The sequence below is a fragment of the Artemia sp. Qi Xiang Cuo genome, chromosome 17 (assembly GCF_049724085.1).
Source record: "Artemia sp. Qi Xiang Cuo chromosome 17, ASM4972408v1, whole genome shotgun sequence".
Lineage (NCBI taxonomy): Eukaryota > Metazoa > Arthropoda > Branchiopoda > Anostraca > Artemiidae > Artemia > Artemia sp. Qi Xiang Cuo.
In genome coordinates, this window is record NC_142810.1 from 55,780,362 (window position 1) to 55,852,450 (window position 72,089).

A 72,089-nucleotide genomic window follows, 5' to 3' on the forward strand; every position below is an offset into this window, starting at 1 on the left:
AAATTCAAACGCTGTAATTCCCCCCGCTTGGATACGGCATTGGTCATTAATGAAATTCGGCTTTTTTGTTGACAAACGTGACTTTGATGCGTCCCAGGCATAACATGTCGCAATATCGTCTATACTTGTCTTCTTATGAAGTAAACAATTTTTTACGATACAAAGGTGATTTTTGCATTTTTGAAAATGATTTGAGATGAATAAAAAAATTCTCCCACTGAAACGACATGCGGTCAATCCCTCTTTGACACATTGTTTGAGGTCTGCACTTCTAAATCTAGATATTTCTAAAAAGCAATGATCTGTTTCTGGCGTTCTGGTACGAATGTTTCAACAAATACTTTTTTGCAATAAGAACCCTATCACCCCCAAAAAAGCTAGGCAACAATATGGTACAAGCTTAACTGACGGGGAAAACAACCTAGTGGTTATTGACTTAAAAATAGCATTTCAAATTTCAATTACTTTCGTTCTGGTACGTGTGTAAATAAAATATTTCATGTTACAAAAGTAAACGATTTTCGAATTGCATAAAAATTTTTTCTCCGTTTAAAAACACGAGAGAAAAAACTGTTTATTAATTTTATTTTTTAGCAGACCCACAAAAGAATTAAAGCTAGGCTTTTCATAAAAAAAAAAACAAAAAAAAACGGGATTAAAAAATAAGGCTTTAAAAAAAAAATTTGTCATATGTTTAAAAACTAGGGGGTGGGGGTTAAATATAGGGGGTATGAATGCAAAATTTATTACCTTCACTTAATATAAATATTATGAAATAATATTTTCTTTCTAATTTAAAATTATCAAAATACTTTAGCCCCCCCCCCTAATATGCAAATATATAGCCAAAATTACATAACTCTCATGTATTCTGTCACCCGCCACTTTTTTTCATTGAGTATAAGCTAATTGTCTTTTAAAACAGATACAAGAATAACCGGTTCGAGGTTTGTTCTTGAATTTTACACAGCGTAATTCTTGAGTGGGATCAAGCTTTATTTAAATTAAACCCATTTTTATCTTTTTCATTTTTGTAAATGAAAAGGCAGTGTGGTCTAAGAAATAATTTTCTTTCTTTAGAAAGAAATTTTTTGATCACCCCGGAGATGGCTAGCCTACTCGAGTCAACTATATCGCGCAAGAATCCGCGACGGGGAAAAACTGGTAATTTGATTTTAAAATAAGCATTTCATATTTACAGCTAAACAAGTAAAATATACCAGGCACTAGAAACTCCTGATCCTTCATTTCTTTCTTTTTTTCAATCTTACTTCAAAATATACCTTGTCCAAAAGTCGCCGGCTCTTATATCATAGTCAAATCTCCTCTAAAATTTCGTACTTTGGCAAAATGTCAAGTCTAGACGTTAAACGAGAATAAATTTCATTGGTTGGCATGGGTTCGCCCTATATCTTACTTTTGACCAATAAACTGTACCGGGTGAAACCTATAGAACATGATCAAAGTTGCAAATAGCGCCACCATAGCGGAAAAATATGAACGGGCCCGAATCCAAACGTAAACGTTAAATAACAATGTTAAAATACAGGTGCATGAATATAAAATAATAACGTAATAACGTTATAACGTAATAACGTTATTGATAAAGCCATTCAAAGTTTCAAAATAATCTTTGCAACAAGGAATTTCAATAGCAAGTTCAACAAGGCAAAACTTAGATTTTTGTATGAACCTTGTCACTTAATAATTTTTTCATAAAATATGGCCCCCTTTTTAAAAGAACTTGCGGAGGTCAGTTGTCCCATGCCACTTGGAAGACAAATTTGGCCTTCATTTGGGGGCCAGCTGTTTTTCTTAACTATCTATTGTGTGTGTGGAGTCCCTAGCTCCAGGGACTTAGGACTACAACTTTAAATTTGTTACAGAAAACATTTTTTGCCCTTTTATTATATATTAACTTCTAAAACATAATAATCAAAATAATACACTTTGCAATCAACAACTATATCGAGTGAGGTTGTATGTCTAAAAATATTATATAAAAAAAAATATTAGAAAAAAGCCTCAAACCAAAGTCAACCTGAACAGCAATTAAATTTCTTAATTGTCTTCACAGCCCAGAAGTTCCTACACATACAATTTTACAAAACTTTAATATATTTACTAAAAAGAGGTATACAAAAAGTATAGATGGAGCTGATTCTTGTTTTTTGTGAAGCGAATTTTAGGGATTTTGAAGCGAATTTCGGTAGTTCATAGTAGTCTATGCTATTATATCCAGTGATTGTGTCCAGTTAATTTTATTAGTTCAAAGTAGTCTATGCTATTATTTCCGGTGATTGAGTTTAACTGACGTCTTCTATAACTCAAATCACGAAAATAACTAACAAATAGACTATGGGCAGAGTTGGGCTGGTGGCATCTGAAATGGAAACAAAGCAAATAAACATTTAAATAAATACGATATAAATTCACCAACAGTCTAACCGTGATGTAGGATGTAGGCCTGAAACATTTAATTAACATTAACATTCGATTTCATATTTGGGTATCAATGATAAAATTCATGTCTTAAAACTATTGGGAATACTTAGAATTTCTTTTTTTAATAGTCGGAGCTCCAGCACATTAATAACTTAATAATTTTCTGCATGATCTTGCAATCAGAAATTTAACAACCGTATCTTTTACTAATGGAAGCCCATAACTTGATGATGCCCTGCTTGTTCTCACAATTAGATATTTACCAGCAGTATAGACAGTCTGTATATATAACAGACAACATTGCCTCATTTCTCATAATAAACCTCAACTATCTCCATTAAGCAAACTTGGCGAGAGCGGTGTCCAACCTTTGTGCAGGCAACTGAAACCAAAAATCAACTAGTATTTATTTACTAGATGTAATATTAAATTAAACAAACTAAATATATTGACTACAATATTTGATCAAATACTTACTATCTATAAAAATTTGCTACAGTATATTTTTTCAACATAATATTGGAAAAGGTTTGATAGAAACTGAAATAAAAAAGGACCCCTAACTCTACCCTACAAAATCAAAATGCGGTAAGCCCCAAATTCAAGTCTATAGGAATAATAACTGGATTTACTTGAGGCATGAAAAACGATGGTCCATGTTGTTTTGAATAAGGCAGACTGAGAAAGATGTATACGATAATTCTTCAGATGTCATCAACAAGTATTGGACAGCTGATAGCCATCTACTATTTATATAACTGTAAATTACGAAAAATGTCAATTGGTGCTGATTTTTCAAATCCTTGACAAGCAAAAATTTTCTTTTACCTGAAAGAAGAGCCTCCAACCGAAGTTATATTAATGAATTAATGTACCTATCAGTTATTTTTAGTAATTAAGTTTTTTTGTCAAATTTTAAATTTTGTTTTTTAATATTCAAAAAGCATTATCTTTCTAAATTAATACACTTAGTATTAGGTGTTGTTTAATGTTATTGTCAATATTTATGATTATAACCAATTGTAAATTTAATTTGTTGGGGCTGCTCGCTTGATCTTATCACGTTTGATAGCTCAGGTGGTTTCAAAGAATCATCAATAATAATTGTAAATTGTTTTTTTGGGCCTGCTTAATGACATTTTATAACTGGTCACATTCTAACCCGTAAGCTTAATAACATAGTGAGATGATTAATCTAACAAAAAAAAAACTAATTTCAAAGATATAAGGTATTTGTAAGTTTTAATTAAAACATTAAAATTATTTCTCAGGACCACAAAATTTTTACAGTTTAAATAATAACTAGCGATTTAAAAACTCGTCAACTTTCCAATCCGTGTACATATAAAAAAGAAATCTTTCAATGTTTTTGGAATATGAAATGGAAATGGAATGTGTAGAGTTTCTACTAATCTACAGAATTCTTATATCTTTTTCGCGTGTTTTGAACTGTTGTATTCCCTTGATAAAATACATATAAATATATTTGCAATTACAGTTTTTTACTTTTTAATTAATTGAATGAATTTTCATTATGAAGACTCCTGCCTGTGGATTTTAACTGTAATTTGTCTTTTAGCCTCATACAATTTGATATAATTGTATGTCTTCGCATACTACAGTCTTTTCAAAAATATTTTGTTATTAAAGAAAGTACCATTTGTGACAACGATATCTAAAAAGCTTTAAACTTTTGATTTTCTTATTTAAGGTTTTTGAATAGTTTTAATCCCTTCTTAAAATATATTAAATGAACGTTTCTTGGTGTAGTGGTTAAAACATAAGACTTTGAATCCGGCGATCTGAGTTCAAATTCCGGTGGGCAGTTCTTAAGAAATGTAGCTTACTTATGCTACCATTTAGGTTTCCGCCGTAATTCTTTCTTTTCAAAATTAAATTAGTTACTATCGCCATGAGTTAGTTCTTTACCATGTCGTAACAATTTGTTTTATAATAATAATTTTGTTAATTACAAAAGGTTTCTATATACAGCAGTTTTCTTTAAAATGAGCCATTACACAGCTCTTAATTATGACCACGAACTGTTTGATTTAATACAAAAGTTACTATGGGTTCAGTTCGTTCCTTATTGTAATTATTCAAGCCAAAGGGCGGTAAGTTTCCTTTATAGAGGATTCGGACAAGGCGGTTCTAATGGTGTACTTTTTGTTTTGATCTGACTCTTTTTTTAGGAGTTGGGGGGTTTTATATTTCTTGACATTGGAGGTGATCGTCTCTTACTAGGTTGCTAGCTACCGCTGCAACCCGGATTAGAACGCATCTTACTACAAAACAAGAAATAATATTCTTATCTAATTGAAACTTTTTAAGACTCGTATCATGTACCCATAACCTAACAAAAAATAAAACTAATTTTTAAATTTACAGGTATTTTGTTAGTTTGAATTAAAAGATTAAAATTATTGCTCATATATCATAAATATTTTTGCAGTTTACATAATAACTTTAGCGATTCTAAACTGAAAAATGAAATATATTAAAAAATTGAATTTTTTGGTCTGAAAATACATAGTAAATTCCACATCGGGTAGTTAGAACCTAACTAAAAATAAAACTAATTTTAACATTTTCAGGTATTTTTCTAGCTTGAATTGAAATATTCAAACTATTGCTCGGATACCATGGATATTTTGCAGTTTACACAAGCTGAGAAGAACGCATAAGGGCAAAATTAAAAATTATATTCAGAAGTCCAAAAACATGGCAACAATGCTGACTGATCTTAGTAAATTTAGAAAAATTTTACGAATTTTTTACCGGGATTACGAAAAATATTCAAAATTAAAGATTAAAATTATCTCTGAAAGAATGGATTTTGTTGAAAAGTCAGCTAGAGATGCTTTCGCAAAACTTCATAGTAATATCCAAAAGAAATGGTTGCATGTTTAGTGAAAAGCTTCCAAGGTATGAACCGGCAACTGTGGAACAGTTTATAGATGTAATGGGAAATTTTATAGATCACTAAGAATATATGGAGGCATAATTGTTCTTTACTTAGTTTCAGCTTTATCGAATTACATCCAAAGACTATGACGTCATTGTTTAATATTGTATATAAAAAATTAAGTTTTTCGTAAAAAAATTAATTTAAAAAAAAAAATTAAGTACAAATAGCGCTAGATCTAGAGATTTCCTTTAAAATGAGCCATTAAACAACTCTCTACGATGTTCCAGTGCCAAGCTATCTGTGGAAAAGAAAGAAAAAAATATCCCGTTTGTGTAGAATAACGTGGTTAAAGTCAATTTTCTTGATTATCAAGACCCTCTAGTTTCTTTGTTATTCAAGCCGCACGGCGGTAAGTTTCCTGGATCAGGGTTTCAGACAAGGCGGTTCTAATGGTGTACTTTTTGTTTTGATCTGACTCTGTTTTTAGGAGTTAGGGGTTTTTATATTTCTTAACATTGGACGTGATCGTCTCTTACTAGGTTGCTAGCTACCGCTGCAACCCGGATTTCATTCACTATGCGCTGTAGTTTTTCCTTTACTAGGTTTCAGCTATATGCGTAAAAACTTATATAGTCCCCATTTATAATGAGCCATATCGATCCATTATGTACGTCTGATATTATCTTATCGATAGATAATCGTGTATAAATATTGCATTCACTTATTACTTCATATATGGTTACTATCTACGACTATGACGTCATTCATCAAGATCAGCCATAAAAATTCAGCTTTTAGTGGAAAAATTGATTGTATTTAAAATGAAAAAAAATGGCATTAGATCTAGTAATTTACTTCAAAATGAGCCATTGAACAACTCTCAATGATGTTCCAGTGCCAAGCTATGTGTGGAAAAGATTAAAGGAACAAGATGCCCTTTAGGCAGAATCTTGTAGTAGCTATCACTTTTCTTGATTTTCCAGCCAATATATTTCCCTTGTTGTTCAAGCCAAGGGAAATCAAGTTTCTTATGACAAGGCGGTTCTAATGGTGTATTTTTTGTTTTGATCTGGGTCTTTTTTAGGAGTTATAGGTTATTATATTTCTTAATATTGGACGTGATTGTCTCTTACTTGGTTTCTAGCTACCGCTGCAACCCGGTAAAGGTATGGTAAATTTTTGCTGATGAGGATTTCTTAAGGAATATAATTAAAATAATCATGTATATAATAATTTCTTTTATTACTTCAGTTACTATGGGCTAAAGTTCGTTCCTTAATGTAATATTCAGACAAGGTAATTCTAATGATGTACTTTTGTATTGATCTGACTCTATTTTTAGGAGTTTGGTTATATTTCTTAGCATTGGACTGATCGTCTCTTACTAGATTGCTAGCTACTGCTGCAACCCGGATTCACATATATATTATTTATGAGAGCCAACCTGGCCGAGTGGTCCAAGGCACTGGTGTTAGCCACCAGTCTCTTCGGAGGCGTGGGTTCAAATCTTACCGCTGGTATACGATTATGTTTGAAAGACTGCAGTGTGAAAAGACATCGAAAATGCAGTTTTTGGTGGAAAAATTTATTCTCTTTTAGAAATAATTTATTTTAGTTACAAAAGGTTTTTAACCCAATTAATTTCCTTTAAAATGAGCTATTGAACAACCCTCTACGATGTTCCAGTGCCAAGCTATCTCTGGAAACAAAGAAAAAAAAGAAAAAAAGAAAAAATATACCGTTTAGGAAGAATGTTGTAGTAGCTGCCACTTTTCTTGATTTTCAAGCCAATATATTTCCCTTTCTGTTCAAGCCAAGGGACAGAAAGTTTCCTATACAGGGGTTTCGGACAAGGCGGTTCTAATGGTGTACTTTTTGTTTTGATCTGACTCCTTTTTTAGGAACTATGGGTTTTTATATTTCTTAACATTGGACGTGATCGTCTCTTACTAGGTTGCTAGCTACCGCTGCAATAGAACTAGGTTAGCCTACGTACGCGCGCGTGCGTAGGCTAACCTAGTCTAACCTAAATTAACCTAACCTAACATAATCTAACCTAACCTAACCATACACCTAACTTTTTGCCTGTCTCTCACCTAATCTAATCAAACCTAAGTGATGCGTACGTAGGTATATATTTAAATATGATGAAAATACGTTCCTAGCAATTTTTGAGTTTGGAGGGGGGGGGGGATTTTGAAATCCTCTGGAAATGGTGTGTTGGGGGGGATTTGAAGAGCGAGGGTTGAGGCGGTGGGCCGCCCCACAACAAAGAAATTTTATTTATAGTCTTGCATATCAAAGTTAAAAACCATAGTTTTCACCCCCCCCTCCTGTAAATTGGGTGCTAGCCACTTTAATTTCCAATCAAATGAGCCCTTTTCAAAGTTTCTGCGATGACTCCTTCTGTGAGTACTTAGATAATATAAAAATGATACAGCCAGGATATTATTAAAATCTGATTCCCACATCCCCTCGCATCATTTAAGTTGTAATAGCTCTGATTTTGGAGCATATTTAAAAATATCTTTTATCAATTTTTCTTCTTTTTTCTTTCTGATTACACAAGAACTGTGAAATCACAAAGTTGATCAATCTTTGATAGTTTCACAGAAAGTCTCACTCCCATCGACGGTGTCCTATGTCCAACACAAAATGGAGTGTAACAATTATTTAATCTGCACTGAAGATGCCTCGTTCGACGCAATTAGACTCTGTGATCTAAGAAGTATTATTTTGAATCCTTTCCCCGTGTGTGATAAGTGGTAATTCCATTGAGTGTTAAGTTATATATGGAAAGGTAATTATTGTTATAAAATAATCAGTTTGCACGATTTCGTAAATAAATAACCGTTAGGTTAGTATATTTCAGGGTTTTGAAAGGTTTAAAAGTCAGTATAGGCTGAAATATAGAACAAGATTGAAAATAATGGAAGGTTCTTCAAATGTATGCCCTCCAAGGTTTGATGTAAGTTCAAATAATGTGTCTTTTCAGTGTGTTTTCCATCCAAAAATATGTAAAATATGATGAACTATGTTCCTTGATTATAATTCATATCTTTCAATTAGGGAGGTTAAGGCTTGGCAAAAAAAAGGAATTGTCAGTGAAAAAAAACTCACAAATTAGCTCTTGATATGGCTTTTCGATGTGTTTTATAAAGAAAATATACAAACTACAATGAAAATATGCCCCCCCCCCGAAATTTTTGAGTTTGGGGGGGGGGAGATTTTAAATTGCTATTATATTTTCTTTTTTTGTGTGCACTTTTTGTCTCTAAAATATGAATTCGGCCCTTCTAGGTTTGTGGTAGCTAGTACGTCCACACAGAATTTGTTTTTTATTACAAATGCAAATATTTAAAATGAATTAGTTTTATAGTTTCACATCAACGGTTAGCTGTACGAGAAAGTTTTTGAAGGAAAAGACCACCGGTCCTACAAATTACATACCGTAATCAAGTTTATTATGCTTGAAAAGTCTAAAGATTAGAAAGAATGTTTGCTGTTCGAATCGAACCGGTACTCGAATCGAGTTAAACTGATGAGTGAGGGTCTATTCAAACGGATATTTATGGCATGATTTGAAAAAATGGTAAAACATCAAATTAAAAAATAAGTTTTCAGTTGTAATTAAGAAGAAACACTAAAACTTCTCGCTCTTTGCGCATAAGTTTGACTTTGATTCCCAATCCAATGTGAACGACTCCTCACTCCTGAAAAGGTAAGATCGTTCACTTAGAATAAAACCTTAAAAATAAGTTCCCCCAGAAATTTTTGAGTTTGGGTGGGGGGGGGGAGGGAGATTTTAAACGACTATTATATTTGCTTTTTTTTCTGTGCGCACTTTTTAACTCTAAAATGTGAATTATTTAATTTGTTTAATTTAGTGTTCAATCTCAAATCTCTCCAAGGCTGAGTTTATTATGTTTGAAGGATTTATGCAAGGAATTGTTAAAATTAGAAATGATCATCAAGTTATCATGTTGCAGCAGTAGTTGCAATGTAGTAAATAGCGAACAGTAGTTCATCTGTGTTTGAGTTCTTGGTTTTCACTAGTTATTAGCGAAGGGTTGTAATGTCATATTCTAGTTTCTTAGGCTAAATATCTTCGCAGTTGACCTTTACCCCCTATTTTCCGAGGGGTGTTGACACACTGACGGCATTGTGACACTTTGGTGATGGTTAATCGGTGTTCTCGTTGACGGTTTTCGGTTGATTATAATCATTTTCATTAATACCACTTAATGATTTTTTGTGTTCTCGCAAGAAAAATACCTCGCCTTTTAAGATACTTAGCCGTAGTTAGTTGAAAATGTGCATAAATATCGTAATTTTTTGTCTAATTGTGTGTTTGTGTGTAATTTTTTGTGTGTGTTTAATTTTTTGTGTGTGTGTAATTTTTTTTGTGTGTGTTAGTTTTTGTTTGTGTAAGTTTTTTGTGTGTGTGTGTGTGTGAGTTTTTGTGTGTGTGGGTAATTTTTTGTTTGTGTGTAATTTTTTGTTTGTGTGTAATTTTTTTTTTGTGTGTAGGTTTTTTTGTGTGTGTAAGTTTTTGTGTGTGTGTGTGTTCTGATTTTTGTGTTCTCGCAATAAAATGGCTTGACTTTAACATAATTAGCCGTAGTTAGTTGAAACTGTGCATAAATATCGTAATTTTTAGTCTAATTGTGTGGCTACTAAAGGAACAATGACCATTTTTTTCTGTAGGCTAAATATCTTCGCAGTTGACCTTTACCCCCCTATTTTCCGAGGGGTGTTGACACACTGACGGCATTGTGACACTTTGGTGATGGTTAATCGGAGTTCACGTTGATGGTTTTCGGTTGATGCATCATCATTGTCATTAAAACCGCTTAATGATTTTTTTGTGTTCTCGGTAGAAAAATACCTCGCCGTTTAAGATTCTTGGTCGTAGTTAGTTTAAACTATGCATAAATATCATCATTTTTAGTCTAATCGCGTGGCTACTAAAGCACCAGTTTGATTTTTGTCTGATTTTTTTGTGTTTTCGCAGGAACAACGCTAGCCTTTAACATACTTAGATGCTGTGTTTGTACGGTTTTGTGTGTGTGTGTAAGATTTTGTGTGTATGTAAATTTGTGTGTGTGTGTGTGTGTGTGTGTGTAAGTTTTTGTGTGTGTGTGTGTGTGTGTGTGTAAGTTTTTTGTGTGTATGGGTAAGTTTTTGTGTGTGTGTAAGTTTTTGTGTGTGTGTGTAAGTTTTTGTGTGTTTAAGTTTTTTGTGTGTGTGTTTAAGTTTTTGTGTGTAAGTTTTTGTGTGTGTAATTTTTTGTGTGTGTGTAAGTTTTTGTGTGTGTGTAAGTTTTTGTGTGTGTGTAAGTTTTTGTGTGTGTGTGTTCTGATTTTTGTGTTCTCGCAAGAAAATGGGTCGCCTTTAACATACTTAGCCGTAGTTAGTTGAAACTGTGCATAAATATCATAATTTTTAGTGTAATTGTGTGGCTACTAAAGGAACAATAAGCATTTTTCTGATTTTTTATGTTTTCGCAAGAAAATAGCTCGCCTTTAACATACTTAGCCGTCGTGTGTGTAAGTTTTTGTGTGTGTGTGTAAGTTTTTGTGTGTGTGTTATTTTTTGTGTGTGTGTGTGTGTGTGTGTAAGTTTTTGTGTTTGTGTGTGTGTGTGTAAGTTTTTGTGTGTGTTAGTTTTTGTGTGTTTTTATTTTTTTGTGTGTGTGTAAGTTTTTGTGTGTGTGTGTGTAAGTTTTTGTGTGTGTGTGTAAGTTTTTGTGTGTGTGTAAATTTTTGTGAGTGTGTTAATTTTTGTGTGTGTGTAAGTTTTTGTGTGTGTGTAAGTTTTTGTGTGTGTGTAAGTTTTTGTGTGTGTGTAATTTTTTGTGTGTGTGTGTTCTTATTTTTGTGTTCTCGCGAGAAAATTGCTCGCCTTTAACATACTTAGCCGTAGTTAGTTGAAACTGCGCATAAATATCGTAATTTTTAGTCTAATTGCGTGGCTACTAAAGGAACAATGAGCATTTTTTCTGATTTTTTGTGTTTTCGCAGGAAAATAGCTAGCCTTTTACATACTTAGCCGTCGTGTGTGTAAGTTTTTGTGTGTGTGTGTAAGTTTTTGTGTGTGTGTAAATTTTTTTTTGTTTGCGTGTGTGTGTAAGTTTTTGTGTGTGTGTAAGTTTTTGTGTGTGTGTGTAACTTTTTGTGTGTGTTTTAATTTTTTTTTTGTGTGTGTGTGTGTGTAATTTTTTGTGTGTGTGTGTGTGTAAGTTTTTTGTGTGTGTGGGTAAGTTTTTGTGTGTGTGTAAGTTTTTGTGTGTGTATTTTTTTTTGTGTGTGTGTAAGTTTTTGTGTGTTTGTTTATGTTTTTTTGTATGTGTTAGTTTTTGTGTGTGTGTGTAAGTTTTTGTGTGTGTAAGTTTTTGTTTGTGTGTGTAAGTTTTTGTTTGTATATGGGAGAGAAATCGTTCTTTACTGTAATTTACTTATGATGATTTCTTAAGGAATATAATTAAAATTTCTTAATGTAATCAATATAATTTGTTTTAACTACAAAAGGCTTTTAACCCAATTAATTTCCTTTAAAATGAGCCATTGAACAACTCTCTACGATGTTCCAGTGCCAAGCTATCTGTTGAATTACTAACCTATACTATAATTAAGTGGCGTATAAAATTTAGTATAGGCAAGAAGTCCTTCTTTATTATTAAACCTATACTATAACTATCTCTGGAAACAAAGAAAAAAAAGGAGAAAAAAAATATGCCATTCGTGGAGAATCCTGTAGTAGCTGCCACTTTTCTTGATTTTTAAGGCAATATATTTCCCTTGCCGTTCAAGCCAAGGAACAGAAATTTTACTATACAGTGGTTTCGGACAAGGCGGTTCTCATGGTGTACTTTTTGTTTTGATCTGATTCTCTTTTTAGGAGTTATGGATTTTTATATCTCTCAACAATGGACGTGATCGTCTCTTACTAGGTTGCTAGCTACCGCTGCAACGCGGATTTTAACCCAATTAATTTCCTTTAAAATGTGACATTGAACAACTTTTTACGATGTTTCAGTGCAAAGCTATCTCTGGAAAACAAGAAAGAAAGAAAAAAATATCCCGTTGAGGCAGAATGTTGTAGTAGCTGCCACTTTTCTTGATTTTCAAGCCAATATATTTCCCTTGCTGTTCAAGCCAAGGGACAGAAAGTTTTCTATACAGGGGTTTCGGACAAGGCAGTTCTGATGGTGTACTTTTTGTTTTGATCTGACTCCTTTTTTTAGGAACTATGGGTTTTTATATTTCTTAAAGTTGGACGTGATCGTCTCTTACTAGGTTGCTAGCTACTGCTGCAACCCGGACTATCTGTTGAATTACTAATCTATACTATAATTAAGTGGCGTATAAAAAAACTGATTACACACAGGAAAAAGCCTACGGCTTTTTCTTCTTTGAAATAATAAGAGACGAGTCTCAAAGAATCAAGTAGCTAGCTAATTCCAATTTATGCAATTGTTTGTTATTCCAATGATACTCTTTTATTGTAACTAGGTGTCAGCCATCTCTACAGCCATGATACTGATGGAAATTACATAATCCCTATTTATGTTTCAGTTAAGATGGGCAAGGTGTCGTTCTTTATTGTAATATCCAAAAGAAATGTTGTGTGTTTAGTGAAAAGCTCCCAAGGTATGAACCGGCAACTGTGGAACAGTTTACAGATGTAATGAAAAATATTAGACATCACTATGAATATATGGAGGCATAATTGTCCTTTGCTTAGTTTCAGCTTTATTCGATGATCGAGCCTTTATGTATCCAATATATGCAATGGTTTGGTGTTCTAATGATCGTCTTTTAATATTATATAAAATAAACCTAATTGACAAACACCATTTATGATGAGCTATATCGGTCCTTTATGTAACTCTGTGGTAACGATCGATCTTAAATGATGCATCGGCTTATAATATAATTGGCGTGGTAGACAAGCTGATTTAGTATCCTGATTATGAACTGACTTCTTTTCTTGAAGATATATATGATTATAAATTTCCTCAACCATTGTTTACCTTTTTTACCTCTGATTAAATTCGACTGTTGATTGGAAGATTGATTGGAAGTATGAAATTACTTCTTTTTTTTGAAAATATTTTTGATTATAAATTTCCTCCACCATTGCTTACCTTTTTTACCTCTGATTTGATTAAAATAATCATCTGCATAGTGATACCTTTTATTACTTCAGTTACTAAGGGCTACAATTTGTTCCTTATTATATTCGTTCTTTAATGTATAATATGAATGAACCACAGTGTTCAGTTTCTTTGGACTTGAGTTCGTTTTTTAACTATAAATACAAACAGGAAAAAGCCTATCAAGCAGCTAAGTAAGTCCAATGTATGGAATGGTTTGTTATTTCAGTGATAGTCTTTTAATGTAAAAAAAACTCAAACCACTTTTCCACTTTTCTTGATTTTCACTTATCCTGATTTTCAAGCCAATATATTTCCACCACTTTTCTTGATTTTCAAGCCAATATATTTCTCTTGCTGTTCAAGCCAAATAACAGAAAGTTCTAATGAACCACGTCCATCCTTTATGTAATATCCAATAATTGTCTTTTAATGTAATTTTGTATAGGCAAGAGTTCGTTCTTTATTATTACCAGTGCCAAGCTATCTGTGGAAAAGAAAGAAAGAAAAAAATATCCCGTTTGTGGAGAATAACGTGGTTAAAGTCAATTTTCTTGATTATCAAGCCAATATATTTTCTTTGTTATTCAAGCCGCAGGGCGGTAAGTTTCCTATATAAGGTTTTGGGACAAGGCGGTTCTAATGGTGTACTTTTTGTTTTGATCTGACTCTATTTTTAGGAGTTACGGGTTATTATATTTCTTATCATTGGATGTGATCGTCTCTAAATAGGTTGCTAGCTACCGCTGCAACCCGGATTTTAATATGTTGAATTAAAAGCACTATCTTTTCAATTTAAAATTTAAAAAAGAAACTTGTTTATTTACATTCTAGCTAAAATAATGAAGATAATATGAATGAATCACAGTGTTCAGTTTCTTTGGACTTGAGTTCGTTTTTTAACTATAAATACAAACAGGAAAAAGCCTACGGCTTTTTCTTCTTTTAAATAGTAAGAGACGAAACTCAAACAATCAAGTAGCTGACTAAGTCCAATGTATGGAATGGTTTGTTATTTCAGTGATCGTCTTTTAATGTAAAAATATAAATACTGTAATCTTAACTATAGTGAAATTGCGTATGCAAGTTAGTATAGGGAAGAGTTTGATCTTTATTATATCCATGATTCCAAAATTCATAGTGAACTACACCGATCTTGTATATAAATTTAATGTAAACAAAGTCTAATGTATGCAATAGTTTGTTATTCAAATGATCGTCCTTTAATGTAATCGATCTTTATTATAAACAAGAATGAGAGAATTTTCAGTTTTGACTTTCCTTATATACTAATTATGACGTCACTCTATTCACGTCATAACTCTAATATAAAACTATGATGACGTTCATTATTTATCTAGTAGGGTTTCAGACAAGGTATTTCTAATGACGTACTTTTGTTTTGATCTGACTCTATTTTTAGGAGTTTTGGGTTTTTATATTTCTTAGCATTGGACTGATCGTCTCTTACTAGGTTGCTAGCTACTGCTGCAACCCAAATTCACATATATATTTATTTATGAGAGGCAGCCTGGCCGAGTGGTCCAAGGCACTGGTGTTAGCCACCAGTCTCTTCAGAGGCGTGGGTTCAATTCTTACCGCTGGTATACGATTATGTTTGAAAGACTGCAGTGTGAAAAGACATCAAAATGCAGTTTTTGGTGGAAAAATTTATTCTCTTTTAGAAATAATTTATTTTAGTTACTATAGATTTTTAACCCAATTAATTTCCTTTAAAATGAGCTATTGAACAACCCTCTACGATGTTCCAGTGCCAAGCTATCTCTGGATACAAAAGAAAAAAAAAAGAAAAAAAAAAGAAAAAAATATCCCGTTTAGGCAGAATGTTGTAGTAGCTGCCACTTTTCTTGATTTTCAAGCCAATATATTTCCCTTGCTGTTCAAGCCAAGGGACAGAAATTTTACTATGCAGGGCTTTCGGACAAGGCGGTTCTAATGGTGTACTTTTTGTTTTGATCTGACTCTTTTTTTAAGAACTATGGGTTTTTATATTTCTTAACATTGGACGTGATCGTCTCTTACTAGGTTGCTAGCTACCGCTGCAACCCGGATTAAGTGGCGTATAAAATTTAGCATAGGCAAGAGGTCGTTCTTTATTATAATCACGTCATAGCTCTAATATAAAGCTATGATGACGTTCATTATTTATCTAGTAGGGTTTCAGACAAGGTATTTCTACTGATGTACTTTTGTTTTGATCTGACTCTATTTTTAGGAGTTTTGGGTTTTTATATTTCTTAGCATTGGACTGATCGTCTATTACTAGGTTGCTAGCTACTGCTGCAACCCAAATTCACATATATATTTATTTATGAGAGGCAGCCTGGCCGAGTGGTCCAAGGCACTGGTGTTAGCCACCAGTCTCTTCAGAGGCGTGGGTTCAATTCTTACCGCTGGTATACGATTATGTTTGAAAGACTGCAGTGTGAAAAGACATCAAAAATGCAGTTTTTGGTGGAAAAATTTATTCTCTTTTAGAAATAATTTATTTTAGTTACTATATATTTTTAACCCAATTAATTTCCTTTAAAATGCGCTATTTAAAAACCCTTTACTATTTACCATTGCCACGCAATATTTTTAAAAGAAAAAAAAAAAAAAAAAGAAAAAAAAAAGAAAAAAATATCCCGTTTAGGCAGAATGTTGTAGTAGCTGCCACTTTTCTTGATTTTAAAGCCAATATATTTCCCTTGCTGTTAAAGCCAAGGGACAGAAATTTTACTATGCAGGGGTTTCGGACAAGGCGGTTCTAATGGTGTACTTTTTGTTTTGATCTGACTCTTTTTTTAAGAACTATGGGTTTTTATATTTCTTAACATTGGACGTGATCGTCTCTTACTAGGTTGCTAGCTACCGCTGCAACCCGGAAAAACACATTGTGCCCACATCGTTCTTTACTCAGGCAGTGCTAGCGCGCTGCCTATGATAATAAACTGATTACACACAGGAAAAAGCCTACGGCTTTTTCTTCTTTTAAATAGTAAGAGACGAGTCTCAAATAATCAAGTAGCTAGCTAATTCCAAAGGTATGCAATTTTTGTTATTCCAATGATCGTTTTTTATTGTAATGCTCACAACTGTCACAATGCATTATGGGGTATACATCCCTGATGTTAGCTACCTTATCAAGACTCTCACCAAATAGTTTTATTATTGTATGTTCATCCACAGAAACTCTAATATTGCTATCACCGTAAATGAAGTCTTGACTATTATTACGACAGAGTCTACAAGACACTTCTTCTATGTAATGACTTAGTTCCTTGTACGAACCCTCGACTTTTAGTAGATTAATATGTTGTATAATCTTATATTTTGATACTGCCTTATATACGCTATTAATGAAACAGTTCAAGACAGGAAAATTTGGAGCTAGTGCCCTTAGAGAATGCAAATAGCTCTGACATCCCTCATTTGGGCTACAGTATAACGAATGACCATGCTTTCTTGCGTCCCTGTAATTGATTTCACAATAATCCAAGCCGCCAAGGTAGAAATTAACCGCTTTGTCAGTTGAAAATTTTAATGCTATATTATTTTCAAGGATATCAAAAAGAATTTGAAATAATTCAATATCCGTCGGATACAGCTTGCAGATATCAGGGTGACATTGCCAAGTAACCTGCTGCCCAATTTTTGGTTTTGAATGTTTACTCAGATTGTTATAGGTGACTTCAGCCATCATAATTTCCTTGTCAGATCTAGTTCTAGAGCATTTTTCAATAGTTGTCTCGTACTTTTCAGGACAGTTTGTTCTACTACACAGAGAATTTTTTGCCAAATATTCAGTAGAACTAAAAGAACTGTTTAAAACACAGTTAGATATTCTTTTTTCTTGAGTCGGTGTTCCATGAATTTGTTCTAAATCATTAGTCTTACAAACACATTTACTAATAACCCTAACAGGCTCGTTTTCGCCATAATTGAAAAACATTGCTTTTCCTTCGCTGTTGATAGGTATGCTTGTATATATATTTTTATTGCTGCTACATAAACTGCAATTGCTCCTTCCAAAATTAATATACGAATTTTCTAAGAAGTACGCCTCCGTATATTCACTGTGTTGTCGAACATTTTCCATTGCATCTATAAACTGTTCCGCAGTTGCCAATCCATACCTTGGAAGCTTTTCGTTAAACTGACAACATTTCTTTTGGATATTACTATGAAGCTTTGCCAAAGAATTTCTAGCCGACTTTTCAACAGCATCCGCTCTTTCAAAGAGAATTTTAATCTGTAACTAGGTTGCTAGCTCCCGCTCCAACCCGGATTAAATTCAAAATTTTTAGGAATTATTCTACTTCCAGTTAACAAATAAATTTTTTGTGAAAACCCTCAAAACACAATAATGGATACATAATAATGAATAATTATATAAGAAAAAACCTAATTGACAAATACCATTTATGATGAAATATGTTGGTCCTTTATGTAATTTTGGTGGAAAAGTTTATTCTCTTTTAGAAATAATTTATTTTAGTTACTATAGATTTTTAACCCAATTAATTTCCTTTAAAATGAGCTATTGAACAACTCTCTACAATGTTCCAGTGCCAAGCAATCTTTGGAAAAGAAAAAAGAAAAAAAGAAAAAAATATCTCGTTTAGGCAGAATGTTGTAGTAGCTGCCACTTTTCTTGATTTTCAAGCCAATATATTTTCCTTGCTGTTCAAGCCAAGGGACAGAAAGTTTCCTATGCAGGGATTTTGGACAAGGCGGTTCTAATGGTGTACTTTTTGTTTTGATCTGACTCCTCTGTTAGGAACTATTGGTTTTTATATTTCTTAACATTGGACGTGACCGTCTCTTACTAGGTTGCTAGCTGCCGCTGCAACCCGGATGACTCCTTTCTTAGGAACTATGGGTTTTTACACTTCTTAAAATTGGACGTGATCGTCTCTTATTAGGTTGCTAGCTACCACTGCAACCCGGATTCTATATATATCTCATATGGTTTAGTTTAGGGTAGATGGCTTTCAATTAATTGTCTTGGGTTCGAATCCCGGTGTGGGAATTATTTTTAAACAAAATTAGATGAAATTAATTAGCTAATTTGACATGACATAGTAGATAACTAAGGGCAAGATTTCGTTCATTACTATAACAACCAGGATGACGTCAGTTACAACTTGGAATTCGTTTTATGATATATCATTACAAACAGGAAAAAGCCTACGGCTTTTTCTTCTTTGAAATAGTAAGAGACGAACCACAAATAACTACCCCTGGAACCTCCATATATCAATTACTATGCATGAGCGATCGTTCTTTACTGTAAAAACATTGGACGTAATCGTCTCTTACTAGGTTGCTAGCTACCGCTGCAACCCGGATTAACTCTATAATCTTCGAACATTTGAACCTTTTATAATTTATAACGATGTATAATGTAAATACTGTAATCTTAACTATAGTGAAGTTGCCTATGCTAGTTAGTATAGGGAAGAGTTCGATCTTTATTATACTAGCTAATTCCAATGTATGCAATTGTTTGTTATTCCAATGATCGTATTTTATTGTAAAAACAGGAAAAAGCCTACGGCTTTTTCTTCTTTTAAGAAGTAAGAGACGAAACTCAAACAATCAAGTAGCTAACTAAGTCCAATGTATGGAATGGTTTGTTATTTCAGTGATTTACTAACCTATACTATAGTTAAGTGGCCTATATAATTTAGTATAGGCAAGAGGTCGTTCTTTATTATAAAAAACAGGAAAAAGCCTTTGGCTTTTTCTCCTTCGAAGTAGTAAGAGACGAACCTCAAACAATCAAGTAGGTAACTAAGTCCAATGTATGCGATGGTCTTTTATTATTCTAATGATCGTCTTTTAATGTAATATGATTTATGTACAAAAATCAAATATCTTTGAAAATACTGCAGTGTGAAAAGACATCGAAAATGCAGTTTTTGGTGGAAAAATTTATTCTCTTTTAGAAATAATTTATTTTAGTTACAAAAGGTTTTAAACCCAATTACTTTCCTTTAAAATGAGCTATTGAACAACCCTCTACGATGTTCCAGTGCCAAGCTATCTCTGGAAACAAAGAAAAAAAGAAAAAAGAAAAAAATATCCCGTTTAGGAAGAATGTTGTAGTAGCTGCCACTTTTTTTTATTTTCAAGCCAATATATTCCCCTTGCTGTTCAAGCCAAGGGACAGAAATTTTCCTATACAGGGGTTTCGGACAAGGCGGTTCTAATGGTGTACTTTTTGTTTTGATCTGACTCCTTTGTTAGGAACTATGGGTTTTTTTATTTCTTAACATTGGACGTGATCGTCTCTTACTAGGTTGCTAGCTACCGCTGCAACCCGGATTTTAATGAAAATATCTTGACTTTAAATATAAAAGTGCAAGCCTATGCTGTAGTTAAGCTGTCTATGCAAGATTGTATAGGCAAGAGTTCGTTCCTTATTGTAATTTCATTTAAAATGAGCTATTGAACAACTCTCTACGATGTTCCAGTGCCAAGCTATCTGTGGAAAAGAAAAAAGAAAAAAAAGAAAAAAATATCTCGTTTAGGCAGAATGTTGTAGTAGCCGCCACTTTTCTTGATTTTCAAGCCAATATATTTTCCTTGCTGTTCAAGCCAAGGGACAGAAAGTTTCCTATACAGGGGTTTTGGATACGGCGGTTCTAATGGTGTACTTTTTGTTTTGATCTGACTCCTCTGTTAGGAACTATGGGTTTTTTTATTTCTTAACATTGGACGTGATCATCTCTTACTAGGTTGCTAGCTACCGCTGCAACCCGGATGATACTGATGGAAATTATATAATCCCTATTTATGTTTTAGTTAACATTGGCAAGGTGTCGTTCTTTATTGTAACTAATGGCAAGCGTACCTACCTAGCGTAACAGACCAGGGTTCAATTTCCCGTCCCAAGAGATGATGCTCTCTTAGCTTTTATTTAATATGTGCCTTGGTTTGTGCTCTACTAGGTTTCAGTTGTATTCGATGAAACTCATATAGTGCAAGCTTATAAGGAACGGCATCGATCCTTTACGTATTTTCTTGATTTTCAAGCCAATATATTTTCTTTGTTATTCAAGCCAAAGAGTGATAAGTTTCCTTAATAGGGGTTTTGGACAAGGCGGTTCTAATGGTGTAATTTTTGTTTTTGATCTGACTCTTTTCTCAGGAGTTATGGGTTGTTATATTTCTTAACATTGGACGTGATCGTCTCTTACTAGGTTGCGAGCTACCGCTGCAACCCGGATTGCTAGCTACCGCTGCAACCGGAAAATACGATGAAATAATAATATGCATATGGTTCTTAAATCATGCTCTTTTATAGTCCCATATGGTGTAGCGGATAGGATAGCTGGCTTTGATCTAGAAGGCCCGGGTTCGATTCTCGGTATTGGAAAATTTTTAACTCTATAATCTTCGAACATTAGAAGCTCTAAACCTTTTATAATTTATAATGAACCACATCGATCCCTTATGTAATGTAACTACACCTGGAACCACCATATATCAGTTAGTATGGGAGAGAGATCGTTCTTTATTACTTTAAATGCCCAGCCAGCTGAGGAGAAAGAAAAAGCTTTCAGTTAACATGGGCTTGGTGTCGTTATTTATTGTAATTTCAGTTAAAAAATATTTTTTTTTTTACCCCCCCCCCCCCCCAAATTACTGCATTTTACATAATAATGGATAATAATACAAAAACCTTTTTGACAAATACCATTTATGATGAACTATATCGGTCCTTTATAAAACATCAATAGAAACATATCATTACTATATCATTTACTATAATTAAGTTGAGTGTGTAATTTAGTATAGGCAAGAGTTCGTTCTTTATTATAATGGTAAACGATTATGTTTGAAAGACTAAAGTGTGAAAAGACATCGAAAATGCAGTTTTTGGTGGAAAAATTTATTCTCTTTTAGAAATAATTTATTTTAGTTACAAAAGGTTTTTAACCCAATTAATTTCCTTTAAAATGAGCTATTGAACAACCCTCTACGATGTTCCAGTGCCAAGCTATCTCTGGAAACAAAGAAAAAAAAAAGAAAAAAATATCCCGTTTAGGAAGAATGTTGTAGTAGCTGCCACTTTTCTTGATTTTCAAGCCAATATATTTCCCTTTCTGTTCAAGCCAAGGGACAGAAAGTTTCCTATACAGGGGTTTCGGACAAGGCGGTTCTAATGGTGTACTTTTTGTTTTGATCTGACTCCTCTGTTAGGAACTAAGGGTTTTTATATTTCTTAACATTGGACGTGATCGTCTCTTACTAGGTTGCTAGCTACCGCTGCAACCCGGATAATAATCGGATGATAATGTCAGTTGCAGCTGGGGTTCATACTATGCTATATGATTACAAACAGGAAAAAGCCTTTGGCTTTTTCTCCTTCGAAGTAGTAAGAGACGAACCTCAAACAATCAAGTAGGTAACTAAGTCCAATGTATGCGATGGTCTTTTATTATTCTAATGATCGTCTTTTAATGTAATATGATTTATTTACAAAAATCAAATATCTTTGAAAATACTGCAGTGTGAAAAGACATCGAAAATGCAGTTTTTGGTGGAAAAATTTATTCTCTTTTAGAAATAATTTATTTTAGTTACAAAAGGTTTTAAACCCAATTACCTGCCTTTAAAATGAGCTATTGAACAACCCTCTACGATGTTCCAGTGCCAAGCTATCTCTGGAAACAAAGAAAAAAAGAAAAAAAGAAAAAAATATCCCGTTTAGGAAGAATGTCGTAGTAGCTGCCACTTTTCTTGATTTTCAAGCCAATATATTTCCCTTACTGTTCAAGCCAAGGGACAGAAATTTTCCTATACAGGGGTTTCGGACAAGGCGGTTCTAATGGCGTACTTTTTGTTTTGATCTGACTCCTCTGTTAGGAACTATGGGTTTTTATATTTCTTAACATTGGACGTGATCGTCTCTTACTAGGTTGCTAGCTACCGCTGCAACCCGGATTTTAATGAAAATGTCTTGAATTTAAAAGTACAAGCCTATGCTGTAGTTAAGCTGTCTATGCAAGATAGTATAGGCAAGAGTTCGTTCCTTATTGTAATTTCATTTAAAATGAGCTATTGAACAACTCTCTACGATGTTCCAGTGCCAAGCTATCAGTGGAAAAGAAAAAAGAAAAAAAAGAAAAAAATATCTCGTTTAGGCAGAATGTTGTAGTACCTGCCACTTTTCTTGATTTTCAAACCAATATATTTTCATTGCTGTTCAAGCCAAGGGACAGAAAGTTTCCTATACAGGGGTTTTGGATAAGGCGGTTCTAATGGTGTACTTTTTGTTTTGATCTGACTCCTCTGTTAGGAACTATGGGTTTTTTTATTTCTTAACATTGGACGTGATCATCTCTTACTAGGTTGCTAGCTACCGCTGCAACCCGGATGATACTGATGGAAATTATATAATCCCTATTTATGTTTTAGTTAACATTGGCAAGGTGTCGTTCTTTATTGTAATTTGACAAAATTGATTCTACTTTAAAAAGTATTTTATTTTTAAATACAAAAGTGACTAGATGTTGCAATTTCCTTTAAAATGAGCTATTATACAGCTCTCTATGATTTTCCAGTGCCCAGCTAGCTGAGCAGAAAGAAAAAGCGGAAAGAAAAAAATATCCCGTTTGTGGAGAATAACGTGGTAAAAGTCAATTTTCTTGATTTTCAAGCCAATATATTTTCTTTGTTATTCAAGCCAAAGGGAGGTAAGTTTCCTTTATAGAGGATTCGGACAAGGCGGTTCTAATGGTGTACTTTTTGTTTTGATCTGACTCTTTTTTTAGGAGTTGGGGGGTTTTATATTTCTTGACATTGGAGGTGATCGTCTCTTACTAGGTTGCTAGCTACCGCTGCAACCCGGATTAGTATAGGAAAGAGGTCGTTCTTTATTATAATAATATGGAGATATGTACTTTACGGGTTACAGGATACAATAATAAATTTGAACTGAGATGAAAAAAAAATTTCTTCCAGGAGACAAAAAGCAAAACTAATTTTAGAATTTTCATGTATTTTTGTTGTTTAAATTAAAAAATTACTATTACTGATTAGGCATCATAAATATTTTTGCAGTTTACATAATAATTTTAGCGATTAAGCCAAAAAAGAAAATTTTGGTTCCAGGAGTTTCGGTTACTATTGAGACAAGTAGCTATTATTACTATAGAGTTCATTACATGGACTGTTTTATTGCTTCAAAATTCAAATATCTTTGAAAAGACTGCAGTATGAAAATACATCAAAAATGCAATTTTTTTGACAAAATTGATTCTACTTTAAAAAGTATTTTATTTTTAAATACAAAAGTGACTAGATGTTGCAATTTCCTTTAAAATGAGCTATTATACAGCTCTCTATGATTTTCCAGTGCCCAGCTAGCTGAGCATAAAAAAAAAGCGTAAAGAAAAAAATATCCCGTTTGTGGAGAATAACGTGGTAAAAGTCAATTTTCTTTATTTTCAAGCCAATATATTTTCTTTGTTATTCAAGCCAAAGGGCGGTAAGTTTCCTTTATAGAGGATTCGGACAAGGCGGTTCTAATGGTGTACTTTTTGTTTTGGTCTGACTCTTTTTTTTAGGAGTTGGGGGGTTTTATATTTCTTGACATTGGAGGTGATCGTCTCTTACTAGGTTGCTAGCTACCGCTGCAACCCGGATCTCTTACTAGGTTGCTAGCTACCGCTGCAACCCGGATTCCAATGATTGTCTTTTATTGTAAAAATCACAAACAGGAAATAGCCTATGGCTTTTTCTTATTGGGAAGAGTAAAAGACGAACTTCAGAGAATAAGACAGGTAACTGAGTCCAATATATGGTATGGATTGTTCTTAACTAGGTTTCAGCCATCTCTACAACCATGATCATGATAAAACTCGCATAATCCCTTATTATGATATTGATCCTTTATGTATAAATTGCAAGCTATTGCTGCAACCCGGGTTTGTTAAAAAAAATTACTGCATTTTACATAATAATGGATAATTATATAAGAAAACCTAATTGACAAATAGCATTTATGATGAACTACATTGGTCTTGTGTTTAACCGGATTAAAAAATTATTATCATGTCTTATATGCACCTTTTTTTTATAAGTCTTCGATAGTCTAATGGTAAGTATGCCCACTTGTTACCTGGGAGAAGGGGGCTCGATTCCCTTTCGGGGAGAACTTTTAATACGTTGAATTAAAAGCATTATCTTTTCAATTTAAAATTTAAAAAAGAAACTTGTTTATTTACATTCTAGCTAAAATAATGAAGATAATATGATGAACCACAGTGTTCAGTTTCTTTGGACTTGAGTTCGTTTTTTAACAATAAATACAAACAGGAAAAAGTCTACGGCTTTTTCTTCTTTTAAATAGTAAGTGACGAAACTCAAACAATCAAGTAGCTAACTAAGTCCAATGTATGCAATGGTTTGTTATTTCAGTGATCGTCTTTTAATGTAAAAATATAAATACTGTAATCTTAACTATAGTGAAGTTGCGTATGCAAGTTAGTACAGGGAAGAGTTTGATCTTTACTATATCTTTATTATAAACTACTGCTGCAACCCAAATTCACATATATATTTATTTATGAGAGGCAGCCTGGCCGAGTGGTCCAAGGCACTGGTGTTAGCCCCCAGTCTCTTCAGAGGCGTGGGTTCAATTCTTACCGCTGGTATACGATTATGTTTGAAAGACTGCAGTGTGAAAAGACATCAAAAATGCAGTTTTTGGTGGAAAAATTTATTCTCTTTTAGAAATAATTTATTTTATTTACTATAGATTTTTAACCCAATTAATTTCCTTTAAAATGCGCTATTTAACAACCCTTTACGATGTTCAAGTGCAAAGCTATATGTGGAAAAGAAAAAATAAAAAAAAAATAAAAAAAAAAAGAAAAAAATATCCCGTTTAGGCAGAATGTTGTAGTAGCTGCCACTTTTCTTGATTTTCAAGCCAATATATTTCCCTTGCTGTTCAAGCCAAGGGACAGAAATTTTACTATGCCGGGGTTTCGGACAAGGCGGTTCTAATGGTGTACTTTTTGTTTTGATCTGACTCTTTTTTTAAGAACTATGGGTTTTTATATTTCTTAACATTGGACGTGATCGTCTCTTACTAGGTTGCTAGCTACCGCTGCAACCCGGATAATCTTCGAACATTTGAACCTTTTATAATTTATAATGATGTATAATATAAATACTGTAATCTTAACTATAGTGAAGTTGGGTATGCAAGTTAGTATAGGGAAGAGTTCGATCTTTATTATAACATCATTATAATAACGCTGTTTGTCACTATCAATTTTCGCATCTCGATACGCCTGGTCGGTTGAATACCTTTGCTTTTCTCTTTTCAAGATGCTATCTCTGTTTTTTTGGTAGTACTCTTTTTTTAACTTGCGTGTAGCTTGCTTGATTGAAACCATTATGTAACCATTAGTTGAATTTTTATATCACGTATCAAGTATCAAGAACCTAACAAAAAATTAAACTAATTTTTAAATTTTCAGGTATTTTTCTAGTCTAAATTAAAAGATTAAAACTATTGTTCAGACCCCATAAATATTTTTGCAGTTTATAACTTTAGCGATTCTGAACTCAAAACGAAAAATAAAATAAAAATTAATTTTTTCAATTTTTACATCCCGTCGCTCATTAAGTCATAAACCTATTGTGTACTATTATTAGTACACAATAGGTTTTAGATATTACGTCATGTCACTTATTACGTCATATATGGTTATTAGTAGATAATCGGTAAAATATTCGTTCTTTATTATAATTTTGATCTGACTCGATTTTTAGGATTTTTGGGTTTTTATATTTATTTCTTAGCATTGGACTGATCGTCTCTTACTAGGTTGCTAGCTACTGCTGCAACCCAAATTCACATATATATATATATATATATATATATATATATATATATATATATATATATATATATATATATATATATATATATATATATATATATATATATATATATATATATATATTTATGAGAAGCAGCCTGGCCGAGTGGTCCAAGGCACTGGTGTTAGACACCAGTCTCTTCGGAGGCGTGGGTTTAAATCTTACCGCTGGTATACGATTATGTTTGAAAGACTGCAGTGTGAAGACATCAAAAATGCAGTTTTTGGTGGAAAAATTTATTCTCTTTTAGAAATAATTTATTTTAGTTACTATAGAGTTGTAATCCAATTAATTTCCTTTAAAATGAGCTATTGAACAACTCTCTACGATGTTCCAGTGCCAAGCTATCTCTGGAAACAAAAGAAAAAAAAATATCCCGTTTAGGCAGAATGTTGTAGTAGCTGCCACTTTTCTAGATTTTCAAGCCAATATATTTCCCTTGCTGTTCAAGCCAAGGGACAGAAAGTTTACTATACAGGAGTTTCGGATAAGGTGGTTCTAATGGTGTACTTTTTGTTTTGATCTGACTCCTTTTTTAGGAGCTATGGGTTTTTATATTTCTTAACATTGGACGTGATCGTCTCTTACTAGGTTGCTAGCTACTGCTGTAACCCGGATGCCTATATAAGTTATTATAGGCAAGAGTTCGTTCTTTATTATAAATTATTCCAATGATCGTCTTTTAATGTAACACATCAGTTACTATGGGAGAGAGATCGTTCTTTAGTGTACAACTGTGGAACAGTTTACAGATGTAATGGGAAATTTTATACATCACTGTGAATATATGTAGGCATAATTGTTCTTTACTTAGTTTCAGCTTTAATTCGATGATCCAGACTTTATGTACTAACTACATCCAAAGACTATGACGTCATTGATTAATATTGTATATAAAAAATTAAGTTTTTCTTAAAAAAAAATTAATTTAAAAAAAAAAAATTAAGTACACATAGCGCTAGATCTAGAGATTTCCTTTAAAATGAGCCATTGAACAACTCTCTACGATGTTCCAGTGCCAAGCTATCTGTGGAAAAGAAAGAAAAAAATATCCCGTTTGGGGACAATAACGTGGTAAAAGTCTATTTTCTTGATTTTCAAGCCAATATATTTTCTTTGTTATTCAAGCCAAAGGGCGGTAAGTTTCCTTTATGGAGGATTTGGACAAGGCGGTTCTAATGGTGTACTTTTTGTTTTGATCTGACTCTTTTTTTAGGAGCTACGGGTTTTTATATTTCTTAACATTGGAGGTGATCGTCTCTTACTAGGTTGCTAGCTACCGCTGCAACCCAGACTAGGTTTCAGCCATCTCTACAGCCATGATACTATTGGAAATTACATAATCCCTATTTATGTTTTAGTTAACATGGACAAGGTGTCGTTCTTTATTGTATTCTTATGACTCGTCATAATACTTTATTATGAAGTCATAACACTTCTTATGACTCGTATCAAATATCCATAACCTAACAAAAATTAAAACTAATTTTTTAATTTTCAGGTATTTTGTTAGTTTGAATGAAAAGATTAAAATTATTGCTCAGATATCATAAATATTTTTGCAGTTTACATAATAACTTTAGCGATTATAAACTGTAAAATAAGATATATTAAAAAATGGAATTTTTTGGTCTTAAACTACATAGTCAATCCCACATCGGGTAGTTAGAACCTAACCAAAAATAAAACTAATTTTAACATTTTAAGGTATTTTTCTAGCTTGTATTGAAATATTCAAACTATTGCTCGGATACCATGGATATTTTTGCAATTTACACAAGCTAATAAGAATATCCATTTATATAATTTATAAAGAATATAAATTAATATAGGTAAGAGGTCGTTCTTTATTATATTATATGCAACCCGGATTGCACGTCGACGATTTTGTTTTGGCCTTATTATAATTGGTATGGTGAAATAATAATATGCATATGGTTCTTAAATCATAATTCTTTCTGGTCCCATTTGGTCTAGTGGCTAGGATAGTTAACTTTCACTTAAGAGGCTCGGGTTCGATTCCCGGTGTGGGAAAATTTTTAGCTCTATAATCTTCGAACATTCGAACCTTTTATAATTTATAATGATCTATGATATAAATACTGTAATCTTCACTATAGTGAAGTTGCCTATGCAAGTTAGTATAGGGAAGAGTTTGATCTTTATTATAAACTATTTTGATATTGTTTTTGGTTATTCTTTCTTTTTTTCCACTCGCGTGAGACCATATTTTTTCAAGGTTTAAAATTATTAAGCACACAAAATCCCGTGTCGAGTATCTAAAACCTAGCATAAAACAAAACTAATTTTAAAATTTTCAGGTATTTATCTTGTTTGAATTACAAAATTAGTATTATTGGTTAGACACCATAAATATTTTTGCAGTTTACATAATAAGTTTAGTGATTCTGGACTGAAAACTAAAATAATTGCAATTATGAGACAATAATATGGAGATATGTACTTTACGGGTTACAAACCAAAAAAAGCTTGGTTCCAGGATACAATAATAAATTTGAACTGAGATGAAAAAAAAATTTCTTCCAGGAGACAAAAAGCAAAACTAATTTTAGAATTTTCATGTATTTTTGTTGTTTAAATTAAAAAATTACTATTACTGATTAGGCATCATAAATATTTTTGCAGTTTACATAATAATTTTAGCGATTAAGCCAAAAAAGAAAATTTTGGTTCCAGGAGTTTCGGTTACTATTGAGACAAGTAGCTATTATTGCTATAGAGTTCATTACATGGACTGTTTTATTGCTTCAAAATTCAAATATCTTTGAAAAGACTGCAGTATGAAAATACATCAAAAATGCAATTTTTTTGACAAAATTGATTCTACTTTAAAAAGTATTTTATTTTTAAATACAAAAGTGACTAGATGTTGCAATTTCCTTTAAAATGAGCTATTATACAGCTCTCTATGATTTTCCAGTGCCCAGCTAGCTGAGCAGAAAAAAAAAGCGGAAAGAAAAAAATATCCCGTTTGTGGAGAATAACGTGGTAAAAGTCAATTTTCTTGATTTTCAAGCCAATATATTTTCTTTGTTCTTCAAGCCAAAGAGCGGTAAGTTTCCTTTATAGAGGATTCGGACAAGGCGGTTCTAATGGTGTACTTTTTGTTTTGATCTGACTCTTTTTTTAGGAGTTGGGGGGTTTTATATTTCTTGACATTGGAGGTGATCGTCTCTTACTAGGTTGCTAGCTACCGCTGCAACCCGGATTCAGAAACAACAATATATTTTCGTGTTTTTCTATTCACGTGATAGCTCTAATATAAAAAACTATGATGACATTCATTAATTATCTAGTAGGATTTCAGACAAGGTAGTTCTAATGATGTACTTTTGTTTTGATCTGACTCTATTTTTAGGACTTTTGGGTTTTTATATTTCTTAGCATGGGACTGATCGTCTCTTGCTAGGTTGCTAGCTACTGCTGCAACCCAAATTATAAGAGGTAAACTGGCCGAGTGGTCCAAGGCACTGGTGTTAGCCACCAGTCTCTTCGGAGGCGTGGGTTCAAATCTTACCGCTGGTATATGATTATGTTTGAAAGACTGCAGTGTGAAAAGACATCGAAAATGCAGTTTTTGGTGGAAAAATTTAGTCTCTTTTAGAAATAATTTATTTTAGTTACTATAGATTTTTAACCAAATTCATTTCCTTTAAAATGAGCTATTGAACAACTCTCTATGATGTTCCAGTGCCAAGCTATCTCTGGAAACAAAGAAAAGAGAAAAACAAGAAAAAAATATGCCGTTTAGGCAGAATATTGTAATAGCTACCACTTTTCTTGATTTTCAAGCCAATATATTTCCCTTGCTGTTCAAGCCAAGGGACAGAAAGTTTCCTTTAAAGGGGTTTCTGACAAGGCGGTTTTAATGGTGTACTTTTTGTTTTGATCTGACTCCTTTTTTAGGAACTATGGGTTTTTATATTTCTTAACATTGGACGTGATCGTCTCTTACTAGGTTGCTAGCTACCGCTGCAACCCGGACTACTGCTGCATCCCAAATTCTCATATATATTTATTTATGAGAGGCAGCCTGGCCGAGTGGTCCAAGACACTGATGTTAGCCACCAGTCTCTTCGGAGGTGTGGGTTCAAATCTTACCGCTGGTATGCGATTATGTTTGAAAGACTGCAGTGTGAAAAGACATTGAAAATGCAGTTTTTGGTGAAAAAAATTTATTCTCTTTTAGAAATAATTTATTTTAGTTACTATAGATTTTTAACCCAATTAATTTCCTTTAAAATGAGCTATTGAACAACCCTCTACGATGTTCCAGTGCCAAGCTATCTCTGGATACAAAAGAAAAGAGAAAAAAATATCCCGTTTAGGCATAATGTTGTAATAGCTGCCACTTTTATTGATTTTCAAGCCAATATATTTCCCTTGCTGTTCAAGCCAAGTGACAGAAAGTTTCCTATACAGGGTTTTCAGACAAGGTGGTTCTAATGGTGTACTTTGTGTTTTGATCTGACTCCTTTTTTTAGAAACTATGGGTTTTTATATTTCTTAACATTGGACGTGATCGTCTCTTACTAGGCTGCTAGCTACCGCTGCAACCCGGATTACAACAGGTTTTTAACCCCATTAATTTTCTTTAAAATGAGCCATTGAACAACTCTCTACGATGTTCCAATGCCAAGCTATCTGTGGAATTACTAGCCTACACTATAATTAAGTGGCGTATAAAATTTAGTATAGGCAAGAGGTCGTTCTTCATTACAACAAATCTTACTAGGTTACTAGCTACCTTTGCAACCCGGACTAGCTACCGCTGCAACCCGGATTCCCTCCTTTACTGATAGATAATAAAATCCTTACTGTATTACAAACAAGAAAAAGCCTATGGCTTTTTCTTAAATGGAATAGTAAGAGACGACCTGGATACAACCTACGATTATGACATCATTGATCAATCTTTAATATTAAATATAATTTATTTTAGTTACTATGGGCTGGAAGTTTGTTCTTTACTGTAACTATTGAACAACCCTCTACGATGTTCCAGTGCCAAGCTATCTCTGGATACAAAAGAAAAGAGAAAAAAAGAAAAAAAATATCCCGTTTAGGCAGAATGTTGTAATAGCTGCCACTTTTCTTGATTTTCAAGCCAATATATTTCCCTTGCTGTTCAAGCCAAGGGACAGAAAGTTTCCTATACAGGGGTTTTGGACAAGGCGGTTTTAATGGTGTGCTTTTTGTTTTGATCTGACTCCTTTTTTAGGAACTATGGGTTTTTATATTTCTTAACATTGGACGTGATCGTCTCTTACTAGGTTGCTAGCTACCGCTGCAACCCGGATTTGGTTTTGATCTGACTCGTTTTTTAGGAACTATGGGTTTTTATATTTCTTAACATTAGACGTGATCGTCTCTTACTAGGTGGCTAGCTACCGCTGCAACCCGGATGATTTTCAAGCCAATATGTTTCCCTTGCTGATCAAGCCAAGGGACAGAAAGTTTCCTATACAGGGGTTTCAGACAAGGTAATAAAAATTATTATCATATCTTATGTGTAACTTTCATTTTATAAGTCTTCGATAGTCCAATGGTAAGCACTGCCCACTTGTTACATGGGAGAAGGGGGTTCGATTCCCCGTTGGGGAGAACTTTTAATGTGTTGAATTAAATCCTTTAATCCGGGTTGCAGCGGTAGCTAGCAACCTAGTAAGAGACGATCACCTCCAATGTCAAGAAATATAAAACCCCCCAACTCCTAAAAAAAGAGTCAGACCAAAACAAAAAGTACACCATTAGAACCGCCTTGTCCGAATCCTCTATAAAGGAAACTTACCGCCCTTTGGCTTGAATAACAAAGAAAATATATTGGCTTGAAAATAAAGAAAATTGACTTTAACCACTTTATTCTCCACAAACGGGATATTTTTTTCTTTCCTCTTTTTCTTTCTGCTCAGCTAGCTGGGCACTGGAAAATCATAGAGAGCTGTATAATAGCTCATTTTAAAGGAAATTGCAACATCTAGTCACTTTTGTATTTAAAAATAAAATACTTTTTAAAGTAGAATCAATTTTGTCAAAAAAATTGCATTTTTGATGTATTTTCATACTGCAGTCTTTTCAAAGATATTTGAATTTTGAAGCAATAAAACAGTCCATGTAATGAACTCTATAGTAATAATAGCTACTTGTCTCAATAGTAACCGAAACTCCTGGAACCAAAATTTTCTTTTTTGGCTTAATCGCTAAAATTATTAGGTAAACTGCAAAAATATTTATGATGCCTAATCAGTAATAGTAATTTTTTAATTTAAACAACAAAAATACATGAAAATTCTAAAATTAGTTTTGCTTTTTGTCTCCTGGAAGAAATTTTTTTTCATCTCAGTTCAAATTTATTATTGTATCCTGTAACCCGTAAAGTACATATCTCCATATTATTATAATAAAGAACGAACTCTTTCCTATACTAATCCGGGTTGCAGCGGTAGCTAGCAACCTAGTAAGAGACGATCACGTCCAATGTTAAGAAATATAAAAACCCTTAGTTCCTAACAGAGGAGTCAGATCAAAACAAAAAGTACACCATTAGAACCGCCTTGTCCGAAAACCCTGTAAAGGAAACTTTCTGTCCCTTGGCTTGAACAGAAAGGGAAATATATTGGCTTGAAAATCAAGAAAAGTGGCAGCTACTACACCATTCTTCCTAAACGGGATATTTTTTTCTTTTTTTTTCTTTGTTTCCAGAGATAGCTTGGCACTGGAACATCGTAGAGGGTTGTTCAATAGCTCATTTTAAAGGAAATTAATTGGGTTAAAAACCTTTTGTAACTAAAATAAATTATTTCTAAAAGAGAATAAATTTTTCCACCAAAAACTGCATTTTCGATGTCTTTTCACACTTTAGTCTTTCAAACATAATCGTTTACCATTATAATAAAGAACGAACTCTTGCCTATACTAAATTACACACTCAACTTAATTATAGTAAATGATATAGTAATGATATGGTTCTATTGATGTTTTATAAAGGACCGATATAGTTCATCATAAATGGTATTTGTCAAAAAGGTTTTTGTATTATTATCCATTATTATGTAAAATGCAGTAATTTGGGGGGGGGGGTAACAAAAAAAATATTTGTTAACTGAAAGTACAATAAAGAACGACACCTAGCCCATGTTAACTGAAATCTTTTTATTTCTCCTCAGCTGGCTGGGCATTTACAGTAATAAAGAACGATCTCTCTCCCATACTAACTGATATATGGTGGTTCCAGGTGTAGTTACATTACATAAGGGATCGATGTGGTTCATTATAAATTATAAAAGGTTTAGAGCTTCTAATGTTCGAAGATTATAGAGTTAAAAATTTTCCAATACCGAGAATCGAACCCGGGCCTTCTAGATCAAAGCCAGCTATCCTATCCGCTACACCATATGGGACTATAAAAGAGCATGATTTAAGAACCATATGCATATTATTATTTCATCGTATTTTCCGGTTGCAGCGGTAGCTAGCAATCCGGGTTGCAGCGGTAGCTAGCAACCTAGTAAGAGACGATCACGTCCAATGTTAAGAAATATAACAACCCATAACTCCTGAGAAAAGAGTCAGATCAAAAACAAAAATTACACCATTAGAGCCGCCTTGTCCAAAACCCCTATTAAGGAAACTTATCACTCTTTGGCTTGAATAACAAAGAAAATATATTGGCTTGAAAATCAAGAAAATACGTAAAGGATCGATGCCGTTCCTTATAAGCTTGCACTATATGAGTTTCATCGAATACAACTGAAACATAGTAGAGCACAAACCAAGGCACATATTAAATAAAAGCTAAGAGAGCATCATCTCTTGGGACGGGAAATTGAACCCTGGTCTGTTACGCTAGGTAGGTACGCTTGCCATTAGTTACAATAAAGAACGACACCTTGCCAATGTTAACTAAAACATAAATAGGGATTATATAATTTCCATCAGTATCATCCGGGTTGCAGCGGTAGCTAGCAACCTAGTAAGAGATGATCACGTCCAATGTTAAGAAATAAAAAAACCCATAGTTCCTAACAGAGGAGTCAGATCAAAACAAAAAGTACACCATTAGAACCGCCGTATCCAAAACCCCTGTATAGGAAACTTTCTGTCCCTTGGCTTGAACATCAAGTAAAATATATTGGCTTGAAAATCAAGAAAAGTGGCAGCTACTACAACATTCTGCCTAAACGAGATATTTTTTTCTTTTTTTTCTTTTTTCTTTTCCACAGATAGCTTGGCACTGGAACATCGTAGAGAGTTGTTCAATAGCTCATTTTAAATGAAATTACAATAAGGAACGAACTCTTGCCTATACAATCTTGCATAGACAGCTTAACTACAGCATAGGCTTGTACTTTTATATTTAAAGTCAAGACATTTTCATTAAAATCCGGGTTGCAGCGGTAGCTAGCAACCTAGTAAGAGACGATCACGTCCAATGTTAAGAAATAAAAAAACCCATAGTTCCTAACAGAGGAGTCAGATCAAAACAAAAAGTACACCATTAGAACCGCCTTGTCCGAAACCCCTGTATAGGAAAATTTCTGTCCCTTGGCTTGAACAGTAAGGGAAATATATTGGCTTGAAAATCAAGAAAAGTGGCAGCTACTACGACATTCTTCCTAAACGGGATATTTTTTTCTTTTTTTCTTTTTTTCTTTGTTTCCAGAGATAGCTTGGCACTGGAACATCGTAGAGGGTTGTTCAATAGCTCATTTTAAAGGAAAGTAATTGGGTTTAAAACCTTTTGTAACTAAAATAAATTATTTCTAAAAGAGAATAAATTTTTCCACCAAAAACTGCATTTTCGATGTCTTTTCACACTGCAGTATTTTCAAAGATATTTGATTTTTGTACATAAATCATATTACATTAAAAGACGATCATTAGAATAATAAAAGACCATCGCATACATTGGACTTAGTTACCTACTTGATTGTTTGAGGTTCGTCTCTTACTACTTCGAAGGAGAAAAAGCCAAAGGCTTTTTCCTGTTTGTAATCATATAGCATAGTATGAACCCCAGCTGCAACTGACATTATCATCCGATTATTATCCGGGTTGCAGCGGTAGCTAGCAACCTAGTAAGAGACGATCACGTCCAATGTTAAGAAATATAAAAACCCTTAGTTCCTAACAGAGGAGTCAGATCAAAACAAAAAGTACACCATTAGAACCGCCTTGTCCGAAACCCCTGTATAGGAAACTTTCTGTCCCTTGGCTTGAACAGAAAGGGAAATATATTGGCTTGAAAATCAAGAAAAGTGGCAGCTACTACAACATTCTTCCTAAACGGGATATTTTTTTCTTTTTTTTTTCTTTGTTTCCAGAGATAGCTTGGCACTGGAACATCGTAGAGGGTTGTTCAATAGCTCATTTTAAAGGAAATTAATTGGGTTAAAAACCTTTTGTAACTAAAATAAATTATTTCTAAAAGAGAATAAATTTTTCCACCAAAAACTGCATTTTCGATGTCTTTTCACACTTTAGTCTTTCAAACATAATCGTTTACCATTATAATAAAGAACGAACTCTTGCCTATACTAAATTACACACTCAACTTAATTATAGTAAATGATATATTAATGATATGGTTCTATTGATGTTTTATAAAGGACCGATATAGTTCATCATAAATGGTATTTGTCAAAAAGGTTTTTGTATTATTATCCATTATTATGTAAAATGCAGTAATTTGGGGGGGGGGGGTAACAAAAAAAATATTTGTTAACTGAAATTACAATAAAGAACGACACCTAGCCCATGTTAACTGAAAGCTTTTTCTTTATCCTCAGCTAGCTGGGCATTTACAGTAATAAAGAACGATCTCTCTCCCATACTAACTGATATATGGTGGTTCCAGGTGTAGTTACATTACATAAGGGATCGATGTGGTTCATTATAAATTATAAAAGGTTTAGAGCTTCTAATGTTCGAAGATTATAGAGTTAAAAATTTTCCAATACCGAGAATCGAACCCGGGCCTTCTAGATCAAAGCCAGCTATCCTATCCGCTACACCATATGGGACTATAAAACAGCATGATTTAAGAACCATATGCATATTATTATTTCATCGTATTTTCCGGTTGCAGCGGTAGCTAGCAATCCGGGTTGCAGCGGTAGCTAGCAACCTAGTAAGAGACGATCACGTCCAATGTTAAGAAATATAACAACCCATAACTCCTGAGAAAAGAGTCAGATCAAAAACAAAAATTACACCATTAGAGCCGCCTTGTCCAAAACCCCTATTAAGGAAACTTATCACTCTTTGGCTTGAATAACAAAGAAAATATATTGGCTTGAAAATCAAGAAAATACGTAAAGGATCGATGCCGTTCCTTATAAGCTTGCACTATATGAGTTTCATCGAATACAACTGAAACCTAGTAGAGCACAAACCAAGGCACATATTAAATAAAAGCTAAGAGAGCATCATCTCTTGGGACGGGAAATTGAACCCTGGTCTGTTACGCTAGGTAGGTACGCTTGCCATTAGTTACAATAAAGAACGACACCTTGCCAATGTTAACTAAAACATAAATAGGGATTATATAATTTCCATCAGTATCATCCGGGTTGCAGCGGTAGCTAGCAACCTAGTAAGAGATGATCACGTCCAATGTTAAGAAATAAAAAAACCCATAGTTCCTAACAGAGGAGTCAGATCAAAACAAAAAGTACACCATTAGAACCGCCGTATCCAAAACCCCTGTATAGGAAACTTTCTGTCCCTTGGCTTGAACAGCAAGGAAAATATATTGGCTTGAAAATCAAGAAAAGTGGCAGCTACTACAACATTCTGCCTAAACGAGATATTGTTTTCTTTTTTTCTTTTTTCTTTTCCACAGATAGCTTGGCACTGGAACATCGTAGAGAGTTGTTCAATAGCTCATTTTAAATGAAATTACAATAAGGAACGAACTCTTGCCTATACAATCTTGCATAGACAGCTTAACTACAGCATAGGCTTGCACTTTTATATTTAAAGTCAAGATATTTTCATTAAAATCCGGGTTGCAGCGGTCGCTAGCAACCTAGTAAGAGACGATCACGTCCAATGTTAAGAAATAAAAAAACCCATAGTTCCTAACAGAGGAGTCAGATCAAAACAAAAAGTACGCCATTAGAACCGCCTTGTCCGAAACCCCTGTATAGGAAAATTTCTGTCCCTTGGCTTGAACAGCAAGGGAAATATATTGGCTTGAAAATCAAGAAAAGTGGCAGCTACTACGACATTCTTCCTAAACGGGATATTTTTTTCTTTTTTTCTTTTTTTCTTTGTTTCCAGAGATAGCTTGGCACTGGAACATCGTAGAGGGTTGTTCAATAGCTCATTTTAAAGGAAAGTAATTGGGTTTAAAACCTTTTGTAACTAAAATAAATTATTTCTAAAAGAGAATAAATTTTTCCACCAAAAACTGCATTTTCGATGTCTTTTCACACTGCAGTATTTTCAAAGATATTTGATTTTTGTACATAAATCATATTACATTAAAAGACGATCATTAGAATAATAAAAGACCATCGCATACATTGGACTTAGTTACCTACTTGATTGTTTGAGGTTCGTCTCTTACTACTTCGAAGGAGAAAAAGCCAAAGGCTTTTTCCTGTTTTTTATAATAAAGAACGACCTCTTGCCTATACTAAATTATATAGGCCACTTAACTATAGTATAGGTTAGTAAATCACTGAAATAACAAACCATTCCATACATTGGACTTAGTTAGCTACTTGATTGTTTGAGTTTCGTCTCTTACTTCTTAAAAGAAGAAAAAGCCGTAGGCTTTTTCCTGTTTTTACAATAAAAGACGATCATTGGAATAACAAACAATTGCATACATTGGAATTAGCTAGTATAATAAAGATCGAACTCTTCCCTATACTAACTAGCATAGGCAACTTCACTATAGTTAAGATTACAGTATTTACATTATACATCGTTATAAATTATAAAAGGTTCAAATGTTCGAAGATTATAGAGTTAATCCGGGTTGCAGCGGTAGCTAGCAACCTAATAAGAGACGATTACGTCCAATGTTTTTACAGTAAAGAACGATCGCTCATGCATAGTAATTGATATATGGAGGTTCCAGGGGTAGTTATTTGTGGTTCGTCTCTTACTATTTCAAAGAAGAAAAAGCCGTAGGCTTTTTCCTGTTTGTAATGATATATCATAAAACGAATTCCAAGTTGTAACTGACGTCATCCTGGTTGTTATAGTAATGAACGAAATCTTGCCCTTAGTTATCTACTATGTCATGTCAAATTAGCTAATTAATTTCATCTAATTTTGTTTAAAAATAATTCCCACACCGGGATTCGAACCCAAGACAATTAATTGAAAGCCATCTACCCTAAACTAAACCATATGAGATATATATAGAATCCGGGTTGCAGTGGTAGCTAGCAACCTAATAAGAGACGATCACGTCCAATTTTAAGAAGTGTAAAAACCCATAGTTCCTAAGAAAGGAGTCATCCGGGTTGCAGCGGCAGCTAGCAACCTAGTAAGAGACGGTCACGTCCAATGTTAAGAAATATAAAAACCAATAGTTCCTAACAGAGGAGTCAGATCAAAACAAAAAGTACACCATTAGAACCGCCTTGTCCAAAACCCCTGTATAGGAAACTTTCTGTCCCTTGGCTTGAACAGCAAGGAAAATATATTGGCTTGAAAATCAAGAAAAGTGGCAGCTACTACAACATTCTGCCTAAACGAGATATTTTTTTCTTTTTTTCTTTTTTCTTTTCCAAAGATTGCTTGGCACTGGAACATTGTAGAGAGTTGTTCAATAGCTCATTTTAAAGGAAATTAATTGGGTTAAAAATCTATAGTAACTAAAATAAATTATTTCTAAAAGAGAATAAACTTTTCCACCAAAATTACATAAAGGACCAACATATTTCATCATAAATGGTATTTGTCAATTAGGTTTTTTCTTATATAATTATTCATTATTATGTATCCATTATTGTGTTTTGAGGGTTTTCACAAAAAATTTATTTGTTAACTGGAAGTAGAATAATTCCTAAAAATTTTGAATTTAATCCGGGTTGGAGCGGGAGCTAGCAATTTATAATAAAGAACGACCTCTTGCCTATACTAAATTATATAGGCCACTTAACTATAGTATAGGTTAGTAAATCACTGAAATAACAAACCATTCCATACATTGGACTTAGTTAGCTACTTGATTGTTTGAGTTTCGTCTCTTACTTCTTAAAAGAAGAAAAAGCCGTAGGCTTTTTCCTGTTTTTACAATAAAAGACGATCATTGGAATAACAAACAATTGCATACATTGGAATTAGCTAGTATAATAAAGATCGAACTCTTCCCTATACTAACTAGCATAGGCAACTTCACTATAGTTAAGATTACAGTATTTACATTATACATCGTTATAAATTATAAAAGGTTCAAATGTTCGAAGATTATAGAGTTAATCCGGGTTGCAGCGGTAGCTAGCAACCTAGTAAGAGACGATTACGTCCAATGTTTTTACAGTAAAGAACGATCGCTCATGCATAGTAATTGATATATGGAGGTTCCAGGGGTAGTTATTTGTGGTTCGTCTCTTACTATTTCAAAGAAGAAAAAGCCGTAGGCTTTTTCCTGTTTGTAATGATATATCATAAAACGAATTCCAAGTTGTAACTGACGTCATCCTGGTTGTTATAGTAATGAACGAAATCTTGCCCTTAGTTATCTACTATGTCATGTCAAATTAGCTAATTAATTTCATCTAATTTTGTTTAAAAATAATTCCCACACCGGGATTCGAACCCAAGACAATTAATTGAAAGCCATCTACCCTAAACTAAACCATATGAGATATATATAGAATCCGGGTTGCAGTGGTAGCTAGCAACCTAATAAGAGACGATCACGTCCAATTTTAAGAAGTGTAAAAACCCATAGTTCCTAAGAAAGGAGTCATCCGGGTTGCAGCGGCAGCTAGCAACCTAGTAAGAGACGGTCACGTCCAATGTTAAGAAATATAAAAACCAATAGTTCCTAACATAAATAGTAAGAGACGAAACTCAAACAATCAAGTAGCGAAATCCAATGTATGGAATGGTTTGCTATTTCAGTGATCGTCTTTTAATGTAAACTTTATAGGAAAGAGATTGAAAATACTGCTGAGATCCTCTGATCTTTGATTGAACAGAAAACAAAGTCGCTTCCATCTCTCCATAACGGGAATGAAGCCTGTCTATAAATTGACGAGCATTTTGATTTGGTTTCACAGTCCGCAGCATATGACCAACGCTATTACACATGTAAGAGAATTCTTGCAATTGGAAGCTGTGAAAAAGAAACTGTTTGTCAAGACGAAACTTAGTATGTCTGCTAAGAAGCCTTGATTTAAAATATTCTGCATTCCTAATCCGAAATGGTCTTGCCTTGTCACGCAAGCCATATTTGCCTTTCGGGAAAAGATTTGGAAACACTTTTAGATCAAGTTCTTCCTGAAATAAGTCTTCGCTCTCACCTTTTAGTTTCTTGATTTGAAATTGGTCAGTACCAAGATCTTTCATTTGCTTAAAATCTTCAATGAAGTCTTTTGGAACCGCTGAATTGAGAGGCTGGACAGAAAAATGTTCAACCAATGTAGATTTTGCACTTTCTGTCAGTTTCTGAAGGATTGCAGCTTCCGGTATTTCAGGTAAATTATCAACACCAACCGCTTTTTCAGCAAGACGGGCTTCAAGTATTTTTTTTAAATCTTCTAGGGTGTATGCATGTATTGTTTTATAGAAACTGTTGTTCTCTCTTAACCACAACAGTGCTTCATGGACTTTTCTCAGATCTATTAGTGCAGTCCAAACATTCTTGTTGTAAGTAGGCTGACCATTGACAATGACTACAAAACTATCAATGTTAAGAAGTTTTTCAGGCTGAATATCTGCATTTGCTTGCACATCAACAGGTAGATATACTATTCTCCCCTTAAGAGCGTCAACAAGTTCTGTTCTAGGTCTCTTCAATGCAGTTACTTGTCCTAATCTGACGATCGTAAGACAAGGCATTACAAATCGAATCATTGCCATTTCAAAATTATTTAAACACTTTATACATTCCGGTGTACAGTCTATATGAAGGTTATTTAATACTGATCGGACATTCTCCTGACTTTTCAACATTTTCCCAGCACAGTAATCACAGACAAAGAATGAATCTATGACATCCTCTTTCCAACCTGTACATTGAATTAGTTCTTCTCTGTCATCTTTGGGTATGTCCTGTTGTAGGTGTTCTAAAATCGTGGCCATCATTACATCAAAACCTTTCTTATTTGAAAGGGATCTTAGACTCTTCAATTGGTATTTTGTCTTTATCTGCTCACAACTGTCACAATGCATTGTGGGGTATACATCCCTAATGTTAGCTACCTTATCAAGGCTCTCACCAAATAATTTTATTATTGTATTTTCATCCACAGAAACTCTAATATTGCTATCACCGTAAATGAAGTCTTGACTATTATTACGACAGAGTCTACTTGACACTTCTTCTATGTAATGACTTAGTTCCTTGTACGAGCCCTCGACTTTTAGTAGATTAATATGTTGTATAATCTTACATTTTGATACTGCCTTATATACGCTATTAATGAAACAGTTCAAGACAGGAAAATGTGGAGCTAGTGCCCTTAGAGAACGCAAATAGCTCTGACATCCCTCATTTGGGCTACAGTATAACGAATGCCCATGCTTTCTTGTGTCCCTGTAATTGATTTCACAATAATCCAAGCCGCCAAGGTAGAAATTAACCACTTTGTCAGTTGAAAATTTTAATGCTATATTGTTTTCAAGGATATCAAAAAGAATTTGACATAATTCAATATCCGTCGGATAGAGCTTGCGGATATCAGGGTGACATTGCCAAGTAACCTGCTGCCCAATTTTTGGTTTTGAATGTTTACTCAGATTGTTATAGGTGACTTCAGCCATCATAATTTCCTTGTCAGATCTAGTTTTAGAGCATTTTTCAATAGTTGTCTCGTACTTTTCAGGACAGTTTGTTCTACTACACAGAGAATTTTTTGCCAAATATTCAGTAGAACTAAACGAACTGTTTAAAACACAGTTAGAAATGCTTTTTTCTTGAGTCGGTGTTCCAGGAATTTGTTCTGAATCATTAGTCTTACAAACACATTTACTAATAACCCTAACAGGCTCGTTTTCGCCATAATTGAAAAACATTGCTTTTCCTTCGCTGTTGATAGGTATGCTTGTATATATATTTTTATTGCTGCTACATAAACTGCAATTCCTCCTTCCAAAATTAATATACGAATTTTCTAAGAAGTACGCCTCCGTATATTCACTGTGTTGTCGAACATTTTCCATTGCATCTATAAACTGTTCCGCAGTTGCCAATCCATACCTTGGAAGCTTTTCGTTAAACTGACAACATTTTTTTTGGATATTGCCATGAAGCTTTGCCAAAACATTTCTAGCCGACTTTTCAACAGCATCCGCTCTTTCAAAGAGAATTTTAATCTGTAATTTCGAATACTTTTCGTGATCCCGATAAAACATGCGTAAAATGTTTCTCAATTTACAAAGATCAGCCTGCATTTTTGCCATCTTCTTGTATTTCTGAATGTAATTTTTCCCTTTGTCCTTATGCGTTCTTCGGTACAACCTCGCAGAGAATTTAATTTTTTCATTATAGCTTTTGTCACCCCAGTATCTACCCATTATTCTGGTAGCAACTTTTTTCTTATGTTTGTTTCGGTAATCTATATCGTTATCATACCTTTCCTTGCTCTTTTGTTTCGCTGTCTCAATTTTCCCTTCTCGATACCCCTGATCCGTAAGATACCTCTGTTTTGCTCTGTCATATTTCATTTTCTTAAATCCTGGATCACAAGACATCTTAGTAGCAATCCTTACGCGTGCTCGAGCTTTAGTGCGTTCGGTGGCATTTTTATCTCTTTTAAATAAACTTTTCTGATATTTCAGGATGTTAGCTTTATTTTTTGTGTAGTAAAGTTTTCTATTAGTAGAAATTTGGATTGTTCTATTTTGATATTGTTTTTGGTTATTCTTTCTTTTTTTCCACTCGCGTGAGATCATATTTTTTCAAGGTTTAAAATTATTAAGCACACAAAATCCCGTGTCGAGTATCTAAAACCTAGCATAAAACAAAACTAATTTTAAAATTTTCAGGTATTTATCTTGTTTGAATTACAAAATTAGTATTATTGGTTAGACACCATAAATATTTTTGCAGTTTACATAATAAGTTTAGTGATTCTGGACTGAAAACTAAAATAATTGCAATTATGAGACAATAATATGGAGATATGTACTTTACGGGTTACAAACCAAAAAAAGCTTGGTTCCAGGATACAATAATAAATTTGAACTGAGATGAAAAAAAAATTTCTTCGAGGAGACAAAAAGCAAAACTAATTTTAGAATTTTCATGTATTTTTGTTGTTTAAATTAAAAAATTACTATTACTGATTAGGTATCATAAATATTTTTGCAGTTTACATAATAATTTTAGCGATTAAGCCAAAAAAGAAAATTTTGGTTCCAGGAGTTTCGGTTACTATTGAGACAAGTAGCTATTATTACTATAGAGTTCATTACATGGACTGTTTTATTGCTTCAAAATTCAAATATCTTTGAAAAGACTGCAGTATGAAAATACATCAAAAATGCAATTTTTTTGACAAAATTGATTCTACTTTAAAAAGTATTTTATTTTTAAATACAAAAGTGACTAGATGTTGCAATTTCCTTTAAAATGAGCTATTATACAGCTCTCTATGATTTTCCAGTGCCCAGCTAGCTGAGCAGAAAAAAAAAGCGGAAAGAAAAAAATATTTCGTTTGTGGAGAATAACGTGGTAAAAGTCAATTTTCTTGATTTTCAAGCCAATATATTTTCTTTGTTATTCAAGCCAAAGGGCGGTAAGTTTCCTTTATAGAGGATTCGGACAAGGCGGTTCTAATGGTGTACTTTTTGTTTTGATCTGACTCTTTTTTTAGGAGTTGGGGGGTTTTATATTTCTTGACATTGGAGGTGATCGTCTCTTACTAGGTTGCTAGCTACCGCTGCAACCCGGATTATTTGGAATAGTAAGAGATGAACTTCTGAGAATCAGGCAACCAACTAGGTCCAATATGTGCCATGGTTTGTTCTTTACTAGGTTTCAAAAATCTCCACAGCCATGATACCGATGAAACCTACATAGTCCCTATTTAAGATTTACTAGACCGATTTTTTATATAAAATAACTTAGAAAAGCAACTTTCAAAAGAGGTTTGTTTGGTTATAGTCAATAGATTATTTCAGTTAACATGGGCATGTCGTTCTTTACTGTTAAAATTGTACACAAATCTAGAGAGAATTTTTCGAATCTTCTCTAATACTACCGCTGCAACCCGGATAATAGCCTGATAACAAACAGGAATCAGATTATTAAATGATGAACTTTTGGTTTTGATCGGGCTCTATTTTTAGGAGTTATGGGTTATTATATTTCTTAACATTGGACCTGATCGTCTCTTACTAGGTTGCTAGCAACCGCTGAAACCCAGATTTGTTAAAACCCCCCCCCAAAATTACTGCATGTTACATACTAATGGATACTTATATAAATAAACTAATTGACATATATACTTAATGATGAACTATAGCTGTCCTTTATGTAAAAACATTTATCAAGATTTATATAAAAAATTAAGTTTTTCGTGAAAAATAATTAATAAAAAAATTTAAGTGTAAAAGGCGCTAGATCTAAAGAATTCCTTTAAAATGAGCTATTGAACAACTCTCTACGATGTTCCAGTGCCAAGCTATCTCTGGAAACAAAAGAAAGAAAAAAATACCCCGTTTGTGCAGAATAACGTGGTTAAAGTCAATTTTCTTGATTTTCAAGCCAATATATTTTCTTTGTTATTCATGCCAAATGGTGGTAAGTTTCCTGTATAAGGGTTTCCGACAAGGCGGTTCTATTGGTGTACTTTTTGTTTTGATCTGACTATTTTTCTAGGAGTTAGGGGTTTTTATATTTCTTAACATTGGACGTGATCGTCTCTTACTAGGTTGCTAGCTACCGCTGCAACCCGGAAAAAAAATAATTATTTGAAAAAAAATTAAGTGCAAAAGTTGCTAAATCTAGAGATTTCCTTTAAAATTAGCCATTGAACAACTCTCTACGATGTTCCAGTGCCAAGCTATCTGTGGAAAAGAAGAAAGAAAAAAATATCCCGTTTAGGCAGGATGTTGTAGTAGCTGCCACTTTTCTTGATTTTCAAGCCAATATATTTCCCTTGCTGTTCAAGCCAAGGGACAGAGTTTCCTATACAGGGGTTTCGGACAAGGCGGTTCTAATGGTGTACTTTTTGTTTTGATCTGACTCCTTTTTTAGGAACTATGGGTTTTTATATTTCTTAACATTGGACGTGATCGTCTCTTACTAGGTTGCTAGCTACCGCTGCAACCCGGATAACTCTGTTTGTCACTATCAATTTTCGCATCTCGATACGCCTGGTCGGTTGAATACCTTTGCTTTTCTCTTTTCAAGATGCTATCTCTGTTTTTTTGGTAGTGCTGTTTTTTTAACTTGCGTGTAGCTTGCTTGATTGAAACCATTATGTAACCATTAGTTGATTGTTTATGTCACGTATCAATTATAAATAACCTAAAAAAAAATTAAAATAATTTTTAAATTTTAAGGTATTTTTCTATTCTAAATTAAAATATTAAAAAAATTGTTAATACAACATAAATATTTTTTAACTTTATAACTTTAGAGATTCTGAACTAAAAACGAAAATAAAATAAAAATTAATTTTTTTCAATTTTTACGTCACGTCGCTCATTAAGTCATATATGGTTATTAGTACACAATAGGTTTTAGATATTACGTCATGTCACTATAATTATGTAATACTAACTACATCCAACGACTATGACGTCATTGATCAATATTGTATATAAAAAATTAAGTTTTTCGTAAAAAATAATTAATTGAAAAAAAAATTAAGTGCAAAAGATGCTAGATCTAGAGATTTCCTTTAAAATGAGCCATTGAACAACTCTCTACGATGTTCCAGTGCCAAGCTATCTGTGGACAAGAAGAAAGAAAAAACTATCCCGTTTAGGCAGAATGTTGTAGTAGCTGCCACTTTTCTTGTTTTTCAAGCCAATATATATCCCTTGCTGTTCAAGCCAAGGGACAGAAAGTTTCCTATACAGGGCTTTCGGACAAGGCGGTTCTAATAGTGTACTTTTTGATTTGATCTTACTCCTTTTTTTTAGGAGCTATGGGTTTTTATATTTCTTAACATTGGACATGATCGTCTCTTACTAGGTTGCTAGCTACCTCTGCAACCCGGATATAAATACTGTAATCTTAACTATAGTGAAGTTGCCTATGCAAGTTAGTATAGGGAAGAGTTCGATCTTTATTATAAAATGCTGGTTCAAATCTAGCTCGAAGGAATTTTTTACCACCTTTGTTTTCAACTATATTCTGTACCATGTTTTAAATTAGAAAACCACAGAAAATCAAGCAACTAAGCAACTAAATTACATGCTGTTGTTTGTTCTTTAGTAATTCTCAGATCGATCCTTTATGTACTAAATAGGGGTTTCGGACAAGGCAGTTCTAATGGTGTACTTTTTGTTTTGATCTGACTCTTTTTTTAGGAGCTATGGGTTTTTATACTTCTTAACATTGTACGTGATCGTCTCTTACTAGGCTGCTAGCTACCGCTGTAACCCGGATTTGATCGGAATACTCGTTTGTCCCTGCCTATGATAATTAGATTGCGCAATGACCGATCAAAATAGGAAGATTATTTTAATCCGATACTGAACTTCGTCACCAGATCTATGCTTGATGGTGCAAAATTGATCTAATTATCAGAAAAGCTGTGAGCTTTTTGATCATAGTACAATTATCAGTGCTAAAGAGCTTCTGTATAAGGAGCTGATGTGTGAAACATGCAAAGGATGAAGATAATGTATTTGAGACTTGTAAACAGTTAAATCAGGTGGTAATGAACTAACATTGGACGTGATTGTTTCTTACTAGGTTGCTAGCTACTGCTGCAACCCGGATCAAGTTCCTAACTAAGTTCAATGTATGCAATGGTGTGCAATCAAAATGATGGTCATTTAATGGAATTTCAAGATACTGTATTTTATTTGTTCTTCAAGACACAGGGCGGTAAGTTTCATTTATAGGGGTTTCGGACCAGGCTGTTCTAATGGTGTCCTGTGTGTTTTGATCTGTTGGGAGTTGGGGGGTTTTATATTTCTTAACATTGGAGGTGATCGTCTCTTACTAGGTTGCTAGCTACCGCTGCAACCCGGATACCGCTGCAACCTGGATCAATGCTACGAATAGACTTCGGTTCTTACTGTACATTTATTTAATATAGGAAATAGATCGTTCCTTATTATAACCTTTTATGTACTTGTAGCTACCCCTGGAGCCACCATATATCAGTTACTATTGGCGAGAGATCGTTCTTTACTGTAATAGTTATATCAGTTACTAAGGGCGAGAGATCGTTCTTTATAATAATAATCGTCTTATGATCGTCCAACGATCGTGTTTCAGTGTAACTATATCATTACAAACAGGATCTTTCTTTACTGTAAATTAACCCAATTAATTTCCTTTAAAATGAGCCATTGAACAACTCTCTACGATGTTCCAGTGCCAAGCTATCTCTGGAAAAGAAGAAGAAAAAAAAAATATCCCGTTTAGCCAAAATGTTGTAATAGCTGCCACTTTTCTTGATTTTCAAGCCAATATATTTCCCTTGCTATTTCAAGCCAAGGGACAGAAAGTTTCCTATACAGGGGTTTCGGACAAGGTGGTTCTAATGGTGTACTTTTGAATTTGATCTGACTCCTTTGTTAGGAACTAAGGGTTTTTATATTTCTTAACATTGGACGTGATCGTCTCTTACTAGGTTGCTAGCTACCGCTGCAACCCGGACAAGGTGGTTCTAATGGTGTAATTTTTGTTTTGATCTGACTCTTTTCTCAGGAGTTAGTGGTTTTTATATTTCTTAACATTGGACGTGATCGTCTCTTACTAGGTTGCTAGCTACCGCTGCAACCCGGATTAAGGAACATATAAAATTTCTTAATGTAATAAAAATAATTGTTTTAATTACAAAAAGTTTTTAACCCCATTAATTTCCTTCAAAATGAGCCATTGAACAACTCTCTACAATGTTCCAGTGCCATGGTATCTGTTGAATTACTAACCTTTACTATAATTAAGTGGCTTATAAAATTTAGTATAGGTAAGAGGTCGTTCTTTATTATAGTTTTCCCGTTGCATTATTTACTATGAGATAGACTTCGGTCCTTACTGTAAAACTTTAGCGATTCTAAACTGAAAAACTAACTCAGTCCAATATATGCAATGGTGTGCTTTTCTAATGATCGTCCTTTAATATAAACTATGGACTAAAGTTCGTTCTTTAATGTAAATCTAAGTCCAATGTATGCAGTGGTATGTTATTCCGATGATCGTATTTTAATGTAATTTTCTAGATTTTCAAGCCAATATATTTCCCTTGCTGTTCAAGCCAAGGGACTGAAAGTTTCCTATACAGGGGTTTCAGACAAGGCGGTTCTAATGGCGTACTTTTTGTTTTGATCTGACTCCTTTTTTAGGAACTATGAGTTTTTATATTTCGTAACATTGGACGTGATCGTTTCTTACTAGGTTGCTAACTACCGCTGCAACCCAGACTAGGTTGCTAGCTACCGCTGCAACCCGGATAATTGACAAACACCATTTATGATGAGCTATATTCGTCCTTTATGTAACTACACCTGGAACCACCATATATCAGTTAGTAGAGGAGAGAGATCGTTCTTTACTGTAAAAATATCCCGTTTAGGCAGAATGTTGTAGTAGTTGCCACTTTTCTTGATTTTCAAGCCAATATATTTTCTTTGTTATTCAAGCCAAAGGGCGGTAAGTTTCCATTGTAGAGGTTTCGGACAAGGCAATTCTAATGGTGTACATTTTGTTTTGATCTGACTCCTTTTTTTTAGGAGTTATGGGTTTTTATATCTCTTACTAGGTTGCTAGCTACCGCTGCAACCCGGATCAGTCGTTTATGTAAACCTTTCTAACCTATACTATTTATACCATAACCGATAAAAGGGGGAAGCAACCCCTAAAAGTCATATAACCTTGATAAAAATAGTGGCTTATTTAGTATAGGAAAGAGTTCGTTCTTTATTATAAAAATTTTTTTGACAAAATTGATTCTACTTTAAAAAGTATTTTATTTTTAATTACAAAAGTGACTAGATGTTGTAATTTCCTTTCAAATGAGCTATTATACAGCTCTCTATGATTTTCCAGTGCCCAGCTAGTTGAGGAGGAAAATCAAGCAGAAAGAAAAAAATACCCCGTTTGTGGAGAATAACTTGGTTAAAGTCAATTTTCTTGATTTTCAAGCCAATATATTTTCTTTATTATTCAAGCCAAAGAGTGACAAGTTTCCTTAATAGGGGTTTTGGACAAGGTGGTTCTAATAGTGTAATTTTTGTTTGATCTGACTCTTTTCTCAGGAGTTAGGGGTTTTTATATTTCTTAACATTGGACGTGATCGTCTCTTACTAGGTTACTAGCTACCGCTGCAACCCGGATATACATTACAAACCTATACTATAATTAAGTGGCCTATAAAATTTAGTATAGACAAGAGGTCGTTCTTTATTATTATCTTCGGAGGCGTGGGTTCAAATCTTACCGCTGTATCTACCCATTAATCTGGTAGCAACTTTTTTCTTCTATATTTTTCGGTAATCTTCATCATTATTATACCATTCCTTGCTCTTTTGTCTAGCCTGCTCAATTCTTGCTTCTCTGTAATCTTCATCATTACCATACCGTTCCTTCTTTTGTCTAGCCTGCTCAATTGTTGCTTCTCTATAAAGTTTATCATTGTGATAACGCTCCTTGATCTTTTATTTGGCTCTCTCAATTTTTACTTCTCGATACGCCTGGTCGGTTGAATACCTTTGCTTTTCTCTTTTCAAGATACTATCTCTGTTTTTTGTGTAGTACTGTTTTTTCAACTTGCGTGCGGCTTGCTTGATTGAAACCATTATGTAATTATGAATGTGAACATTTACAGTTCTGACGCTTCTTATATAGTAATTATGACGTCACAGCGTAATGATTTTATTGACGTCATAGCGCAATGATATTATTTCATGACGTCTTCAGAAACAACAATATAATTTCGTTTTTTTCTATTCACGTCATAGCTCTAATATAAAACTATGACGACATTCAATATTTATCTAGTAGGCTTTCAGACAAGGTAATTCTAATGATGTACTTTTGTTTTGATTTTACTCTATTTTTAGGAGTTTTGTTATATTTCTTAGCATTGGACTGATCGTCTCTTATTAGATTGCTAGCTACTGCTGCAACCCAGATTCACATATATAGTTATTTATGAGAGGCAACCTGGCCGAGTGGTCCAAGGCACTGGTGTTAGCCACCAGTCTCTTCGGAGGCGTGGGTTCAAATCGTACCGCTGGTAGACGATTATGTTTGAAAGACTGCAGTGTGAAAAGACATCGAAAATGCAGTTTTTGGTGGAAAAATTTATTCTCTTTTAGAAATAATTTATTTTAGTTACAAAAGGTCTTTAAGCCAATTAATTTCCTTTAAAATGAGCTATTGAACAACCCTCTACGATGTTCCAGTGCCAAGCTATCTGTGGAAAAGAAAAAAGAAAAAAGAAAGAAAAAAATATCCCGTTTAGGCAGAATGTTGTAGTAGCTGCCACTTTTGTTGATTTTCAAGCCAATATATTTCCCTTGCTGTTCAAGCCAAGGGACAGAAAGTTTCCTATACAGGGGTTTCGGACAAGGCGGTTCTAATGGTGTACTTTTTGTTTTGATCTGACTCCTTTGTTAGGAACTATGGGTTTTTATATTTCTTAACATTGGACGTGATCGTCTCTTACTAGGTTGCTAGCTACCGCTGCAACCCGGATAAATTTCAGCTTAAATTCGATGATCGAGCCTTTATGTAAACAACTTTCTCTTCTTAACATTGGACGTGATCGTCTCTTACTAGGTTTCTAGCTATTGCTGCAACCCTTACCAGGTTCATAGCTACCACCGCAACCCGGATACCAGTAACTATGGCTTATAGTTCGTCCTTTAATGTAATTACTATGGGCTGGAAGTTCGTTCTTTACTGTAATACACACAGGAAAAAGCCTACGGCTTTTCCTTCTTTTAAATAGTAAGAGACGAGTCTCAAATAATCAAGTAGCTAGCTAAATCCAAAGGTATGCAATTTTTTGTTATTCCAATGATCGTTTTTTATTGTAACTAGGTTTCAGCCATCTCTACAGCCATGATACTATTGGAAATTACATAATCCCTATTTATGTTTCAGTTAACATGGGCAAGGTGTCGTTCGTTATTGTATTCAAAGGGCTAGTACCCTTTTTAATAGTCGAAAGTGATTGGAGGGCAACTAGCCCCTCAAGCCCATCATTCCCCCAAATACATCCAATCAAAATTTTGAGATAGCCAATTTGTTCAGCGTAGTTGATTTCCACATAGAAAATATGTTTTTGAGGTCACTCTCCCGCAACCCTCAAGGCAATGGTTTTAAGTTATACCCTGGGGGCATGTAAGGTTTCATAGAAGGCGTTGTCGTACAAACTTCGAAAAAGACTCATTCGATTCGAAATTCAAAGGGTTAGTGCCCTTTTTAATAGTCGAAAGTGATTTCAGGGCAAGTAACTCCCCTCTCAAGCCCAACTTTTCCCCAGTTTTGTTACTTCCATTAATATTTGATTTTTTTTAATTTGATTTTGAAATATAGAATTTTTAAAAACTTGAAATTTTTTGCAATATAAAACGAACAAAAATTAATTAAAAAAACTTCCGAAAAATAAGTTTTTCAAAGAAAAAAAAATCCTGGATACGGCCTTGCTCTCAAGATTTATATCACAGAGGGGAACACAAACACATATGAAGAGTTTCGGCAGTTTTATCGGTCTAATGAAATGTGGATATATACTTCCGTTTGCTTTTCCATACAGTCAGCTAAACAAGGTGACTAGATTCCACACCATACTGCATCAAAGGAAAAAAAAAAGATAAAAACCCGGTTAAAATTTAGTTTTCTTTGGCTTTACTGATGACTATTTGGTTTATAAATGAATATTATACAAATTACAACATGACATGGCTTTGGCATGTTTGCTGAGTATATAACTTAAACAGGTCAAAGTCATGTCACTTAATCCTTGACATAAAAAGTTAAATGTAGACATCATAATGACGTCATGTATAAAGAGGAAACGGGGGCAGATAATTACCAGGAGACCAACATTGGACGTGATTGTCTCTTACTAGGTTGCTAGCTACCACTTTTCGTCTTTGAAATAGTAAGAGACGAGTCTCAAGCAATCATGTAGCTAGCTAATTCCAATGTATGAAATTGTTTTTTATTCCAATGATCGTCTTTTATTGTAATTTTGCTCTCTCAATTTTTACTTCTCGATACGCCTGGTCGGTTGAATACCATTGCTTTTCTCTTTTCAAGATACTATCTCTGTTGTCTGTGTAGTACTGTTTTTTTAACTTGCGTGCAGCTTGCTTTGATCTAACCATTATGTAAATCACGAATGAGACCATGAATGTGTGAAAGACAGAATGTTGTAGTAGCTGCCACTTTTCTTGATTTTCACGCCAATATATGTCGCGTTAAAGCAGAATGTTGTAGTAGCTGCCACTTTTCTTGATTTTCAAGCCAATATATTTCCCTTGCTTTTCAAGCCAAGGGACAGAAAGTTTCCTATACATGGGTATCGGACAAGGCGGTTCTAATGGTGTACTTTTTGTTTTGATCTGACTCCTCTGTTAGGAACTATGGGTTTTTATATTTCTTAACATTGGACGTGATTGTCTCTTACTAGGTTGCTAGCTACCGCTGCAACCCGGATCCTAGTTATTTTTCAGTTAACATGGGCTAGGTATCGTTCTTTATTGTATTCTAAATCAGAAAATCTGTTTCCAAGACTTACTTGGCGCGTTTGTGGTAGTAGGGGTCGTCGTCATACTTGCAACAGTCTTCGTAGTAGGCATGGTTGTACTGGTGCTGGTACTGTACAACCAGCACAACCACGCCTAAAACGACGACTGTTGCTATCCATCGCTGATACTTATCCATCGCACCGCATCGATACTTATACCTCGCCATTGCACCTCCAATCCTGTCTAATGTATTTATTATTAGGGCAAGTTAATTCATGAGCTGGAATTATATCGCTGCATAATATCTATTAATCAATCAACTAAAAATTGCGCTATTTCACCTGGTTGTAAACACTTATTGTGTTCTACCAACAAAAATGATTCTAAGTCAGAAAATCTGTTTCCAAGACTTACTTGGCATGTTTGTGGTAGTAGGGGTCGTTGTCATACTTGCAACAGTCGTCGTAGTAGGCATGGTTGTACTGGTGCTGGTACTGTGTGCTGGTGATTGTTCTGCTGTAGTTACGACTATGAGAAAAAGAACATAATCTTTATATTGAGTGATTATTTGAAAAAACTACGTTTTCTAAAGAGCTAAAGAGGCTGAGTTACAAGGTCGAACCTTAAAACGTACAGGGATTAGGAGGCGCAGTTGGGGGGCTGCCGCCCCCCAAACACCCCGCTTTCGCAGCCTTTAAATAAAACAAAAGGTTTTTATTAAACTGAAAGTAAGGAGCGACATTAAATCTTAAAACGAACAGAAATTATTCCGTATATGAAAGGGGCTGTGCCCTCCTCAACGCCTCACTCTTTACGCTAAAGTTTGACGTTCTCACAACTCTTTTTTTTAAACAATAAAAACTTTAGCGTAAAGAGCGAGGCGTTGAGGAGGGCACAGCCCCTTTCATATACGGAATAATTTCTGTTCGTTTTAAGCTTTAATGTCGCTCCTTACTTTCAGTTTCAAATTATTTTTTTTTATTTAAAGGCTGCAAAAGCGGGGGGTTTGGGGGGGCGGCAGCCCCCCAACTGCGCCTCCTAATCCCTGTACGTTTTAAGGTTCGACCTTGTAACTCAGCCTCTTTAGCTCTTTAGAAAACGTAGTTTTTTTCAAATAGTTTCCGCACGTTTTTGTACAGTTTATTACTTATTATTGCTTGACTTACTGTTAGCTGCTAGCCCCGAACTGTGACACCTAATCACTGTAAGATTTAAAGGTCGACCTTGTAACTCAGCCTCTTTAACTCTTTAGAAAACGTAATTTTTCAAATAATTTAAAAAAGAAACTGAGTTTCTTTTTTAAAATTTAAGTCCAGTACATAAAAAAATTAGCTCTGACGGTGAATCGAACCCGGGATTTCCACCTGACAGTCAAGAGTCTCGTTCGCTGCAGTAAACAGACACAATTATAATTGTTTTTTAGTAAGGGGAATCTATTTTTAACACAAAACATGATATTTGGTTTTTGGAAAACAGGGAAGGAGTGATCAGATTGAGCTGAAATTTCGAGAATAAGCTCCCAGGCCCCAGGACAGCTTATCCTCTAAATTTCAGCCCGATCAATCAACGTTAAAGAGGGTTGTGGTGGGAAAAATTAACATGTGATATTATAGGAAAACGAGGTTTTTAGTAAATGTAAATTCGGAGGATAAATTTTTCGGTCTGAAAATATCAAAAGGCCCTAAAAGGTTGAATTCTGCTTCGAATGAGTCCTCATTCACCCGGATCAGTTGCCAACTGTGGCCGGTAGGCTTGGATAAGAAAAAAAAGAAATGATGATGATGAATTTTAAGTGGCTATATTGAATTTTAAGTGGCTATAGTGGCTATGAGTGATCGGATTGAGCTGAAATTTCGAGGATAAGCTCCCGGGTCCTAGGAAAGCTTAACCTCTAAATTTCAGCCCAATCGGACAACGTTAAAGGGGGGCTGTGGTGGGAGGGTCGAAACTTCCGGCCCAGTTTACCCCATGAAGATAAAGTCAGAGGAGGATGAAATTTAGCAAGTTTCTTAGTTTAAGCTTGGGCTACAAAATGCGATTGCCGCCGTCTCTCTGCGACCTCTAGGACCTGAAGTCGCTTAACATTGTGGTGGGTCGCCTCGTTATAGAGGCACAAGTGTGCCTCCTTGATATTAAAAGTATCCTTCAGTATGAGACAGTAGCACCGTGGAACATACACGAAAAGCGTTCAAGTACAACTAAAATAGCAATGAAGCCGGCCAGACGACAGGCAAAAATATCGTAGCATAAACTTTGGCAACGCAATTACCTCACACTAGTAGATTATTTACCGAAGCTTTTTAAAATAATCTGCCAGTGTGTGAAGTAACTATTTGCTAGCACAACTTAACTTACATTCGAAAGTTAAATTTTTTGTTTATTCCAACAGCAGAACTAAATTACGAAACTTTTTTTCCAGGAATCAGAGGCAACGTCATAGCATTGATAATACTAATGGTCATAAGACTTCAGTGTCTTATAGCTTTTTTTTCTCAAAGGCAGTTCTCATGGATGGGGTGGTCGTGCAAACTTTGAGGGGGGGATCATTCGAATGTAAATCGGAAGTTCTTAAGCCCTTTTTAGGATTCAAAAGTGATCGGATGGAAACTAGCCCCCGCCTTCTGCACCAGATCATGGCCCAGAGATGCTCCGGATCTCAGTTCAATGTAATTCAGATTAACTGTCGAGGATTATAACCAAAGATTAAGAAATTAGTAAAATGCAAAAAATAGAACATTAGTTAAATTAAGCTTTCTTCAGCGATCAGGAGAGTTTTTGGATATTGTCCCACAAAAATGAAACAAAGATACACAAATATCCCCAGTTTAGAGAAAACGCGAGAGAAAATATAAACAGTCGGGAACTGTTTACAGTGTAAATTTTTATTCCGGGAAAGTTTCAATACAAATGCTTAAAAGAAAAAATTTGTATATAGAAGGACGCCTAAAGGGAGCTGGTACCGTTATAATGATCCAATGGTGAATAAGGTTAATCTTAACGATATAAATGGGTTTGATAAACGTCATCTGTTGCCGCAAATGATTTTTATGGTCCTTGAGAAGTGTTAAGTTTTTGAAACAGCCGCATAAACAAACCATCGTGTTAGATGATATCTAAAGCAGTCATAATTAACTTGTGCGAGAGTGCACAGACCTTTGCTCGGGGCCTGGCAGTCGGCACGGGGCCAGCTGTTTTATATGACATTCTCTTATCACGCATTAGCATAATTTGCCTGTTATTATTTAGTGTTAAGTCATATCATGGCAAATCCACCATTCAATTGAATTAAGAAATTATGGCGAAAATTTAGTACCTCCTTCCGGTTTATTGTGGTTGTAACGGTAGCTGCAACCTAGTAAAAGACCAACACGACCCATAGTATCAAAAATTAGCCTGAAATCCCAAAAATGGTGGCAGATCCAAGCAAAAAATACACCATTAAAATCACCTTGGCTGAAAACTCTATCCAGGAAACTTACAGTCCCTTGGCTTGAACAACAAGTGAAACGCATTGGCTTGAGCAAGAAGAAAAATCACTCTTTTTGCAGGGGAAGTATTTTTTTCTTTTTTTTCCGCTGCTAGCGGAGCACTGAAACATAATAGAGAGCTGTTTGAGGGTTCATGTTATATACAATTGTTACCTCTACTCACTTTTGTATTTAACCAAACATAAAATTTAAAATAATGCCATTTTTTTAGGAAAAAACTGCATTTTCGTATACAAGATGATGAATGAAGTGTTAAACATAGGTTACAATCATAAATGACGTAAGAATGTACATAAGGCAGCATCCAAATGCAAGATTATACAGCTAATTAATACACTACAAGTCAGGAGAGCGTACAAAGAACAAAGTGAGTATTTGCCAAGAAGAATCGATAGTGATAGTCCAAGTGTTTTTTATATTGAAGGACATGTTAAAGTTTCTGCTCATGGAAAAAATAGTGAATTTATTTGGTAAGAGCCTGGACAATAAGGCTGAAATCAGGAATAAATATCCCAGAATGTATTGTGATTGTTGCGAGCTGATAATCGTGGTTGTCAAAGACGAACATTACCCTCAGTAACTAAAGTATTAAAATAAAATGCAATTTTTGACAAAACTAAAGTATTTTATCCATGATGATGCAACACACTTATCTTTTGACAAGATAATATAACACAAGTATTTTTATGAAAAGTTGCTTCTCTGAGGTACTGTGCCATGTTTGACTGACTTCGCTGCCTGATTCCCTGCGGTTGGTCTGATACTGTTCCAACTATTTCCTGTGTGTAATGTGTGTATCGTGGTTGGAGCGGTATACTAATTAAAACTGTGTTGTTACAAGCAACTTCTGTAACTTCCACGATTGTGAAAACAAATATCTTTTTTTAATTAATGCCGAAAATTCTTCAAGTAAGCCCAGCACGATTTGCTCCAAACTCAAAATTAGCACCCTAAGATTTTCTGGAGGGAAAAATGATCTAGATAGATCACAAGTTTAAGAAAATTAGTAAAGAGCCTTAAATTTGGAAAAAATTATATGAATGACATCATATTTATGAGCATATTTCAAGAGCGTAAATCCATCATTTTCCCACCACGAGTGGTCGTATTATTTTTCGTATCTATGACGCATGCAGATTTAGCCTTCAGAGGTCGTCCTTCCTCCTCCCGTGTGGAAGTCAAATAGAAGAGAGAAATAATACATCAAAAGTAACCACTGACTGAGTTTGGTTGATATCTAACAAATCCTGACGACGCCCTCAAGACCACCCCGGCAGGTGGATTAAGTAAGTAAGGACAAAATGATTGCGGCTTCAATTAACTGGATCAGCAGGAGGGATTGAGTCCGCATCTGCTTCGGGAGAACCAGTTCAGGTAAGCTTGAGGCATCTAATATAGTTGTTTTTCAAATATTCTTTCTTGGGCTTTTTGCCTATTCAGACGATCAGAACACGCTGTGTGCCTACGTATTTGTCTTCTTGCCTTGAAAAACGATAGAATGGACTGAAAAAAAGTTTCAAGAAAGAAACGAGAGAATGGATTTGCAGAAGACACTCATTGGCGCCGCATCTAACTTTTCCCAGAGGTAGCAGCAAGTCAGGTCCAAACGAGGAGAGTGCTCCCAGAAATATCAGCAAATAAAGCTTGTAAGAAAATTTAATTTTTATTTTTCTTAAGGTTTTGTAATTATTGAAGAAACTAACGCAAAACCTGTTACCCATAGAAAATGACTTAAAAATAAATATATTTTTTTTACAAGATTCTTAAAAGTTACATTGTTACAATGTCAATGCTGGATTGGCCAAAAACTTGGGCCTAGAAATAATTAGTGGTGTCTATATTGATAATGTTCAAAGCAATGGTCCTTGTGCAAAATTACTACAAAAAGAAGATGTGATTACCCAAATCAATGGACGTCAAGTTAATAAAAGTTCAGAGTTACAAGAAATACGTGATAATAGTTACCATTCTTGAAAAACCTACAAATGGCAATTTTTCTCACCAGCCAGATCTTTAAAACACTTTTCTAAATTTTGGTTATTATGGGGCGTCCTTCCGTTCTTCCGTAATTCGATTTTTACTAGGTTGCAGGTAGATCTAAGGATAAGTTTGCATCTTAGTGGGTATATAGACAGGGTTATGGTTATGGATCTAATTGAAAACAAAAGCATTTTGAAGATTGATTGAATCTATGCGTGTCACTTGGATTTATACGTGAAATTAGGCTAATAAATTTTGCTTTATTTTTAAAGACTTAAAATAAAGACTACAATAATTTAAAGTTGTTATTATAGTTATATAGTTTTTATTGTAGACTACAATAATTTAACAGCTCAACCATGGTTGAGCTGTTAACCATGAATAAAGCTTGTAAGAAAATTTAATTTTTATTTTTCTTAAGGTTTTGTAATTATTGAAGAAACTAACGCAAAACCTGTTACCCATTGAAAAGGACTTAAAAATAAATAAATTTTATATATATATATATATATATATATATATATATATATATATATATATATATATATATATATATATATATATATATATATATATATATATATATATATATATATATATATATACCTCATCTAATCTTTCTACTCTCATCATAATCTTGGATCTGACACTTTGGAAAACACGTCTCCAAACATTTGAAGCATTGCAATTCACCAGGTCTCTTAAAAAATGGCACTGGAGAAGTTGGAAGACTCACCTCAATGTGCATTAGCGATTCAATTTTTCTACTTATTACTTTTTAAGATATCTGATGTCTCCTTTTTATGACGAAGAAACATGGTGAACACACAAAAGTAAGATTTACTCAAGACAAAAAGAGGAAGAATTGTAGCTTAAATTTAACTTCTGAATTCTCCAGCGGTACATTTTCTTCGTTTATCATATCTACTGCAACAGCACCCAGTTTACTGGGCTCAGGATATGCATGAACTATTTCAAATTGATCACCGCCACCTATTTTAAAAGCTCGCGCCGCATCACACATTCTGGAAAATAAAAATTACATTGCAACTTAGAACTAAAACGAGAAACAAAAGAAAAGAGCATAAAGACAATCAAAATTAAACAATATAAAAAATAAAATGGATAAAATATTATTCCTAACTTATGTTTTTAATCTTTTCGGTATAGTATACAAGTGAATAGACACAATGCTTATAAAGTTTAATAATTTTTTATTTCAATACGTTTATTCAATAACCTTGACTGGCAAGCTATGCATGGGTTGCATACTATATCTATACATTTTGCGTTATTATTTGAAGAGCATATATTATTGTTTAATGAGTATAGTTCCGATGTTCATTTTACATCTGAAATTTGGTCATCTGTAATTCCATTCATAAAAGCGCGTCACTGTTCTTTTTGCGCCTACTTGAGGTAGGCCAAGAGATTTGGTTGTAAAGTTTTTATCATGGATTATTTTAATCTGTTTAAGCATCTTAATGATAGAGAGCAACAGCGATAATTGTCTTGCAACTGTTTCTGGTTTCTTCTGCAATTGAATTTCGTGTATCCTTTGTCGTGTTCCAAAAAATTCTCTAACCTCTCTACTTCAATTTCAACGATAGCCTATAATTCAATCAAATGCTAAGGAGAAAGACGAAATTCTTAATTAACATCTGGATTTAATACAATTTTTCTTTGAAGAAAAGGATTGTCAAATATAGAATATTCAATTGGTTCTTGAAGTTGGGCAGGGAATTTTTACAATTTACTGATCAGACAGATTCTACGTCTGACAAATTCTTTACATTAGATTTGTTTTCAGATTCGACTATTTTCATTTTAACACAAACATAAATGTAATTAAAGGAATATAAGTTTAAGAGTATGGCTAAGGAATGCGAAGCGAGAAATAAGGAACAAAAACAATTATTCTATTGCCTTAATAGTTCTATTATATACCATCAGCAAGGAAAGCCAGATTTTTCTAGGATGAGATTAAAAAAAGGAAAAGATTTTTAGTAATTAGAAATCTCTCAAGGAGACAATAGCAGTCTTGGCCAGTGTATCTACCACAAAAAGCTTAAAGTTTAAAAGGGTTTACAGCAGCACTAAAGTCATAAATGAGTAGATGAAAAAAAATACATACATGTTATGAACAGCAAAATATGTTCATGTTGTACCAAGGACAACAAAGACGAAAACTAATTTTTTAAATTTATCCAGTAAAAAACTTACACAACCATATACCTTTGAAAAACTAGGGAAAACTGGGGAATCAATTTTTAATGAAGAAGATCTTCAATTTTGTTGATTTTAAAAGCACCAGCCAATTTTAAAAATAAAGAACGTGCGTTAAAAAATTACTAAAATGAGAGAAAAAATAAATCATCAATAACTTCCCAACTTTCCCGATTGTTGTACCAGAAGGAAAAAATAACCATTAATTAGCAGTAACTGGGTAAAAATTCAGTGACTGGATGAGCAAATATAGGCTAAACCTAACATCCTGTTAACTAATAGGAATTGGAAGGAATTATAAGCATCATGGAATAGCTAGAGTTAGGCGTTGATTTATTTGTAATTTAAATTATTTAACCCTCCAAATTGTTAGTTGTTGACTTACCTAGCGGAGAATCTTTTTGAAAGATCAATTATCCTATTTTGCAATATTTGTCCTTTCCAAATACTTATTCCAAAGTTTCACATGCATGAATATGAAATACTGCGTAATAGAAAACCCGAGACATTTCTTAAAATAATTTATTTGCAGATTACTGCTATATCTTTAAACTTTCGAGTGCAAAAAGCACTATCGAATTTTCCAAATTAGTTTCGGCATATTGTTTTCACGTTTCAGTTTGGAAACACTGAAGAAACTTTTTCCACAAGAAAACTGACCTTTAATGACCTTTAACAACCAAAAGAAAAAAATGGTGGTTTTCAGGTACGGATAAACCTAAAGGGCAAAAAATTATTTTAATTTTGATGTCCTAGGTACTTTAAAGAAACAATCGTTGAAAAGGTAGTGTTTGTACATAAAATTCAAACTAAAAAAATATCTTATTAATAGAAATAGACTTGCCTGTAATACTTGACAAAGCCATGTCCTTTACTTTGTCCTTTTTCATTACGCACTAAAAAAGAAGATTGAAGATCCCCAAACTTTGAAAAGTATCTTTCGAATTGAGCCCCCGAGACGTGTGTTGGGCACCTCACAAACAGTCTCAGAGGATCGAAAATGGAATCCATGTCTGATTACGACTGAAAGAGATCAAAACATGATATACATGTATAGCCTACATACTTACACACATGTATAGCATACATGAATATATATATATATATATATATATATATATATATATATATATATATATATATATATATATATATATATATATATATATATATATATATATATATATATATATATATATACATATATCTATATATATATATATATATATATATATATATATATATATATATATATATATATATATACATATATATATATATATATATATATATATATATATATATATATATATATATATATATATATATATATATATATATATATATATATATATATATATATATATATATATATATATATATATATATATATATATATAATCCGTGCTCCAAGTCAATCTTCTATATTACTTTTAAGGTTTCTGGCCACACCAGTTACAGCGTAAAGTGTCCTAACAAAAAAAGTTGAAAGCATATGGAAGAAAATGAAAAAATCTACTTTTGGACTGAAAACTCTCCCCTTCCTAACCATAGACATAAAACTGCAAGGAAGAAGAAGAAGAAATTTTTGAGGCTTATATAAAAAAAACATAGGACATAATGCCTAGTAACATTTAAAGTGGTAAGAAACAGATTTTGAGTCCTGTTTAGAGAACAAATAGAGGATTATGAGGAGACCATCACAGCATCCTTAAGATCAACCCCCAAATCTTCTGGAAGCATGACTCAGTAAAAAAAAAATATGGTAGACACACAGTAATGGGAAGGAGGACTAACCAATTCTCTTCAACGGTTATGAGGGGAAGATCTTGAAAGGATGCTGTTTTGTTAAGTGTAAGTGGCCATCTGAAAAATTGAGGCAGTCCATGTTGTCAAAATCTATAATAATTCTGTAATTACTTTGCATATTGGCTCAGTCTCTCTGGAACTGAAGAAATCGCAGTACAATTCTCAACTAACATCAGCTATATAGTAGATGACAAGGGTATAGAACAACTCTAGTGGCTCTTTTCTGTACTGATCCCATCCTCAAGTGATAAATTTGGTTCAGTAGATATCACACTGAAAATCAGTAATCAAAATCTGAACGGAAAAATAGCTTTTTGAGAGTCAAAAGTGTCTGATATTACAAGCATGAAAGAATATTGCAATATAAAAGGGGAACCTTGAAATAAGTGGCAACCTTCTGAATTTAGGAGTTTTTTTAGTTCAATTTAGGAGTTTTAAATCCTACATATTTACAGCTAAAAAGATAAGTAAATGGCAACTTTTACCTAATGGGGGACAAAAAAAAATCTCAGACATCAAATGGATATTTTGTTACCTTTTATCCAATATTACTGAAAGATTCTATTTTCAAATGTACATTGGGCTTTTTATGTATTTATGTATTGGTACAAAAGTTATCTATTTAGCTCTTAAACAAAGGATACTCCTACAAATTCTGACTCAGGTTGTTGTTGGATAGCTGCTAATTGAGTTTCATGCTGGTAAATAAGGCAGTAGAAGCACCTACCTCCATCCCTTCCCTCTCTAAAGGACGCTAGCATTTCATAGCGTGAATTAACTGCTCAAATGTGGCTCAAAGAAATTATTTGGAACACATCCCTTTGCCCAATCCTGACTTATAGAATTTTAAAGATTTATAAATCTATTACTTAAATATAGGAGAAAGCATTGATATGGCTTAAAATCCCACGGAAACAATAGGAATTGGATTTTAAATATTAGAGCCACTTAAAAACAGATTAAAACATTTTGGAAAAAGACAAATGGTGAGAAAGGGGGGGGTATTTGCCAGGAGAGGACTTTGGACTCTCAAAAAGGGAACTATAACTTTAAATTTCTAGTTAATTGAGTACCCATCGAAGTCTGAGAGAGGGGGGGGGATCTTACGCCGGAGTCAGCCTGCACATATGCCTGCACATACGAATCTCACTACGACAGAGCTCGATTCCACCTTAATGTTATTTTGGTCCACATAAGATCAAATGTGGTTTAATCAGTTCATCTTTCATCTAAGATTTAAGGTTCATAGGGGTGGGTTAGTTAACCCTTTTCTATACCCAAAACATATAGAAAAAAATATCACTGCCCTTTTAAATTATCATTTTCAAGGCTCCATAAAGGGGTTACAAGTTATCTTGCAACAAAAGAAATTATTATATTTCGAAAGAGCATAAAAAAGGCACAGAGACAAAAGGCACATAATAAAGGAGCAGTACAATTAACTTTATTTGTACTGCTCCAAATATGCAAACTGCTCCATATGTACCAAGCTCTATTTGAAGGACTTCTTGCTATCCTGGAAAATGGGGTAAATATATAGATTAACAGATTATTCAGATAGCTAAGAAATAAAGTTAGGTCAACTCTACAATCAGTATTTTCTCCTGGATCCAAGTATGATATTTGTCTATGTTGCAAACTAAATTCTAACAAAACCTATCCCTTCTAACTTAACCCAAACATATAGTAGCCCATATTATACATTTACAATGCATTTATTGATTCTCAATTTTGTCACTGTCAATTCAATTTATGGGTAAACTGATTTTAACAAGATTGACACTAACACAGGTATATAAGCCATGATTAAAATAAGAGAAAAGGGCATCTCATCTTCGAGGGTCTGTAAATGGCTTAAAATTGAGTTTTTGACAGAAATAAATGACATAATTCAATTTAGGACAGAATTTTTTTTGTACAGGTAAGTTTGTTTCTTAGCTATCTGTTAATCTATATATTTACCTAAATTTGCAGTTTTCAACATAATTCAGCTAGGATGAAAGCAAATACATTACTTGATGCCTTTTCTTAGGGTGAGACCCCCAGTACTCAGCCAGTGCCTAATCTTGGCTAGATATTCTGATTAGAAAAGTATCTTTCTTATACATAAACAACAAGCTCCTAATTTTGGACATTATGTGTAGAGGGTTGGATTAGATTAGTAACAACAAAAAAAAAAAAAAAAAAAAAAAAAGAAAAAAGCAAACATCTAAAGTGTGCTTTGGACCTATTATTTATAAATCTTTTTGAAATGCCAAGAAAATTTACTTTATCAGAATTTTTTGTCAATAGTCTTTGGCCCTGACCATATTAGCACCTTTGTCTTTGTTTGATGGCCTATGGTGAAATTGCATGGTGATGCAGAACACCATCATGGAAGGATACTCGATAGGAGGACAACTGCAGCAGGGTGTAAGATCCAGATATATGGACAATGACCTCTGCAAAGGGCTGCCACAACCCTTTTGGGGTACCTCCAAGACTGGCAACGTTCTGGTCATCTCTATCCCCACTTGAGGAGTGATTCCCCTTGAGGAAATTACAGCCTAGTAAACAACACAGCATTTGCATGGGATTTGATAAATAGATAATGCTTCTGGGCTTGGTCTGTTTTGGCAGGTTGAAAAACCTATTCCTAGCTAATTTATCTACTATGGGTTGCCTCCCTATAGTAGCATAATATTTGTAGACATGAATATATAATGAGTCAGAGGTAATAGGCTTGAGACTGTCTGTGCAGGATTTTGACTCTTGTTAATGGAAGTTCATTGCCAAGTGCTGAAAACCATGTTGTGACCAAGATAGGCCCAGGATTGCACAAAGCCTACATTCATGCTGGAGTTCTCAGGGACTTCTTGCTGTCTGGTTCTAAGCTGGCTTAAGTGCTTTGGTGTAGAATTGAGAATATATGTTGGTTTCTGTTTTGTACTGGTATATGGGACCACTGCTTTTCCAGAGGCCTAAATAATTTAAATGATTTAAAGAATATGCAAATTGGAACTTGGAATGTTACAACATTAACAAATAACTACTGTATTTGTTACTAACAAATTAAGACAATTCAAACTGGACTAATTAGGGGTTTCAGGAAGTCATATCCCAGGCACAGGAAGCATGAAAGTAGGTGACATACAATTTATTTACTCAGGCAGGAAGGATGGGGGTACATGGACAGGAAGTAAGGCTCATGATGAATAAGGAAGCTGCTAAGTCTTGTTTAGGCTGGCAAGGTATTAATAATAGAGTACTAGTTGCTCATTTTATGACTAAAAAGTTCAGGGTATCAGTTATAGTAGTATATGCCCCTGTAGAACTGACTGACAGAGATATTAGTGACTCAGATGAATTTTACTTACAGTTACAGGAGCAAATAGACTAGGTCCCCGGTAGAAATATGATGTTTGGTAAAATTCTAACCCCTTTCTAAGATAGTCAAAAGTAGCTAAAGTATAATTTTACCTTTTTGTATACTATATTTAAGCAGATGATCTGTTTTCCAAGGTTTCACTGAAACTTTCAGGGATGGGTCTACATGCTAAAGTATGTCCCGGGAAGGTATTTTGAAGTACTTACCTCCACTCCTTGTCCATCTAGAGGGTCCTGACCCTTGGTGACCTTGAAAAATCTGTGTGTCATAAAAGTGAAACCTTGCAAAATATATTGTCTACTTAATGAAGTACAACAAAATTATTTTCAGCTTCACAACTTTGCTCAATCCCAATTTATAAGGTTTTAAAGATATGTAAATACATTTCCTAAACTTTGGAAATAAAACATTGATATGGCTGAAAATTCTGCTCAAATAACTGAAATTGCATTTTCAAAGCTAAAGCCAGAGAAAAAGAAACTGATAACTGAAAATTAAGGTAAAATGTTGTTTTGTCAAAATTTCAATGGGTATAGACCTGTTACGTAGGCAAATTTCCGGACCCTCTAGAAGGAGTGGAAGTAGGTACTTCAAAATACCATCCCGGGACATACTTTGGCCTGTAGACCCATCCCTGAAACTTTCATTTTCCTAGCCTAACCCCATTCCAAGATAGTCAAAAGTAGAATTTTACCAAACCATCATGTATAGGCCTAACTGCTAAGTTTAGTATATGTGTATTTCTTCTTCTTTTTTTTTTTGTTTGTTGCTCTGTCTATTCCTTTTTTTTTATGATGGGTTTTCCAATAAATAATAATAATAACCTAACCCCTTTCAAAGATAGCCAAAATTAGAATTTTACCAAGAGGTATGTTCACTTTATTTGTAAGTCAGAAATAGGCCAATGGACTAGTCTATATTTATCTGGAGCTTTGCCAGAAAGAACATAAAAAGTAATTGAACAGTCTAACATGTTCACCTTGTCCTTATGTAAGTTATGGAATCTTATATAGCCTATATTACCATTTAGAGTATATAACAACTATTTTGTATATGGTCTAGGGCTACAGCTAATCCTACTAGGGGGGAGGGGGTTGTAAATAACCTAGGACTCCCTAGCCCTTTAGGAGATGGAGTATAATTGTGCCACCAGTCATTGGTAGACCTAGCCTATGCTAAATTTGAAAAGTAGTATATATAGAATGAACCAGGATTAAGTTAACTCTTGGCTCCCATCTCTGGGTTTATCTCCATGGCCTAAAATTGCTTACCCTAGTGCTGAAAATGAAAATTATCCTTAAAAAAAAACTGCCAACGCTTATAGCTCTGATCTGAGAGATTTGTGTCTCCTCTTGACAGCTCAAGTGGACAACTTCACTTACCTATATAATATTATTAGTGAAGATGGTGGGTGCAGTGAAGCTGTTACAAGTAGAACAGCCAATGCCCAGGATATTTTTTCACAATTGAAAAAGTTCAGAAGAATATGAAGATAAGTCTTTGCACCAAGATTTTGAATATTGGAAGCTACAGTGATAACAGTGGTCAAGTATGGTTCTGAAGCATCAGTGATCAAAAAACAGAGGAAGATAGCTAGATATTTTCTCGAAAAATTGCATACAGATTGTTTTGGGTACACAACTGACAGACAATCTAGGTCAATCCTGCTATGCTGTAATGAGAGAAAGGTTGAGATAGTGAAGACATGTTCTGTGGATGAAGGATGAAATATTACCCAAGATCATCCATTTTAGACAATTGCCTAGGGCCAAACAAAAGCAGGTCATCCCTAAATAGGGTGGAGGGATGTTACCTTAAATTGCAGCTTGGAGCAAATCTAAGGATTTGCAAAGCTAAGGACCAGAGAGAATATTTTTGGAAATAATTTTGTAGGTCATAATCATGTCACCATGTTTCCTCCAGTACATGAGAGTAGGAAGCTTCAAGTGACATAAATGCTATTTGTATGGCATTTGTTTGAGACCATTGACCATCTTTGTTGCTCTTTGTTGTTCTCTTCTTAGTATTTCTTTGTCCTTCTTGAAGTAGGGTGACACCAGGTATAGTCCAACCTCTAGGCATGGACAAACTAGTGCCTTGTAGAGCTTCATAAACACACTAAACTACATTAGGGGGACATGCACCCCCTTGATCCACCACTGTGTGATGGCGCGGTAGTGAGATGCTAGTAGTATTAACAATTAGCCTATATAGTCAGGAGCATCCTGAGGCTCATTTTATTGGGGGGGGGGGGGCAATATGGGAAAAGTTTAAGGAAGTTATACCGGAATTATGCTGAATTTTCTGCAGAAATCAAGAAGTTTGCTAAATTTCAGCCAACTTTGCAAAATTTCTGCCAAAATTATCACCTTTGGTGAAAATTTTATCAAATTTCAAAAAAGTTAGGGGGCAGCGCACCCCTCCCTATCTCCCCTCAAGACACCCCTATACATAGTAATCACTCAGACAAACTGGGTAAAGCATGGAATAAACTGACTGTGGGTTAGGTTAGGAAAATGAAACTTTCAGGGATGGGTCTACAGGCTAAAGTATATCCTGGCAGATATTTTGAAGTACCTCCCTCCACTCCTTCTCCCTCTCAAGGGTCCTGACCTTTGAGATTGACCTTTAAAAATCTATGTGTTATATGAAAGTTTAACCTTTCAAAATAGATCTCCTGCTTAAATGAAGTAGAACAAAATTTTTTTTAGCTTCACAACTTTGCTCTGTCCCACTTTATAAGGTTTTAAAGATATATAAATACATTTCCTAAATTTTGAAAAAAAATGGTAAATATCTACCAAATCATATTATTGATTTAGGAATAAAGTGAATACATCACTCGATGCCTTTTTTTATGCTGATTACGAATATAATAAGCATTTCTATCGGAGATGAATTTCAGCCCCCCCCTATATAGGCTATACCTAACCTATCCCAACCTAACCCTCAATTGGCATATATAGGCGGGGGGGGGTCTGAAATTCATTTTCGATAGAAATGCTTATTATATTCGTAATCAGCATAAAAAAAGGGGTCAATATATACCAAATCATATTATTGAATTACTAAAGTGAATACACCATTCAATGCCTTTTTTTATGCTGATTACAAATATAATAAGCATTTCTATCGGAAATTAATTTCCGCCCCCCCCCCCATTATAGGCGACGTCAGGGTTTGGTTCGGTATAGCCTATATAGAGGGGTGAGGGACTGTAGTTCCTTACCGATTGATAAGCTTATTATGATTGTAATCAGCATAAAAAAAGGGCATAGAATGGTTTATTCACATTATTCCTAACTCAATAATTTGATTTGGTAGATATTGACCAAAAAAGGCATCGAATGGTGTATTCACTTTATTCCTAACTAAATAATATGATTTGGTAGATATTTACCAAAAAAACATTGATATGACTTAAAATTCTGCTTAAATAACAGAAATTGCATTTTCAGAACTAAAACTAGAGAAAAAGAAACTGACAACGGAAAATTAAGGTAAAATATTGTTTTGTTATAATTTCAATAGGTATAGACCTGTCATGTAGACAAATTTCAGGGCCCTTTTGAGGGACAACGAATTTAGGTAGGTACTTTCAAAATACTTTTGTCAAGATTTCAATGGGTATAGACCTGTCATGTAGGCAAATTTCATGACCCTCTAGAGGGAGAAGGAGTGGAGGTAGTTACTTCAAAATACCTTCCTGGGACATACTATAGCCTGTAAACCCATTCCTGAAAGTCTCATTTTCCTAATCTAACCCCTTCCCAAGATAGCCAAAAGTAGCTAAAGTAGAATTTTACACTAAAGTGAATAAACCAGTTGTTGCCCTTTTATAGGCTGATTAAAATTAAGACAATAATTTATAACAGAATTTAATTTCAGCCCCCCCCCCCTATAACTGCTCCGTCAGGTGTAGGTATATAGGCGATAGGGAGGGGGGAAGAAAATAAATTTAAAGATAAATGATTATTATATTCATAATCAGCATAAAAAAAGTAATAAAATTTTTTAGCATAGTAAATTTATACATAAAACAATTAGGCTATATTATGTTGTATAAATTTAAACACAATTTTGCTAACTAAAAAATTTTAATTTATTACAAATATTAAAATATATTACCTAGGAAAAAAACATTGATATTTCTCAGAATTCTATTCAAATCTTAGGAATTTCATCTACAAAACTAAAGACATAGAAGAAGAAATTGATAATTAAGTTGAAATATTGTTTTGTCAAAATTTTATTTAGTATAGGCTATAGGATCTGTTATTAAGCCTATGCAAATTTTGGGATCCTCTACATGGAGGAGTGACGGTAGGTAGGCTACTTTAAAACACATTCCTGAGAGATACTTAGACCCATCCCTGATAGTTTCATTTTCCTAACCTAAACCCTTTCCAAGATAGCCAAAAGTGGCTGAAGTAGAATTTTATCCAAAATATAGACTACCCCATATATACCAAATAGCCTTAAGTTTAACATGTGATAACATTGTATTTTGGATTCAGTATACAATTCTGGTAAAATATTTGCACATTAATATGGTGGGGGTGTGTCCTCCATTTATATATTCGTTAACCCTAGAAACAGCATAGGCCTGATGCTTTTATTTACTAAATTCTGCCTAATTTACTAAATTCTGTTATAAGAGTAAAACAACTCGGCATGAACATTTATTAAATATAAAGATACATAATTTATTAATTTTTTTCTAATAAAACGACTAGTTTTCAGCACGCCCCATACGGGGCCTAAAAACACCAAAAAATTAACCCTGAGCTGATTTAAAGAATTGCTTCCAGACAAATATAATTAATAAGTTAGTATCATTAGGGATACTTACAGCTCAATAATAAAATCCCGAGTCTTCTTCAGATAACACGGAAATTTCGAAAAAATAATCCTAGAACACAGTTTTTTGCGTACTGGTGCTTTGCCTGGGCCCTTACAAGTACATCAGTCAACAAAAAACCACTATACTTTTTAATTCAATACAACAATGTAGAGTAAACCATGGGAATACGTGGTGTTATGTTGTTATATTTTTTTTAATTGTTTATTTTTTGCGGGTTAGGGGGGGGGGAAAGGTACCTAGGTTAGTTTACTTTTTTAATTTTCTTTATAACTTACACCCAACCCCCCTTTGTGCAAATATATAGCCCAAATTTTTTTCTAAACTATCATATATCCATCGTATTTTTCTATTTCACTAGCACTAACCAAACCTGACTTTTTAAAAAGGTCCAAATAATACACCAGTACCGATTTTAGGCGATATAAATTAAGGCTACACAGTGATGACGTAAAAATCAAGGGACATAATTTGAAGTAAAATGAAAAATGGTTTATTTTTGCAACTAACAACTGATTGTCAATATTCCTAACATTATTTCGACGTGAAAACGTACTGGTGGATTAGTAAAATCTACGACAGACATTTTAGGACAAAACAATTCAACAAAGTTCCAAAAAACGTCTCGACGCATTCTCGTTTCATCGCTATTTGAATTTCTTACCCAATAATTGACGTCCCGCTTCCCATCCATAATGTGCGCCCAGGCTATCCTGATAAATTGGACTGAAATCTGGAAAAAGGACTAGTAGTCCAGACTTGGCGGTTTTTTCAAAAACCTGGGGGTTTAAAAAAAAAAATATCTGTACAAATTTATCAGCCATCCTTATCAAGTCTGTTTTTCTGAGCCAAAATCTAAGGAAAATAAATCTGAACCTCCAGTTAGACAA

The 72,089-nt window shown here is 33.9% G+C and overlaps 1 long non-coding RNA gene across 1 annotated transcript; it reads right to left on the reverse strand.

Annotated features, from left to right (window-relative positions):
• Positions 1-2,112: 2,112 nt before the first annotated feature.
• On the reverse strand, positions 2,113-53,998 carry LOC148942381 (uncharacterized). The gene is made up of 2 exons (XR_016143199.1): positions 53,883-53,998; positions 2,113-2,383 (listed from the first exon to the last, which is right to left on the reverse strand). It is a non-coding gene; the product is annotated as an uncharacterized LOC148942381 (long non-coding RNA).
• Between the last annotated feature and the right edge of the window lie 18,091 nt (positions 53,999-72,089).